Raw genomic sequence first — 72,089 nt, forward strand, 5'->3', positions numbered from 1 at the left:
TGGGATCAATGACTTCTCCTTCTAAATCGAGTAATGTTTCTATGGAAGCGACAGGATTTTCTTTTGGGATACGAGTATATCCTTTCCGATGCACTATTCCTTCTTTACTGCATCCCTCGCTCGATCACATTGACGAATTAACACAGAAATTGCGTCACTTTGAACTACTATGTTTTCTATGACTTCTCCTTCGAAATCGAGTAAAGTTTCTAAGGAAACGACAGGATATTCTTTTGGGATACGACTATCTCCTTTCCGATGCACTATTCCTTCTTTACTGCATCCCTCGCTTCCTCAGATTGACGAATTAACACAGAAATTGCGTAGCTATGAAATTCTATGGGATCTGTGACTTCTACATCTTAATCGAGTAACGTTTCTATGGAAACGACAGGATTTTCTTTTGGGATACGAGTATCTCCTTTCCGATGCACTATTCCTTCTTTACTGCATCCCTCGCGCCCTCACATTGACGAATTAACACAGAAATTGCCACGCAATGAAATTCTATGGGTTCTTTGACCTCTCCTTCTAAATCGAGTAACGTTTCTATGGAAACGACAGGAATTTCTTTTGGGATACGAGTATCTACTTTCCGATGCACTATTCCTTCTTTACTGCATCCCTCGCTCCCTCACATTGACGAATTAACACAGAAATTGCCACGCTATGAAACACTATGGGATCTATGACTTCTCCTTCTAAATCGAGTAACGTTTCTATGGAAGCGACAGGATTTTCTTTTGGGATACGAGTATATCCTTTCCGATGCACTATTCCTTCTTTACTGCATCCCTCGCTCGATCACATTGACGAATTAACACAGAAATTGCGTCACTTTGAACTACTATGTTTTCTATGACTTCTCCTTCGAAATCGAGTAAAGTTTCTAAGGAAACGACAGGATATTCTTTTGGGATACGACTATCTCCTTTCCGATGCACTATTCCTTCTTTACTGCTTCCCTCGCTTCCTCAGATTGACGAATTAACACAGAAATTGCATCGCTATGAAATACTATGTGTTTTATGACATCTCCTTCTAATTCGAGTAACGTTTCTATGGAAACGACAGGATTTTCTTTTGGGATACGACTATCCCCTTTCCGATGCACTATTCCTTCTTTACTGCATCCCTCGCACTCTCACATTGACGAATTAACACAGAAATTTCGTCGCTAAGAAATACTATGGGTTCTATGACGTCTCCTTCTAAATCGAGTAACGTTTCTATGGAAACGACAGGATTTTCTCTTGGGATAAGACTATCTCCTTTCCGATGCACTATTCCTCCCTTACTGCATCCTTCGCTCCATCACATTGACGAATTAACACAGAAATTGCATCGCTTTGAAATACTATGTGTTCTATGACATCTCCTTCTAAATCCACTAACGTTTCTATGGGAACGACTGGATTTTCTTTTGGGAAACGAGTATCTCCTTTCCGATGCACTATTCCTTCTTTACTGCATCTCTCGCGCCCTCACATTGACGAATTAACACAGAAATTGCCACGCAATGAAATTCTATGGGTTCTTTGACTTCTCCTTCTAAATCGAGTAACGTTTCTATGGAAACGACAGGAATTTCTTTTGGGATACGAGTATCTACTTTCCGATGCACTATTCCTTCTTTACTGCATCCCTCGCTCCCTCACATTGACGAATTAACACAGAAATTGCCACGCTATGAAACACTATGGGATCTATGACTTCTCCTTCTAAATCGAGTAACGTTTCTATGGAAGCGACAGGATTTTCTTTTGGGATACGAGTATATCCTTTCCGATGCACTATTCCTTCTTTACTGCATCCCTCGCTCGATCACATTGACGAATTAACACAGAAATTGCGTCACTTTGAACTACTATGTTTTCTATGACTTCTCCTTCGAAATCGAGTACCGTTTCTATGGAACGATAGTATTTTCTTTTGGGATTCGAGTATCTCCTTTCCGATGCACTATTCCTTCGTTACTGCATCCCTCGCTCACTCACATTGACGAATTAACAAAGAAATTGCGTCGCTATGAAATACTATGGGTTCTATGACATCTCCGTCTAATTCGAGTAAAGTTTTTATGGAAACGACGGGATTTTCTTTTGGGATACGACTATCTCCTTTCCGATGAACTATTCCTTCTTTACTGCATCCCTCGCTCCCTCACATTGACGAATTGACACAGAAATTGCGTCGCTATGAAATACTATGTGTTGTATGACATCTCCTTCTAAATCGAGTAACGTTTCCATGGAAACGACAGGATTTACTTTTGGGATACGAGTATCTCCTTTCGATGCACTATTCCTTCTTTACTGCATCCCTCGCGCCCTCACATTGACGAATTAACACAGAATTTGCCACGCAATGAAATTCTATGGGTTCTTTGACTTCTCCTTCTAAATCGAGTAACGTTTCTATGGAAACGACAGGAATTTCTTTTGGGATACGAATATCTCCTTTCCGATGCCCTATTCCTTCTTCACTGCATCACTCGCTCCCTCACATTGACAAATTAACACAGAAATTGCGTCGCTTTGAAATACTATGGGTTCTATGACTTCTCCTTCTAAATCGAGTAACGTTTCTATGGAACGGCAGTATTTTCTTTTGGGATTCTATTATCTCCTTTCCGATGCACTATTCCTTCTTTACTGCATCCCTCGCTACCTCACATTGACGAATTGAAACAGAAAATGCGTCGTTATGAAATACTATGTGTTCTATGACATCTGCTTCTAAATCGAGTAACGTTTGTACGGAAGCGACAGGATTTTCTTTTGGGATACGAGTATCTCCTTTCCGATGCACTATTATTTCTTTACTGCATCACTCGCTCCCTCACATTGACGAATTAACAGAGAAACTGCGTCGCTATGAAATACTATGGGTTCTATGACTTCTCCTACTAAATCGAATAACGTTTCTATGGAAAAGACAGGAATTTATTTTATGATGCGACTATCTCGTTTCCGATGCACTATTCCTTCTTTACTGCATCCCTCGCTCCCTCACATTGACGAATTAACACAGAAATTTCGTCGCTAAGAAATACTATGGGTTCTATTACGTCTCCTTCTAAATCGAGTAACGTTCCTATGGAAACGACAGGATTTTCTTTTATGATACAACTATCTGCTTTCCGATGCACTATTCCATCTTTACTGCATCCCTTGCTCCCTCACATTGACGAATTATAACAGAAATTGCGTCGCTGTGAAATAATATGGGTTCTGTGACATCTCTTTCTAAATCGAGTAACGTTTATATGAAAACGACAGGATTTTCTTTTGGATACGAGTATCTCCTTTCCGCTGCCCCATTCCTTCTTTACTGCACCCCTCGCTCCCTTACATTGACGAATTAACACAGAAATTGGGTCGCTATGAAATACTATGGGTTCTATGACATCTCCTTCTAAATCCAGTAACGTTTCTATGGAAACGACAGGATTTTCTTTTGGGATACGAGTATCTCCTTTCCAATGCACTATTCCTTCTTTTCTGCATCCCCCGCGCCCTCACATTGACGAATTAACACAGAAATTGCGTAGCTATGAAATTCTATGGGATCTGTGACTTCTCCATCTTAATCGAGTAACGTTTCTATGGAAACGAGACGATTTTCTTTTGGGATACGAGTATCTCCTTCCGATGCACTATTCCTTCTTTACTGCATCCCTCGCGCCCTCACATTGACGAATTAACACAGAAATTGCCACGCAATGAAATTCTATGGGTTCTTCGACTTCTCCTTCTAAATCGAGTAACGTTTCTATGGAAACGACAGGAATTTCTTTTGGGATACGAGTATCTACTTTCCGATGCACTATTCCTTCTTTACTGCATCCCTCGCTCCCTCACATTGACGAATTAACACAGAAATTGCCACGCTATGAAATACTATGGGATCTATGACTTCTCCTTCTAAATCGAGTAACGTTTCTATGGAAGCGACAGGATTTTCTTTTGGGATACGAGTATCTCCTTTCCGATGCCCTATTCCTTCTTCACTGCATCACTCGCTCCCTCACAATGACAAATTAACACAGAAATTGCGTCGCTTTGAAATACTATGGGTTCCATGAGTTCTCCTTCTAAATCGAGTAAAGTTTCTATGGAACGACAGTATTTTCTTTTGGGATTCTATTATCTCCTTTCCGATGCACTATTCCTTCGTTACTGCATCCCTCGCTCCCTCACATTGACGAATTAACACAGAAATTGCGTCGCTATGAAATACTATGCGTTCTATGACTTCTCCTTCTAAATCGAGCTACTTTTCTATGGAAAGGACAGGATTTTCTTTTGGGATACGACTATCTCGTTTCCGATGCACTATTCCTTCTTTACTGCATCCCTCGCTCCCTCACATTGACGAATTAACACAGAAATTGCGTCGCTATGAAAAACTATGGGATCTATGACTTCTCCTTCAAAATCGAGTAACGTTTCTAAGGAAACGACAGGATATTCTTTTGGGATACGACTATCTCCTTTCCGATGCACTATTCCTTCTTTACTGCATCCCTCGCTTCCTCAGATTGACGAATTAACACAGAAATTGCGTCGCTATGAAATACTATGTGTTTTATGACATCTCCTTCTAATTCGAGTAACGTTTCTATGGAAACGACAGGATTTTCTTTTGGGATACGACTATCTCCTTTCCGATGCACTATTCCTTCTTTACTGCATCCCTCGCACCCTCACATTGACGAATTAACACAGAAATTTCGTCGCTAAGAAATACTATGGGTTCTATGACGTCTCCTTCTAAATCGAGTAACGTTTCTATGGAAACGACAGGATTTTCTCTTGGGATAAGACTATCTCCTTTCCGATGCACTATTCCTCCCTTACTGCATCCTTCGCTCCATCACATTGACGAATTAACACAGAAATTGCATCGCTTTGAAATACTATGTGTTCTATGACATCTCCTTCTAAATCCACTAACGTTTCTATGGGAACGACTGGATTTTCTTTTGGGAAACGAGTATCTCCTTTCCGATGCACTATTCCTTCTTTACTGCATCCCTCGCTCCCTCACATTGACGAATTAACACAGAAATTGCCACGCTATGAAACACTATGGGATTTATGACTTCACCTCAATCGAGTAACGTTTCTATGGAAACGACAGGATTTTCTTTTGGAATACGAGTATCTCCTTTCGGATGCACTATTCCTTCTTTACTGCATCCCTCGCTCCCTCACATTGACGAATTAACACAGAAATTGCGTCGCTATGGCCGTTGCAATATTCTTCCTTTTCCGCATCCGAGGCTCCCTCACATTGACGAATTAACACAGAAACTGCGACGCAATGAAATACTATGTGTTGTATGACTTCTCCTACTAAATCGAGTAACGTTTCTATGGAAATGACAGGATTTTCTTTTGGGATACGAGTATATCCTTTCCGATGCACTATTCCTTCTTTACTGCATCCCTCGCTCGATCACATTGACGAATTAACACAGAAATTGCGTCACTTTGAACTACTATGTTTTCTATGACTTCTCCTTCGAAATCGAGTACCGTTTCTATGGAACGATAGTATTTTCTTTTGGGATTCGAGTATCTCCTTTCCGATGCACTATTCCTTCGTTACTGCATCCCTCGCTCACTTACATTGACGAATTAACAAAGAAATTGCGTCGCTATGAAATACTATGGGTTCTATGACATCTCCGTCTAATTCGAGTAAAGTTTTTATGGAAACGACGGGATTTTCTTTTGGGATACGACTATCTCCTTTCCGATGAACTATTCCTTCTTTACTGCATCCCTCGCTCCCTCACATTGACGAATTGACACAGAAATTGCGTCGCTATGAAATACTATGTGTTGTATGACATCTCCTTCTAAATCGAGTAACGTTTCCATGGAAACGACAGGATTTACTTTTGGGATACGAGTATCTCCTTTCCGATGCACTATTCCTTCTTTACTGCATCCCTCGCGCCCTCACATTGACGAATTAACACAGAATTTGCCACGCAATGAAATTCTATGGGTTCTTTGACTTCTCCTTCTAAATCGAGTAACGTTTCTATGGGAACGACTGGATTTTCTTTTGGGAAACGAGTATCTCCTTTCCGATGCACTATTCCTTCATTACTGCATCCCTCGCTCCCTCACATTGACGAATTAACACAGAAATTGCCACGCTATGAAACACTATGGGATTTATGACTTCACCTCAATCGAGTAACGTTTCTATGGAAACGACAGGATTTTCTTTTGGGATACGAGTATCTCCTTTCGGATGCACTATTCCTTCTTTACTGCATCCCTCGCTCCCTCACATTGACGAATTAACACAGAAATTGCGTCGCTATGGCCGTTGCAATATTCTTCCTTTTCCGCATCCGAGGCTCCCTCACATTGACGAATTAACACAGAAATTGCGACGCAATGAAATACTATGTGTTGTATGACTTCTCCTTCTAAATCGAGTAACGTTTCTATGGAAACGACAGGATTTTCTTTTGGGATACGAGTATATCCTTTCCGATGCACTATTCCTTCTTTACTGCATCCCTCGCTCGATCACATTGACGAATTAACACAGAAATTGCGTCACTTTGAACTACTATGTTTTCTATGACTTCTCCTTCGAAATCGAGTACCGTTTCTATGGAACGATAGTATTTTCTTTTGGGATTCGAGTATCTCCTTTCCGATGCACTATTCCTTCGTTACTGCATCCCTCGCTCACTCACATTGACGAATTAACAAAGAAATTGCGTCGCTATGAAATACTATGGGTTCTATGACATCTCCGTCTAATTCGAGTAAAGTTTTTATGGAAACGACGGGATTTTCTTTTGGGATACGACTATCTCCTTTCCGATGAACTATTCCTTCTTTACTGCATCCCTCGCTCCCTCACATTGACGAATTGACACAGAAATTGCGTCGCTATGAAATACTATGTGTTGTATGACATCTCCTTCTAAATCGAGTAACGTTTCCATGGAAACGACAGGATTTACTTTTGGGATACGAGTATCTCCTTTCCGATGCCCTATTCCTTCTTTACTGCATCCCTCGCGCCCTCACATTGACGAATTAACACAGAATTTGCCACGCAATGAAATTCTATGGGTTCTTTGACTTCTCCTTCTAAATCGAGTAACGTTTCTATGGAAACGACAGGAATTTCTTTTGGGATACGAGTATCTACTTTCCGATGCACTATTCCTTCTTTACTGCATCCCTCGCTCCCTCACATTGACGAATTAACACAGAAATTGCCACGCTATGAAACACTATGGGATCTATGACTTCTCCTTCTAAATCGAGTAACGTTTCTATGGAAGCGACAGGATTTTCTTTTGGGATACGAGTATCTCCTTTCCGATGCCCTATTCCTTCTTCACTGCATCACTCGCTCCCTCACATTGACAAATTAACACAGAAATTGCGTCGCTTTGAAATACTATGGGTTCTATGACTTCTCCTTCTAAATCGAGTAACGTTTCTATGGAACGGCAGTGTTTTCTTTTGGGATTATATTATCTCCTTTCCGATGCACTATTTCTTCGTTACTGCACCCCTCGCTCCCTCACATTGACGAATTAACACAGAAATTGCGTCGCTATGAAATACTATGCGTTCTATGACTTCTCCTTCTAAATCGAGCAACTTTTCTATGGAAAGGACAGGATTTTCTTTTGGGATACGACTATCACCTTTCCGATGCACTATTCCTTCTTTACTGCATCCCTCGCTACCTCACATTGACGAATTGAAACAGAAAATGCGTCGCTATGAAATACTATGGGTTCTATGACATCTGCTTCTAAATCGAGTAACGTTTGTACGGAAGCGACAGGATTTTCTTTTGGGATACGAGTATCTCCTTTCCGATGCACTATTATTTCTTTACTGCATCACTCGCTCCCTCACATTGACGAATTAACAGAGAAACTGCGTCGCTATGAAATACTATGGGTTCTATGACTTCTCCTACTAAATCGAATAACGTTTCTATGGAAAAGACAGGAATTTATTTTGGGATGCGACTATCTCGTTTCCGATGCACTATTCCTTCTTTACTGCATCCCTCGCTCCCTTACATTGACGAATTAACACAGAAATTGCGTCGCTATGAAAAACTATGGGATCTATGACTTCTACTTCAAAATCGAGTAACGTTTCTAAGGAAACGACAAGATATTCTTTTGGGATACGACTATCACCTTTCCGATGCACTATTCCTTCTTTACTGCATCCCTCACTACCTCACATTGACGAATTGAAACAGAAAATGCGTCGCTATGAAATACTATGGGTTCTATGACATCTGCTTCTAAATCGAGTAACGTTTGTACGGAAGCGACAGGATTTTCTTTTGGGATACGAGTATCTCCTTTCCGATGCACTATTATTTCTTTACTGCATCACTCGCACCCTCACATTGACGAATTAACACAGAAATTTCCTCGCTAAGAAATACTATGGGTTCTATGACGTCTCCTTCTAAATCGAGTAACGTTCCTATGGAAACGACAGGACTTTCTTTTATGATACAACTATCTGCTTTCCGATGCACTATTCCATCTTTACTGCATCCCTCGCTCCCTCACATTGACGAATTAAAACAGAAATTGCGTCGCTGTGAAATAATATGGGTTCTGTGACATCTCTTTCTAAATCGAGTAACGTTTATATGAAAACGACAGGATTTTCTTTTGGATACGAGTATCTCCTTTCCGCTGCCCCATTCCTTCTTTACTGCACCCCTCGCTCCCTTACATTCACGAATTAACACAGAAATTGCGTCGCTATGAAATACTATGGGTTCTATGACATCTCCTTCTAAATCCAGTAACGTTTCTATGGAAACGACAGGATTTTCTTTTGGGATATGAGTATCTCCTTTCCAATGCACTATTCCTTCTTTTCTGCATCCCCCGCGCCCTCACATTGACGAATTAACACAGAAATTGCGTAGCTATGAAATTCTATGGGATCTGTGACTTCTCCATCTTAATCGAGTAACGTTTCTATGGAAACGAGACGATTTCCTTTTGGGATACGAGTATCTCCTTTCCGATGCACTATTCCTTCTTTACTGCATCCCTCGCGCCCTCACATTGACGAATTAACACAGAAATTGCCACGCAATGAAATTCTATGGGTTCTTTGACTTCTCCTTCTAAATCGAGTAACGTTTCTATGGAAACGACAGGAATTTCTTTTGGGATACGAGTATCTACTTTCCGATGCACTATTCCTTCTTTACTGCATCCCTCGCTCCCTCACATTGACGAATTAACACAGAAATTGCCACGCTATGAAACACTATGGGATCTATGACTTCTCCTTCTAAATCGAGTAACGTTTCTATGGAAGCGACAGGATTTTCTTTTGGGATACGAGTATCTCCTTTCCGATGCCCTATTCCTTCTTCACTGCATCACTCGCTCCCTCACATTGACAAATTAACACAGAAATTGCGTCGCTTTGAAATACTATGGGTTCCATTACTTCTCCTTCTAAATCGAGTAAAGTTTCTATGGAACGACAGTATTTTCTTTTGGGATTCTATTATCTCCTTTCCGATGCACTATTCCTTCGTTACTGCATCCCTCGCTCCCTCACATTGACGAATTAACACAGAAATTGCGTCGCTATGAAATACTATGCGTTCTATGACTTCTCCTTCTAAATCGAGCTACTTTTCTATGGAAAGGACAGGATTTTCTTTTGGGATACGACTATCTCGTTTCCGATGCACTATTCCTTCTTTACTGCATCCCTCGCTCCCTCACATTGACGAATTAACACAGAAATTGCGTCGCTATGAAAAACTATGGGATCTATGACTTCTCCTTCAAAATCGAGTAACGTTTCTAAGGAAACGACAGGATATTCTTTTGGGATACGACTATCTCCTTTCCGATGCACTATTCCTTCTTTACTGCATCCCTCGCTTCCTCAGATTGACGAATTAACACAGAAATTGCGTCGCTATGAAATACTATGTGTTTTATGACATCTCCTTCTAATTCGAGTAACGTTTCTATGGAAACTACAGGATTTTCTTTTGGGATACGACTATCTCCTTTCCGATGCACTATTCCTTCTTTACTGCATCCCTCGCACCCTCACATTGACGAATTAACACAGAAATTTCGTCGCTAAGAAATACTATGGGTTCTATGACGTCTCCTTCTAAATCGAGTAACGTTTCTATGGAAACGACAGGATTTTCTCTTGGGATAAGACTATCTCCTTTCCGATGCACTATTCCTCCCTTACTGCATCCTTCGCTCCATCACATTGACGAATTAACACAGAAATTGCATCGCTTTGAAATACTATGTGTTCTATGACATCTCCTTCTAAATCCACTAACGTTTCTATGGGAACGACTGGATTTCCTTTTGGGAAACGAGTATCTCCTTTCCGATGCACTATTCCTTCTTTACTGCATCCCTCGCTCCCTCACATTGACGAATTAACACAGAAATTGCCACGCTATGAAACACTATGGGATTTATGACTTCACCTCAATCGAGTAACGTTTCTATGGAAACGACAGGATTTTCTTTTGGGATACGAGTATCTCCTTTCGGATGCACTATTCCTTCTTTACTGCATCCCTCGCTCCCTCACATTGACGAATTAACACAGAAATTGCGTCGCTATGGCCGTTGCAATATTCTTCCTTTTCCGCATCCGAGGCTCCCTCACATTGACGAATTAACACAGAAATTGCGACGCAATGAAATACTATGTGTTGTATGACTTCTCCTTCTAAATCGAGTAACGTTTCTATGGAAACGACAGGATTTTCTTTTGGGATACGAGTATATCCTTTCCGATGCACTATTCCTTCTTTACTGCATCCCTCGCTCGATCACATTGACGAATTAACACAGAAATTGCGTCACTTTGAACTACTATGTTTTCTATGACTTCTCCTTCGAAATCGAGTACCGTTTCTATGGAACGATAGTATTTTCTTTTGGGATTCGAGTATCTCCTTTCCGATGCACTATTCCTTCGCTTCTGCATCCCTCGCTCACTCACATTGACGAATTAACAAAGAAATTGCGTCGCTATGAAATACTATGGGTTCTATGACATCTCCGTCTAATTCGAGTAAAGTTTTTATGGAAACGACGGGATTTTCTTTTGGGATACGACTATCTCCTTTCCGATGAACTATTCCTTCTTTACTGCATCCCTCGCTCCCTCACATTGACGAATTGACACAGAAATTGCGTCGCTATGAAATACTATGTGTTGTATGACATCTCCTTCTAAATCGAGTAACGTTTCCATGGAAACGACAGGATTTACTTTTGGGATACGAGTATCTCCTTTCCGATGCACTATTCCTTCTTTACTGCATCCCTCGCGCCCTCACATTGGCGAATTAACACAGAATTTGCCACGCAATGAAATTCTATGGGTTCTTTGACTTCTCCTTCTAAATCGAGTAACGTTTCTATGGAAACGACAGGAATTTCTTTTGGGATACGAGTACCTACTTTCCGATGCACTATTCCTTCTTTACTGCATCCCTCGCTCCCTCACATTGACGAATTAACACAGAAATTGCCACGCTATGAAACACTATGGGATCTATGACTTCTCCTTCTAAATCGAGTAACGTTTCTATGGAAGCGACAGGATTTTCTTTTGGGATACGAGTATCTCCTTTCCGATGCCCTATTCCTTCTTCACTGCATCACTCGCTCCCTCACATTGACAAATTAACACAGAAATTGCGTCGCTTTGAAATACTATGGGTTCTATGACTTCTCCTTCTAAATCGAGTAACGTTTCTATGGAACGGCAGTATTTTCTTTTGGGATTCTATTATCTCCTTTCCGATGCACTATTTCTTCGTTACTGCACCCCTCGCTCCCTCACATTGACGAATTAACACAGAAATTGCGTCGCTATGAAATACTATGCGTTCTATGACTTCTCCTTCTAAATCGAGCAACTTTTCTATGGAAAGGACAGGATTTTCTTTTGGGATACGACTATCACCTTTCCGATGCACTATTCCTTCTTTACTGCATCCCTCGCTACCTCACATTGACGAATTGAAACAGAAAATGCGTCGCTATGAAATACTATGGGTTCTATGACATCTGCTTCTAAATCGAGTAACGTTTGTACGGAAGCGACAGGATTTTCTTTTGGGATACGAGTATCTCCTTTCCGATGCACTATTATTTCTTTACTGCATCACTCGCTCCCTCACATTGACGAATTAACAGAGAAACTGCGTCGCTATGAAATACTATGGGTTCTATGACTTCTCCTACTAAATCGAATAACGTTTCTATGGAAAAGACAGGAATTTATTTTGGGATGCGACTATCTCGTTTCCGATGCACTATTCCTTCTTTACTGCATCCCTCGCTCCCTCACATTGACGAATTAACACAGAAATTGCGTCGCTATGAAAAACTATGGGATCTATGACTTCTCCTTCAAAATCGAGTAACGTTTCTAAGGAAACGACAAGATATTCTTTTGGGATAGGACTATCACCTTTCCGATGCACTATTCCTTCTTTACTGCATCCCTCGCTACCTCACATTGACGAATTGAAACAGAAAATGCGTCGCTATGAAATACTATGGGTTCTATGACATCTGCTTCTAAATCGAGTAACGTTTGTACGGAAGCGACAGGATTTTCTTTTGGGATACGAGTATCTCCTTTCCGATGCACTATTATTTCTTTACTGCATCACTCGCTCCCTCACATTGACGAATTAACAGAGAAACTGCGTCGCTATGAAATACTATTGGTTCTATGACTTCTCCTACTAAATCGAATAACGTTTCTATGGAAAAGACAGGAATTTATTTTGGGATGCGACTATCTCGTTTCCGATGCACTATTCCTTCTTTACTGCATCCCTCGCTCCCTCACATTGACGAATTAACACAGAAATTGCGTCGCTATGAAAAACTATGGGATCTATGGCTTCTCCTTCAAAATCGAGTAACGTTTCTAAGGAAACGACAAGATATTCTTTTGGGATACGACTATCACCTTTCCGATGCACTATTCCTTCTTTACTGCATCCCTCGCTACCTCACATTGACGAATTGAAACAGAAAATGCGTCGCTATGAAATACTATGGGTTCTATGACATCTGCTTCTAAATCGAGTAACGTTTGTACGGAAGCGACAGGATTTTCTTTTGGGATACGAGTATCTCCTTTCCGATGCACTATTATTTCTTTACTGCATCACTCGCACCCTCACATTGACGAATTAACACAGAAATTTCGTCGCTAAGAAATACTATGGGTTCTATGACGTCTCCTTCTAAATCGAGTAACGTTCCTATGGAAACGACAGGATTTTCTTTTATGATACAACTATCTGCTTTCCGATGCACTATTCCATCTTTACTGCATCCCTCGCTCCCTCACATTGACGAATTAAAACAGAAATTGCGTCGCTGTGAAATAATATGGGTTCTGTGACATCTCTTTCTAAATCGAGTAACGTTTATATGGAAACGACAGGATTTTCTTTTGGATACGAGTATCTCCTTTCCGCTGCCCCATTCCTTCTTTACTGCACCCCTCGCTCCCTTACATTGACGAATTAACACAGAAATTGCGTCGCTATGAAATACTATGGGTTCTATGACATCTCCTTCTAAATCCAGTAACGTTTCTAAGGAAACGACAGGATATTCTTTTGGGATACGACTATCTCCTTTCCGATGCACTATTCCTTCTTTACTGCATCCCTCGCTTCCTCAGATTGACGAATTAACACAGAAATTGCGTCGCTATGAAATACTATGTGTTTTATGACATCTCCTTCTAATTCGAGTAACGTTTCTATGGAAACGACAGGATTTTCTTTTGGGATACGACTATCTCCTTTCCGATGCACTATTCCTTCTTTACTGCATCCCTCGCACCCTCACATTGACGAATTAACACAGAAATTTCGTCGCTAAGAAATACTATGGGTTCTATGACGTCTCCTTCTAAATCGAGTAACGTTTCTATGGAAACGACAGGATTTTCTCTTGGGATAAGACTATCTCCTTTCCGATGCACTATTCCTCCCTTACTGCATACTTCGCTCCATCACATTGACGAATTAACACAGAAATTGCATCGCTTTGAAATACTATGTGTTCTATGACATCTCCTTCTAAATCCACTAACGTTTCTATGGGAACGACTGGATTTTCTTTTGGGAAACGAGTATCTCCTTTCCGATGCACTATTCCTTCTTTACTGCATCCCTCGCTCCCTCACATTGACGAATTAACACAGAAATTGCCACGCTATGAAACACTATGGGATTTATGACTTCACCTCAATCGAGTAACGTTTCTATGGAAACGACAGGATTTTCTTTTGGGATACGAGTATCTCCTTTCGGATGCACTATTCCTTCTTTACTGCATCCCTCGCTCCCTCACATTGACGAATTAACACAGAAATTGCGTCGCTATGGCCGTTGCAATATTCTTCCTTTTCCGCATCCGAGGCTCCCTCACATTGACGAATTAACACAGAAATTGCGACGCAATGAAATACTATGTGTTGTATGACTTCTCCTTCTAAATCGAGTAACGTTTCTATGGAAACGACAGGATTTTCTTTTGGGATACGAGTATATCCTTTCCGATGCACTATTCCTTCTTTACTGCATCCCTCGCTCGATCACATTGACGAATTAACACAGAAATTGCGTCACTTTGAACTACTATGTTTTCTATGACTTCTCCTTCGAAATCGAGTACCGTTTCTATGGAACGATAGTATTTTCTTTTGGGATTCGAGTATCTCCTTTCCGATGCACTATTCCTTCGTTACTGCATCCCTCGCTCACTCACATTGACGAATTAACAAAGAAATTGCGTCGCTATGAAATACTATGGGTTCTATGACATCTCCGTCTAATTCGAGTAAAGTTTTTATGGAAACGACGGGATTTTCTTTTGGGATACGACTATCTCCTTTCCGATGAACTATTCCTTCTTTACTGCATCCCTCGCTCCCTCACATTGACGAATTGACACAGAAATTGCGTCGGTATGAAATACTATGTGTTGTATGACATCTCCTTCTAAATCGAGTAACGTTTCCATGGAAACGACAGGATTTACTTTTGGGATACGAGTATCTCCTTTCCGATGCACTATTCCTTCTTTACTGCATCCCTCGCGCCCTCACATTGACGAATTAACACAGAATTTGCCACGCAATGAAATTCTATGGGTTCTTTGACTTCTCCTTCTAAATCGAGTAACGTTTCTATGGAAACGACAGGAATTTCTTTTGGGATACGAGTATCTACTTTCCGATGCACTATTCCTTCTTTACTGCATCCCTCGCTCCCTCACATTGACGAATTAACACAGAAATTGCCACGCTATGAAACACTATGGGATCTATGACTTCTCCTTCTAAATCGAGTAACGTTTCTATGGAAGCGACAGGATTTTCTATTGGGATACGAGTATCTCCTTTCCGATGCCCTATTCCTTCTTCCTGCATCACTCGCTCCCTCACATTGACAAATTAACACAGAAATTGCGTCGCTGTGAAATAATATGGGTTCTGTGACATCTCTTTCTAAATCGAGTAACGTTTATATGGAAACGACAGGATTTTCTTTTGGATACGAGTATCTCCTTTCCGCTGCCCCATTCCTTCTTTACTGCACCCCTCGCTCCCTTACATTGACGAATTAACACAGAAATTGCGTCGCTATGAAATACTATGGGTTCTATGACATCTCCTTCTAAATCCAGTAACGTTTCTAAGGAAACGACAGGATATTCTTTTGGGATACGACTATCTCCTTTCCGATGCACTATTCCTTCTTTACTGCATCCCTCGCTTCCTCAGATTGACGAATTAACACAGAAATTGCGTCGCTATGAAATACTATGTGTTTTATGACATCTCCTTCTAATTCGAGTAACGTTTCTATGGAAACGACAGGATTTTCTTTTGGGATACGACTATCTCCTTTCCGATGCACTATTCCTTCTTTACTGCATCCCTCGCACCCTCACATTGACGAATTAACACAGAAATTTCGTCGCTAAGAAATACTATGGGTTCTATGACGTCTCCTTCTAAATCGAGTAACGTTTCTATGGAAACGACAGGATTTTCTCTTGGGATAAGACTATCTCCTTTCCGATGCACTATTCCTCCCTTACTGCATACTTCGCTCCATCACATTGACGAATTAACACAGAAATTGCATCGCTTTGAAATACTATGTGTTCTATGACATCTCCTTCTAAATCCACTAACGTTTCTATGGGAACGACTGGATTTTCTTTTGGGAAACGAGTATCTCCTTTCCGATGCACTATTCCTTCTTTACTGCATCCCTCGCTCCCTCACATTGACGAATTAACACAGAAATTACCACGCTATGAAACACTATGGGATTTATGACTTCACCTCAATCGAGTAACGTTTCTATGGAAACGACAGGATTTTCTTTTGGGATACGAGTATCTCCTTTCGGATGCACTATTCCTTCTTTACTGCATCCCTCGCTCCCTCACATTGACGAATTAACACAGAAATTGCGTCGCTATGGCCGTTGCAATATTCTTCCTTTTCCGCATCCGAGGCTCCCTCACATTGACGAATTAACACAGAAATTGCGACGCAATGAAATACTATGTGTTGTATGACTTCTCCTTCTAAATCGAGTAACGTTTCTATGGAAACGACAGGATTTTCTTTTGGGATACGAGTATATCCTTTCCGATGCACTATTCCTTCTTTACTGCATCCCTCGCTCGATCACATTGACGAATTAACACAGAAATTGCGTCACTTTGAACTACTATGTTTTCTATGACTTCTCCTTCGAAATCGAGTACCGTTTCTATGGAACGATAGTATTTTCTTTTGGGATTCGAGTATCTCCTTTCCGATGCACTATTCCTTCGTTACTGCATCCCTCGCTCACTCACATTGACGAATTAACAAAGAAATTGCGTCGCTATGAAATACTATGGGTTCTATGACATCTCCGTCTAATTCGAGTAAAGTTTTTATGGAAACGACGGGATTTTCTTTTGGGATACGACTATCTCCTTTCCGATGAACTATTCCTTCTTTACTGCATCCCTCGCTCCCTCACATTGACGAATTGACACAGAAATTGCGTCGCTATGAAATACTATGTGTTGTATGACATCTCCTTCTAAATCGAGTAACGTTTCCATGGAAACGACAGGATTTACTTTTGGGATACGAGTATCTCCTTTCCGATGCACTATTCCTTCTTTACTGCATCCCTCGCGCCCTCACATTGACGAATTAACACAGAATTTGCCACGCAATGAAATTCTATGGGTTCTTTGACTTCTCCTTCTAAATCGAGTAACGTTTCTATGGAAACGACAGGAATTTCTTTTGGGATACGAGTATCTACTTTCCGATGCACTATTCCTTCTTTACTGCATCCCTCGCTCCCTCACATTGACGAATTAACACAGAAATTGCCACGCTATGAAACACTATGGGATCTATGACTTCTCCTTCTAAATCGAGTAACGTTTCTATGGAAGCGACAGGATTTTCTATTGGGATACGAGTATCTCCTTTCCGATGCCCTATTCCTTCTTCCTGCATCACTCGCTCCCTCACATTGACAAATTAACACAGAAATTGCGTCGCTATGAAATACTATGCGTTCTATGACTTCTCCTTCTAAATCGAGCAACTTTTCTATGGAAAGGACAGGGTTTTCTTTTGGGATACGACTATCACCTTTCCGATGCACTATTCCTTCTTTACTGCATCCCTCGCTACCTCACATTGACGAATTGAAACAGAAAATGCGTCGCTATGAAATACTATGGGTTCTATGACATCTGCTTCTAAATCGAGTAACGTTTCTATGGAAAAGACAGGATTTTCTTTTGGGATACGAGTATCTCCTTTCCGATGCACTATTATTTCTTTACTGCATCACTCGCACCCTCACATTGACGAATTAACACAGAAATTTCGTCGCTAAGAAATACTATGGGTTCTATGACGTCTCCTAAATCGAGTAACGTTCCTATGGAAACGACAGGATTTTCTTTTATGATACAACTATCTGCTTTCCGATGCACTATTCCATCTTTACTGCATCCCTCGCTCCCTCACATTGACGAATTAAAACAGAAATTGCGTCGCTGTGAAATAATATGGGTTCTGTGACATCTCTTTCTAAATCGAGTAACGTTTCTATGGAAACGACAGGATTTTCTTTTGGGATACGAGTATCTCCTTTCCAATGCACTATTCCTTCTTTTCTGCATCCCCCGCGCCCTCACATTGACGAATTAACACAGAAATTGCGTAGCTATGAAATTCTATGGGTTCTGTGACTTCTCCATCTTAATCGAGTAACGTTTCTATGGAAACGAGACGATTTTCTTTTGGGATACGAGTATCTCCTTTCCGATGCACTATTCCTTCTTTACTGCATCCCTCGCGCCCTCACATTGACGAATTAACACAGAAATTGCCACGCAATGAAATTCTATGGGATCTATGACTTCTCCTTCTAAATCGAGTAACGTTTCTATGGAAGCGACAGGATTTTCTTTTGGGATACGAGTATCTCCTTTCCGATGCCCTATTCCTTCTTCACTGCATCACTCGCTCCCTCACAATGACAAATTAACACAGAAATTGCGTCGCTTTGAAATACTATGTGTTCCATGACTTCTCCTTCTAAATCGAGTAAAGTTTCTATGGAACGACAGTATTTTCTTTTGGGATTCTATTATCTCCTTTCCGATGCACTATTCCTTCGTTACTGCATCCCTCGCTCCCTCACATTGACGAATTAACACGGAAATTTCGTCGCTATGAAATACTATGCGTTCTATGACTTCTCCTTCTAAATCGAGCTACTTTTCTATGGAAAGGACAGGATTTTCTTTTGGGATACGACTATCTCGTTTCCGATGCACTATTCCTTCTTTATGCATCCCTCGCTCCCTCACATTGACGAATTAACACAGAAATTGCGTCGCTATGAAAAACTATGGGATCTATGACTTCTCCTTCAAAATCGAGTAACGTTTCTAAGGAAACGACAGGATATTCTTTTGGGATACGACTATCTCCTTTCCGATGCACTATTCCTTCTTTACTGCATCCCTCGCTTCCTCAGATTGACGAATTAACACAGAAATTGCGTCGCTATGAAATACTATGTGTTTTATGACATCTCCTTCTAATTCGAGTAACGTTTCTATGGAAACGACAGGATTTTCTTTTGGGATACGACTATCTCCTTTCCGATGCACTATTCCTTCTTTACTGCATCCCTCGCACCCTCACATTGACGAAATAACACAGAAATTTCGTCGCTAAGAAATACTATGGGTTCTATGACGTCTCCTTCTAAATCGAGTAACGTTTCTATGGAAACGACAGGATTTTCTCTTGGGATAAGACTATCTCCTTTCCGATGCACTATTCCTCCCTTACTGCATCCTTCGCTCCATCACATTGACGAATTAACACAGAAATTGCATCGCTTTGAAATACTATGTGTTCTATGACATCTCCTTCTAAATCCACTAACGTTTCTATGGGAACGACTGGATTTTCTTTTGGGAAACGAGTATCTCCTTTCCGATGCACTATTCCTTCTTTACTGCATCCCTCGCTCCCTCACATTGACGAATTAACACAGAAATTGCCACGCTATGAAACACTATGGGATTTATGACTTCACCTCAATCGAGTAACGTTTCTATGGAAACGACAGGATTTTCTTTTGGGATACGAGTATCTCCTTTCGGATGCACTATTCCTTCTTTACTGCATCCCTCGCTCCCTCACATTGACGAATTAACACAGAAATTGCGTCGCTATGGCCGTTGCAATATTCTTCCTTTTCCGCATCCGAGGCTCCCTCACATTGACGAATTAACACAGAAATTGCGACGCAATGAAATACTATGTGTTGTATGACTTCTCCTTCTACATCGAGTAACGTTTCTATGGAAACGACAGGATTTTCTTTTGGGATACGAGTATATCCTTTCCGATGCACTATTCCTTCTTTACTGCATCCCTCGCTCGATCACATTGACGAATTAACACAGAAATTGCGTCACTTTGAACTACTATGTTTTCTATGACTTCTCCTTCGAAATCGAGTACCGTTTCTATGGAACGATAGTATTTTCTTTTGGGATTCGAGTATCTCCTTTCCGATGCACTATTCCTTCGTTACTGCATCCCTCGCTTACTCACATTGACGAATTAACAAAGAAATTGCGTCGCTATGAAATACTATGGGTTCTATGACATCTCCGTCTAATTCGAGTAAAGTTTTTATGGAAACGACGGGATTTTCTTTTGGGATACGACTATCTCCTTTCCGATGAACTATTCCTTCTTTACTGCATCCCTCGCTCCCTCACATTGACGAATTGACACAGAAATTGCGTCGCTATGAAATACTATGTGTTGTATGACATCTCCTTCTAAATCGAGTAACGTTTCCATGGAAACGACAGGATTTACTTTTGGGATACGAGTATCTCCTTTCCGATGCACTATTCCTTCTTTACTGCATCCCTCGCGCCCTCACATTGACGAATTAACACAGAATTTGCCACGCAATGAAATTCTATGGGTTCTTTGACTTCTCCTTCTAAATCGAGTAACGTTTCTATGGAAACGACAGGAATTTCTTTTGGGATACGAGTATCTACTTTCCGATGCACTATTCCTTCTTTACTGCATCCCTCGCTCCCTCACATTGACGAATTAACACAGAAATTGCCACGCTATGAAACACTATGGGATCTATGACTTCTCCTTCTAAATCGAGTAACGTTTCTATGGAAGCGACAGGATTTTCTTTTGGGATACGAGTATCTCCTTTCCGATGCCCTATTCCTTCTTCACTGCATCACTCGCTCCCTCACATTGACAAATTAACACAGAAATTGCGTCGCTTTGAAATACTATGGGTTCTATGACTTCTCCTTCTAAATCGAGTAACGTTTCTATGGAACGGCAGTATTTTCTTTTGGGATTCTATTATCTCCTTTCCGATGCACTATTTCTTCGTTACTGCACCCCTCGCTCCCTCACATTGACGAATTAACACAGAAATTGCGTCGCTATGAAATACTATGCGTTCTATGACTTCTCCTTCTAAATCGAGCAACTTTTCTATGGAAAGGACAGGATTTTCTTTTGGGATACGACTATCACCTTTCCGATGCACTATTCCTTCTTTACTGCATCCCTCGCTACCTCACATTGACGAATTGAAACAGAAAATGCGTCGCTATGAAATACTATGGGTTCTATGACATCTGCTTCTAAATCGAGTAACGTTTGTACGGAAGCGACAGGATTTTCTTTTGGGATACGAGTATCTCCTTTCCGATGCACTATTATTTCTTTACTGCATCACTCGCTCCCTCACATTGACGAATTAACAGAGAAACTGCGTCGCTATGAAATACTATGGGTTCTATGACTTCTCCTACTAAATCGAATAACGTTTCTATGGAAAAGACAGGAATTTATTTTGGGATGCGACTATCTCGTTTCCGATGCACTATTCCTTCTTTACTGCATCCCTCGCTCCCTCACATTGACGAATTAACACAGAAATTGCGTCGCTATGAAAAACTATGGGATCTATGACTTCTCCTTCAAAATCGAGTAACGTTTCTAAGGAAACGACAAGATATTCTTTTGGGATAGGACTATCACCTTTCCGATGCACTATTCCTTCTTTACTGCATCCCTCGCTACCTCACATTGACGAATTGAAACAGAAAATGCGTCGCTATGAAATACTATGGGTTCTATGACATTTGCTTCTAAATCGAGTAACGTTTGTACGGAAGCGACAGGATTTTCTTTTGGGATACGAGTATCTCCTTTCCGATGCACTATTCCTTCGTTACTGCATCCCTCGCTTACTCACATTGACGAATTAACAAAGAAATTGCGTCGCTATGAAATACTATGGGTTCTATGACATCTCCGTCTAATTCGAGTAAAGTTTTTATGGAAACGACGGGATTTTCTTTTGGGATACGACTATCTCCTTTCCGATGAACTATTCCTTCTTTACTGCATCCCTCGCTCCCTCACATTGACGAATTGACACAGAAATTGCGTCGCTATGAAATACTATGTGTTGTATGACATCTCCTTCTAAATCGAGTAACGTTTCCATGGAAACGACAGGATTTACTTTTGGGATACGAGTATCTCCTTTCCGATGCACTATTCCTTCTTTACTGCATCCCTCGCGCCCTCACATTGACGAATTAACACAGAATTTGCCACGCAATGAAATTCTATGGGTTCTTTGACTTCTCCTTCTAAATCGAGTAACGTTTCTATGGAAACGACAGGAATTTCTTTTGGGATACGAGTATCTACTTTCCGATGCACTATTCCTTCTTTACTGCATCCCTCGCTCCCTCACATTGACGAATTAACACAGAAATTGCCACGCTATGAAACACTATGGGATCTATGACTTCTCCTTCTAAATCGAGTAACGTTTCTATGGAAGCGACAGGATTTTCTTTTGGGATACGAGTATCTCCTTTCCGATGCCCTATTCCTTCTTCACTGCATCACTCGCTCCCTCACATTGACAAATTAACACAGAAATTGCGTCGCTTTGAAATACTATGGGTTCTATGACTTCTCCTTCTAAATCGAGTAACGTTTCTATGGAACGGCAGTATTTTCTTTTGGGATTCTATTATCTCCTTTCCGATGCACTATTTCTTCGTTACTGCACCCCTCGCTCCCTCACATTGACGAATTAACACAGAAATTGCGTCGCTATGAAATACTATGCGTTCTATGACTTCTCCTTCTAAATCGAGCAACTTTTCTATGGAAAGGACAGGATTTTCTTTTGGGATACGACTATCACCTTTCCGATGCACTATTCCTTCTTTACTGCATCCCTCGCTACCTCACATTGACGAATTGAAACAGAAAATGCGTCGCTATGAAATACTATGGGTTCTATGACATCTGCTTCTAAATCGAGTAACGTTTGTACGGAAGCGACAGGATTTTCTTTTGGGATACGAGTATCTCCTTTCCGATGCACTATTATTTCTTTACTGCATCACTCCCTCCCTCACATTGACGAATTAACAGAGAAACTGCGTCGCTATGAAATACTATGGGTTCTATGACTTCTCCTACTAAATCGAATAACGTTTCTATGGAAAAGACAGGAATTTATTTTGGGATGCGACTATCTCGTTTCCGATGCACTATTCCTTCTTTACTGCATCCCTCGCTCCCTCACATTGACGAATTAACACAGAAATTGCGTCGCTATGAAAAACTATGGGATCTATGACTTCTCCTTCAAAATCGAGTAACGTTTCTAAGGAAACGACAAGATATTCTTTTGGGATAGGACTATCACCTTTCCGATGCACTATTCCTTCTTTACTGCATCCCTCGCTACCTCACATTGACGAATTGAAACAGAAAATGCGTCGCTATGAAATACTATGGGTTCTATGACATTTGCTTCTAAATCGAGTAACGTTTGTACGGAAGCGACAGGATTTTCTTTTGGGATACGAGTATCTCCTTTCCGATGCACTATTATTTCTTTACTGCATCATTCGCTCCCTCACATTGACGAATTAACAGAGAAACTGCGTCGCTTTGAAATACTATGGGTTCTATGACTTCTCCTACTAAATCGAATAACGTTTCTATGGAAAAGACAGGAATTTATTTTGGGATGCGACTATCTCGTTTCCGATGCACTATTCCTTCTTTACTGCATCCCTCGCTCCCTCACATTGACGAATTAACACAGAAATTGCGTCGCTATGAAAAACTATGGGATCTATGACTTCTCCTTCAAAATCGAGTAACGTTTCTAAGGAAACGACAGGATATTCTTTTGGGATACGACTATCTCCTTTCCGATGCACTATTCCTTCTTTACTGCATCCCTCGCAGCCTCACATTGACGAATTAACACAGAAATTGCGTCGCTATGAAATACTATGGGTTCTATGACTTCTCCTACTAAATCCAGTAACGTTTCTATGGAAACGACAGGATTTTCTTTTGGGATACATCTCTTTTCCGATGCACTATTCCTTCTTTACTGCATCCCTCGCTCGATCACATTGACGAATTAACACAGATATTGCGTCACTTTGAAATACTATGGGTTCTATGACTTCTCCTTCGAAATCGAGTACCGTTTCTATGGAACGATAGTATTTTCTTTTGAGATTCGAGTACCTCCTTTCGGATGCACTATTCCTTCTTTACTGCATCCCTCGCTCCCTCACATTGACGAAATAACTCAGAAATTGCGTCGCTATGGCCGTTGCACTATTCTTCCTTTACCGCATCCGTCGCTCCCTCACATTGACGAATTAAAACAGAAATTGCGACGCAATGAAATACTATGGGTTCTATGACTTCTCCTTCTATATCGGGAACGTTTCCATGGAAACGACAGGATTTTCTTTTGGGATACGAGTTTCACCTTTCCGAAGCACTATTCCTTCTTTACTGCATCCCTCGCTCGATCACATTGACGAATTAACACAGATATTGCGTCACTTTGAAATACTATGGGTTCTATGACTTCTCCTTCGAAATCGAGTACCGTTTCTATGGAACGATAGTATTTTCTTTTGGGATTCGCGTATCTCCTTTCCGATGCACTATTCCTTCGTTACTGCATCCCTCGCTCCCTCACATTGACGAATTAACACAGAAATTGCGTCGATATGAAATACTATGCGTTCTATAACTTCTCCTTCTAAATCGAGTAACGTTTCTAAAGAAACGACAGGATTTTCTTTTGTGATACGACTATCTCCTTTCCGATGCACTATTCCTTCTTTACTGCATCCCTCGCTCCCTCACATTGACGAATTAACACAGAAATTGCGTCGCTATGAAATACTATGGGATCTATGACTTCTCCATCTTAATCGAGTAACGTTTCTATGGAAACGACAGGATTTACTTTTGGCATACGAGTATCTCCTTTCCGATGCACTATTCCTTCTTTACTGCATCCCTCGCGCCCTCACATTGACGAATTAACACAGACATTGCGTCGCTATGAAATACTATGCGTTGTATGACTTCTCCTTGTAAATCGAGCAACTTTTCTATGGTAAGGACAGGATTTTCTTTTGGGATACGAGTATCTCCTCCCGATGCACTATTATTTCTTTACTGCATCACTCGCTCCCTCACATTGACGAATTAACAGAGAAACTGTGTCGCTATGAAATACTATGGGTTCTATGACTTCTCCTATTAAATCGAATAACGTTTCTATGGAAAAGACAGGAATTTATTTTGGGATGCGACTATCTCCTTTCCGATGCACTATTCCTTCTTTACTGCATCCCTCGCTTCCTCACATTGACGAATTAACACAGAAATTGCGTCGCTATGAAATACTATGTGTTTTATGACATCTCCTTCTAATTCGAGTAACGTTTCTATGGAAACGACAGGATTTTCTTTTGGGATACGACTATCTCCTTTCCGATGCACTATTCCTTCTTTACTGCATCCCTCGCACCCTCACATTGACGAATTAACACAGAAATTTCGTCGCTAAGAAATACTATGGGTTCTATGATGTCTCCTTCTAAATCGAGTAAAGTTTCTATGGAAACGACAGGATTTTCTCTTGGGATAAGACTATCTCCTTTCCGATGCACTATTCCTCCCTTACTGCATCCTTCGCTTCCTCACATTGACGAATTAACACAGAAATTGCATCGCTTTGAAATACTATGTGTTCTATGACATCTCCTTCTAAATCCACTAACGTTTCTATGGAAACGACAGGATTTTCTTTTGGGAAACGAGTATCTCCTTTCCGATGCACTATTCCTTCTTCACTGCATCCCTCGCTCCCTCACATTGACGAATTAACACAGAAATTGCCACGCTATGAAACACTATGGGATTTATGACTTCACCTCAATCGAGTAACGTTTCTATGGAAACGACAGGATTTTCTTTTGGGATACGAATATCTCCTTTCGGATGCACTATTCCTTCTTTACTGCATCCCTCGCTCCCTCACATTGACGAATTAACACAGAAATTGCGTCGCTATGAAATACTATGGGTTCTATGACATCTCCGTCTAATTCGAGTAAAGTTTCTATGGAAACGACGGGATTTTCTTTTGGGATACGACTATCTCTTTTCCGATGAACTATTCCTTCTTTACTGCATCCCTCGCTCCCTCACATTGACGAATTGACACAGAAACTGCGTCGCTATGAAATACTATGTGTTGTATGACATCTCCTTCTAAATCGAGTAACGTTTCCATGGAAACGACAGGATTTACTTTTGGGATACGAGTATCTCCTTTCCGATGCACTATTCCATCTTTACTGCATCCCCGCTCCCTCACACTGAAGAATTAACACAGAAATTGCGTCGCTATGAAATACTATTGGCTCTATGATTTCTCCATCTAAATCGAGTAACGTTCCTATGGAAACGACAGGATTTTATTTATGATACAACTATCTGCTTTCCGATGCACTATTCCATCTTTACTGCATCCCTCGCAGCCTCACATTGACGAATTAACACAGAAATTGCGTCGCTATGAAATACTATGAGTTCTATGACTTCTCCTACTAAATCCAGTTACGTTTCTATGGAAACGACAGGATTTTCTTTTGGGATACGAGTATCTCCTTTCCGATGCACTATTCCTTCTTTACTGCATCCCTCGCTCGATCACATTGACGAATTAACACAGATATTGCGTCACTTTGAAATACTATGGGGTCTATGACTTCTCCTTCGAAATCGAGTACCGTTTCTATGGAACGATAGTATTTTCTTTTGGGATTCGAGTATCTCCTTTCGGCTGCACTATTCCATTTTTACTGCATCCCTCGCTCCCTCACATTGACGAGTTAACACAGAAATTGCGTCGCTATGGCCGTTGCACTATTCTTCCTTTACCGCATCCGTCGCTCCCTCACATTGACGAATTAAAACAGAAATTGCGACGCAATGAAATACTATGGGTTCTATGACATCTCCTTCTAAATCGGGAACGTTTCTATGGAAACGACAGGATTTTCTTTTGGGATACGAGTAGCACCTTTCCGAAGCACTATTCCTTCTTTACTGCATCCCTCGCTCGATCACATTGACGAATTAACACAGAAATTGCGTCGCTATGAAATACTATAAGTTCTATGACTTCTCCTTCTAAATCGAGTAACGTTTCCGTGGAAACGACAGGATTTTCTTTTGGGATACGAGTATTTCCCTTTCCGATGCACTATTCCATCTTTACTGCATCCCCGCTCCCTCACACTGAAGAATTAACACAGAAATTGCGTCGCTATGAAGTACTATGGGTTCTATGACTTCTCCTTCTAAATCGAGTAACGTTTCTATGGAATCGAAAGGATTTTCTTTTATGATACATCTATCTGCTATCCGATGCACTATTCCATCTTTACTGCATCCCTCGCTGCCTAACATTGATGAATTAACACACATATTGCGTCGCTATGAAATACTATGGGATCTATGACTTCTCCTTCTAAATCGAGTAACGTTTCTATGGAAACGACAGGATTTTCTTTTGGGATACGAGTATCTCGCTCCCTCACATTGACGAATTAACACAGAAATTGCGTCGCCATGAAATACTATGGGTTCTATGACATTTCCTACGAAATCGAGTAACGTTTCTATGGAAACGACAGGATTTTCTTTTGGGATACGAGTATCTCCTTTCCGATGCACTATTCCTTCTTTACTTTATCCCTCGCTCCTTCACACTGACGAATTAACACCGAAATTGCGTCGCTTAGAAATACAACGGATTCTATGAATTCTCCTTCTAAATCGAGTAACGTTTCTAGGGAAACGACAGGATTTTCTTTTGGGATACGACTATCTCCTTTCCGTTGCACTATTCCGTCTTAACTGCATCCTTCGCTCCCTCACATTGACGAATTAACACAGAAATTGCGTCGCTATGAAATACTATGGGTTCTATAACTTCTCCTTCTAAAACGAGTAACGTTTCTATGGAAACGACTGAATTTTCTTTTATGATACAACTATCTGCTTTCTGATGCACTATTCCATCTTTACTGGACCCCTCGCTCCCTCACATTGACGAATTAAAACAGAAATTGCGTCGCTGTGAAATACTACGGATTCTGTGACATTTCTTTCTAAATCGAGTAACGTTTATATGGAAACGACAGGATTTTCTTTTGGATACGAGTATCTCCTTTGCGATGCACTATTCCTTCTTTACCGCATCCCTCGCTGGCTCACATTGACGAATTAACACAGAAATTGCGGCGCTATGGAATACTATGGGTTCTATGACTTCTCCTTTTAAATCGAGTAACGTTTCTATGGAAAAGTAAAGATTTTCTTTTCGAACACCAGTATCTCCTTTCCGCTGCAATATTCCTTCTTTACTGCACCCCTCGCTCCCTCACATTGACGAATTAACACAGAAATTGCCACGCAATGAAATATTATGGGTTCTATGACTTCTCCTTCTAAATCGAGTAACGTTTCCATGGGAACGACAGGATTTACTGTTGGGATACGAGTATCTCCTTTCCGATGCACTATTCCATCTTTACTGCATCCCCGCTCCCTCACACTCAAGGATTAACACAGAAATTGCGTCGCTATGAAATACTGTGGGTTCTATGACTTCTCCTTCTAAATCGAGTAACCTTCCTATGGAAACGACTGGATTTTCTTTTATGATACAACTATCTGCTTTCGGATGCACTATTCCATCTTTACTGCATCCCTCGCAGCCTCACATTGACGAATTAATACAGAAATTGCGTCGCTAGGAAATACTATGTGTTCTATGACTTCTACTACTAAATCCAGTAACGTTTCTATGGAAACGACAGGATTTTCTTTTGGGATACGAGTATCTCCTTTCGGATGCACTATTCCTTCTTTACTGCATCCCTCGCTCCCTCCCATTGACGAATTAACACAAAAATTGCCACGCAATGTAATTCTATGGGTTGTATGACTTCTCCTTCTAAATCGAGTAACGTTTCTATGGAAACAACAGGAGTTTCTTTTGGGATACGACTATCTCCCTTCCGACCGCAATTCCTTCTTTACTGCATCCCTCGCTCGATCACATTGACGAATTAACACAGAAATTGCGTCGCTTTGAAATACTATGGTTTCTATGACTTCTCGTTCTAAATCGAGTTACCTTTCTATAGAAACGACAGGATTTTCTTTTGGAATACGAGTATCTACTTTCCGATGCACTATTCCTTCTTTACTGCATCCCTCGCTCCCTCACATTGACGAATTAACACAGTAATTGCCACGCAATGAAATATTATGGGTTCTATGACTTCTCCTTCTAAATCGAGTAACGTTTCTATGGAAACCACAGGATTTTCTTTTGGGATACGAGTATCACCTTTCCGATGCACTATTCCTTATTTACTGCGTCCCACGCTTCCTCACATTGACGAATTAAAACTGAAATTGCGTCGCTGTGAAATACTATGGGTACTGTGACATCTCCTTCTAAATCGAGTAACGTTTATATGGAAACGACAAGATTTTCTTTTGGATACGAGTATCTCCATTCCGATGCACTATTCCTTCTTTACTGCATCCCTCGCTCCCTCACATTGACGAATTAACACAGAAATTGCGTCGCTTTGAAATACTATGTGTTCTATGACATCTCCTTCTAAATCCAGTAACGTTTCTATGGAACGATAGTATTTTCTTTTGGGATTCGAGTATCTCCTTTCCGATGCACTATTCCTTCGTTACTGCTTCCCTCGCTCCCTCACATTTATGAATTAACACAGAAATTGCGTCGCTATGAAATACTATGGGTTCTATGACTTCTCCTTCTAAATCGAGTAACGTTTCCGGGAAACGACAGGATTTTCTTTAGGGATACGAGTATCTCCTTTCGGATGCACTATTCCTTCTTTACTGCATCCCTCGCTCCCTCACATTGACGAATTATCACAGAAATTGCGTCGCTATGGCCGTTGCACTAATCTTCCTTTACCGCATCCGTCGCTCCCTCACATTGACGAATTAACACAGAAATTGCGACGCAAACAAATACTATGGGTTCTATGACTTCTCCTTCTAAATCGAGTAACGTTTCTATGGAAACGACAGGATTGTCTTTTGGGATACGAGTATCTCCTTTCGGACGCCCTATTCCTTCTTTACTGCATCCCTCGCTCCCTCACATTGACGAATTAACAAAGAAATTGCGTCGCTATGAAATACTATGGGTTCTATGACATCTCCGTCTAATTCGAGTAAAGTTTCTATGGAAACGACGGGATTTTCTTTTGGGATACGACTATCTCCTTTCCGATGAACTATTCCTTCCTTACTGCATCCCACGCTCCCTCACATTGACGAATTGACACAGAAATTGCGTCGCTATGAAATACTATGTGATGTATGACATCTCCTTCTAAATCGAGTAACGTTTCCTTGGGAACGACAGGATTTACTGTTGGGATACGAGTATCTCCTTTCCGATGCACTATTCCATCTTTACTGCATCCCCGGTCCCTCACACTCAAGGATTAACACAGAAATTGCGTCGCTATGAAATACTGTGGGTTCTATGACTTCTCCTCCTAAATCGAGTAACGTTCCTATGGAAACGACTGGATTTCCTTTTATGATACAACTATCTGCTTTCCGATGCACTATTCCTTCTTTACTGCATCCCTCGCAGCCTCACATTGACGAATTAATACAGAAATTGCGTCGCTAGGAAATACTATGTGTTCTATGACCTCCTACTAAATCCAGTAACGTTTCTATGGAAACGACAGGATTTTCTTTTGGGATACGAGTATCTCCTTTCCGATGCACTATTCCTTCTTTACTGCATACCTCGCTCCCTCACATTGACGAATTAACACAGAAATTGCCACGCTATGAAACACTATCTGATCTATGACTTCTCCTAAACCGAGTAACGTTTCTATGGAAACGACAGGATTTTCTTTTGGGATACGAGTATCTCCTTTCGGATACACTATTCCTTCTTTACTGCATCCCTCGCTCCCTCACATTGACGAATTAACACAGAAATTGCGTCGTTATGGCCGTTGCACTATTCTTCCTTTACCGCATCCGTCGCTCCCTCACATTGACGAATTAACACAGAAATTGCGACGCAATGAAATACTATGGGTTCTATGACTTCTTCTAAATCGAGTAACGTTCCTATGTAAACGACAGGATTTTCTTTTATGATACAACTATCTGCTTTCCGATGCACTATTCCATCTTTACTGCATCCCTCGCAGCCTCACATTGACGAATTAATACAGAAATTGCGTCGCTATGAAATACTATGGGTTCAATGACTTCTCCTTCTAAATCCAGTAACGTTTCTATGGAAACAACAGGATTTTCTTTTGGGATACGAGTATCTCCTTTCCGATGCACTATTCCTTCTTTACTGCATCCCTCGCTACCTCACATTGACGAATTAACACAGTAATTGCAACGCTATGAAACACTATGGGATCTATGATTTCTCCTAAATCGAGTAACGTTTCTATGGAAACGACAGGATTTTATTTTGGGATACGAGTATCTCTTTTCCGATGCACTACTCCTTATTTACTGCAACCCCGCGCCCTCACATTGACGAATTAACACAGAAATTGCAGAGCTATGAAATTCTATGGGATCTATGACTTCTCCATCTTAATCGAGTAACGTTTCTATGGAAACGACAGGATTTTCTTTTGGGATACGACTATCTCCCTTCCGAGCGCAATTCCTTCTTTACTGCATCACTCGCTCCCTCCCATTGACGAATTAAAACAGAAATTGCGTCGCTGTGAAATACTATGGGTTCAATGACTTCTCCTTATAAATCGAGTTGCGTTTCTATGGAAACGACAGGATTTTCTTTTGGGATACGAGTATCTACTTTCCGATGCACTATTCCGTCTTTACTGCATCCCTCGCTCCCTCACATTGACGAATTAACACAGAAATTGCCACGCAATGAAATAATATGGGTTCTATGACATTTCCTTCTAAATCGAGTAACGTTTCTATGGAAACGACAGGATTTTCTTTTGGGATACGAGTATCTTTTTTCCGATGCCCTATTCCTTCTTTACTGCAGCCCTCGCTCCGTCACATTGACGAATTAACACAGAAATTGCGTCGCTATGAAACACAATGTGTTCTATGACTTCTCCTTCTAACTCGAGTAACTTTTCTATGGAAACGACAGGATTTTATTTTGGGATACGAGTATCTCCATTTCCGCTGCACTATTCCTTCTTTAATGCAGCCCTCGCTCCGTCACATTGACGAATTAACACAGAAATTGCGTCGCTATGAAACACAATGGGTTCTTTGACTTCTGCTTCTAACTCGAGAAACGTTTCTATCGAAACGACAGGATTTTCTTTTGGGATACGAGTATCTCCTTTCCGATGCACCATTCCTTCTTTACTGCATCCCTCGCTCGATCACATTGAGGAATTGACACAGAAATTTCGTCGCTTTGAAATACTATGTGTTCTGTGACTTCTCCTTCTAAATCGAGTAACGTTTCTATTGAACGACAGTACTTTCTTTTGGGATTCGAGTATCTCCTTTCCGATGCACTATTCCTTCGCTACTGCATCCCTCGCTCCCTCACATTGACGAATTGACACAGAAATTGCGTCGCTATGAAATACTATGTGTTCTATGACTTATCCTTCTAAATCCACTAACGTTTCCGTGGAAACGACAGGACTTTCTTTTGGGATACGAGTATATCCTTTCCGATTCCCTATTCCTTCTTTACTGCATCCCTCGCTCCCTCACATTGACGAATTAACACATAAATTGCGTCGCTATGAAATACTATGGGTTCTATGACTTCTCCTTCTAAATCGAGTAAAGTTTCTATGGAAACGAAGGGATTTTCTTTTGGGATACCACTATCTCCTTTCCGAAGCACTATTCCTTCTTTACTGCATCCCTCGCTCCCTCACATTGACGAATTAACACAGAAATTGCGTCGCTATGAAATACTATGAGTTCTATGACTTCTCCTTCTAAATCGAGTAAAGTTTCTATGGAAACGAAGGGATTTTTATTTTGGGATACCACTATCTTCTTTCCGATGCACTATTTCTTCTTTACTGCATCCCTCGCTCCCTCTCATTGACGAATTAACACAGAAATTGTGTCGTTATGGCCGTTGCACTATTCTTCCTTTACCGCATCCGTCGCTCCCTCACATTGACGAATTAACACAGAAATTGCGACGCAATCAAATACTATGGGTTCTATGACTTCTCCTTCTAAATCGAGTAACGTTCCTATGGAAACGACAGGATTTTCTTTTGGGATACGAGTATCACCTTTCCGAAGCACTATTCCTTCTTTACTGCATCCCTCGCTCGATCACATTGACGAATTAACACAGATACTGCGTCACTTTGAAATACTATGAGCTCTATGACATCTCCGTCTAATTCGAGTAAAGTTTCTATGGAAACGACGGGATTTTCTTTTGGGATACGAGTATCTCCTTTCCGATGCACTATTCCATCTTTACTGCATCCCCGCTCCCTCACACTAAAGAATTAACACAGAAATTGCGTCGCTATGAAATACTATGGGTTCTATGACTTCTCCTTCTAAATCGAGTAACGTTTCTATGGAATCGACAGGATTTCCTTTTATGATACATCTATCTGCTATCCGATGCACTATTCCATCTTTACTGCATCCCTCGCTGCCTAACATTGATGAATTAACACAGATATTGCGTCGCTATGAAATACTAAGGGATCTATGACTTATCCTTCTAAATCGAGTAACGTTTCTATGGAAACGACAGGATTTTCTTTTGGGATACGAGTATCTCGCTCCCTCACATTGACGAATTAACACAGAAATTGCGTCGCCATGAAATACTATGGGTTCTATGACATTTCCTTCTAAATCGAGTAACGTTTATATGGAAATGACAGGATTTTCTTTTGGATACGAGTATCTCCTTTGCGATGCACTATTCCTTCTTTACCGCATCCCTCGCTGGCTCACATTGACGAATTAACACAGAAATTGCGTCGCTATGAGATACTATGGGTTCTATGACTTCTCCTTTTAAATCGAGTAACGTTTCTATGGAAAAGAAAAGATTTTCTTTTGGAACACCAGTATCTCCTTTCCGCTGCCCTATTCCTTCTTTACTGCACCCCTCGCTCCCTTACATTGACGAATTAACACAGAAATTGCGTCGCTATGAGATACTATGGGTTCTATGACATCTCCATCTAAATCCAGTAACCTTTCTATAGAAACGACAGGATTTTCTTTTGGAATACGAGTATCTACTTTCCGATGCACTATTCCTTCTTTACTGCATCCCTCGCTCCCTCACATTGACGAATTAACACAGAAATTGCCACGCAATGAAATATTATGGGTTCTATGACTTCTCCTTCTAAATCGAGTAACGTTTCTATGGAAACCACAGGATTTTCTTTTGGGATACGAGTATCACCTTTCCGATGCACTATTCCTTATTTACTGCATCCCACGCTTCCTCACATTGACGAATTAAAACTGAAATTGCGTCGCTGTGAAATACTATGGGTACTGTGACATCTCCTTCTAAATCGAGTAACGTTTATATGGAAACGACAAGATTTTCTTTTGGATACGAGTATCTCCATTCCGATGCACTATTCCTTCTTTACTGCATCCCTCGCTCCCTCACATTGACGAATTAACACAGAAATTGCGTCGCTTTGAAATACTATGTGTTCTATGACATCTCCTTCTAAATCCAGTAACGTTTCTATGGAACGATAGTATTTTCTTTTGGGATTCGAGTATCTCCTTTCCGATGCACTATTCCTTCGTTACTGCTTCCCTCGCTCCCTCACATTTATGAATTAACACAGAAATTGCGTCGCTATGAAATACTATGGGTTCTATGACTTCTCCTTCTAAATCGAGTAACGTTTCCGGGAAACGACAGGATTTTCTTTTGGGATACGAGTATCTCCTTTCGGATGCACTATTCCTTCTTTACTGCATCCCTCGCTCCCTCACATTGACGAATTATCACAGAAATTGCGTCGCTATGGCCGTTGCACTATTCTTCCTTTACCGCATCCGTCGCTCCCTCACATTGACGAATTAACACAGAAATTGCGACGCAAACAAATACTATGGGTTCTATGACTTCTCCTTCTAAATCGAGTAACGTTTCTATGGAAACGACAGGATTTTCTTTTGGGATACGAGTATCTCCTTTCGGATGCCCTATTCCTTCTTTACTGCATCCCTCGCTCCCTCACATTGACGAATTAACAAAGAAATTGCGTCGCTATGAAATACTATGGGTTCTATGACATCTCCGTCTAATTAGAGTAAAGTTTCTATAGAAACGACGGGATTTTCTTTTGGGATACGACTATCTCCTTTCCGATGATCTATTCCTTCCTTACTGCATCCCACGCTCCCTCACATTGACGAATTGACACAGAAATTGCGTCGCTATGAAATACTATGTGATGTATGACATCTCCTTCTAAATCGAGTAACGTTTCCTTGCGGACGACAGGATTTACTGTTGGGATACGAGTATCTCCTTTCCGATGCACTATTCCATCTTTACTGCATCCCCGGTCCCTCACACTCAAGGATTAACACAGAAATTGCGTCGCTATGAAATACTGTGGGTTCTATGACTTCTCCTCCTAAATCGAGTAACGTTCCTATGGAAACGACTGGATTTTCTTTTATGATACAACTATCTGCTTTCCTATGCACTATTCCTTCTTTACTGCATCCCTCGCAGCCTCACATTGACGAATTAATACAGAAATTGCGTCGCTAGGAAATACTATGTGTTCTATGACTTCTCCTACTAAATCCAGTAACGTTTCTATGGAAACGACAGGATTTTCTTTTGGGATACGAGTATCTCCTTTCCGATGCACTATTCCTTCTTTACTGCATACCTCGCTCCCTCACATTGACGAATTAACACAGAAATTGCCACGCTATGAAACACTATCTGATCTATGACTTCTCCTAAACCGAGTAACGTTTCTATGGAAACGACAGGATTTTCTTTTGGGATACGAGTATCTCCTTTCGGATGCACTATTCCTTCTTTACTGCATCCCTCGCTCCCTCACATTGACGAATTAACACAGAAATTGCGTCGTTATGGCCGTTGCACTATTCTTCCTTTACCGCATCCGTCGCTCCCTCACATTCACGAATTAACACAGAAATTGCGACGCAATGAAATACTATGGGTTCTATGACTTCTCCTTCTAAATCGAGTAACGTTCCTATGTAAACGACAGGATTTTTTGTTTATGATACAACTATCTGCTTTCAGATTCACTATTCCATCTTTACTGCATCCCTCGCAGCCTCACATTGACGAATTAATACAGAAATTGCGTCGCTATGAAATACTATGGGTTCAATGACTTCTCCTACTAAATCCAGTAACGTTTCTATGGAAACGACAGGATTTTCTTTTGGGATACGAGTATCTCCTTTCCGATGCACTATTCCTTCTTTACTGCATCCCTCGCTACCTCACATTGACGAATTAACACAGTAATTGCAACGCTATGAAACACTATGGGATCTATGATTTCTCCTAAATCGAGTAACGTTTCTATGGAAACGACAGGATTTTTTTTTTGGGATACATCTCCTTTCGGATGCACTATTCCTTCTTTACTGCATCCCTCGCTCCCTCACATTGACGAATTAACACAGAAATTGCGTCGCTATGGCCGTTGCACTATTCTGCCTTTACCGCATCCGTCGCTCACTCACATTGACGAATTAAAACAGAAATTGCGACGCAATGAAATACTATGGGTTCTATGACTTCTCCTTCTAAATCGAGTAACGTTTCTATGGAAACGACAGGATTTTCTTTTGGGATACGAGTATCTCCTTTCCGATGCACTATTCCATCTTTACTGCATCCCCTCTCCCTCACACTGAAGAATTATCACAGAAATTGCGTCGCTATGAAATACTACTGGTTCTATGACTTCTCCTTCTAAATCGAGTAACGTTTTTATGGAAACGAAAGGATTTTCTTTTAAGATACGAGTATTTCCTTTCCGTTGCACTATTCCGTCTTAACTGCATCCCTCGCTCCCTCACATTGTCAAATTAACACAGAAATTGCGTCGCTGTGAAATACTATGAGTTCTATGACATCTCCTTCTAAATCGAGTAACGTTTCTATGGAAACGACAGGATTTTCTTTTGGGCACGAGTATTTCCTTTCCGATGCACTATTCATTCTTCACTGCATCCCTCGCTCCCTAACATTGACGAATTAAGACAGAAATTGCGTCGCCATGAAATACTATGGGTTGTATGACTTCTCCTTCTAAAACGAGTAACGTTTCTATGGAAACGACAGGATTTTCTTTTATGATACAACTATCTGCTTTCTGATGCACTATTCCATCTTTACTGGATCCCTCGCTCCCTCACATTGCCGAATTAAAACAGAAATTGCGTCGCTGTTAAATACTATGGGTTCTATGACTTCTCCTTCTAAATCGAGTAACGTTTCTATGGAAAAGAAAAGATTTTCTTTTGGAATACGAGTATCTCCTTTCCGCTGCCCTATTCCTTCTTTACTGCACCCCTCGTTCCCTTACATTGACGAATTAACACAGAAATTGCGTCGCTATGAGATATTATGGGTTCTATGACATCTCTTTCTAAATCCAGTAACGTTTCTATGGAAACGACAGGATTTTATTTTGGGATACGGGTATCTCTTTTCCGATGCACTATTCCTTATTTACTGCAACCCCCGCGCCCTCACATTGACGAATTAACACAGAAATTGCAGAGCTATGAAATTCTATGGGATCTATGACTTCTCCATCTTAATCGAGTAACGTTTCTATGGAAACGACAGGATTTTCTTTTGGGATACGAGTATCTGCTTTCCGATGCACTATTCCTTCTTTACTGCATCCCTCGCTCCCTCACATTGACGAATTAACACAAAAATAGCCACGCAATGAAATTCTATGGGTTGTATGACTTCTCCTTCTAAATCGAGTAACGTTTCTATGGAAACAACAGGAGTTTCTTTTGGGATACGACTATCTCCCTTCCGAGCGCAATTCCTTCTTTACTGCATCACTCGCTCCCTCCCATTGACGAATTAAAACAGAAATTGCGTCGCTGTGAAATACTATGGGTTCAATGACTTCTCCTTATAAATCGATTTGCGTTTCTATGGAAACGACAGGATTTTCTTTTGGGATACGAGTATCTACTTTCCGATGCACTATTCCGTCTTTACTGCATCCCTCGCTCCCTCACATTGACGAATTAACACAGAAATTGCCACGCAATGAAATAATATGGGTTCTATGACATTTCCTTCTAAATCGAGTAACGTTTCTATGGAAACGACAGGATTTTCTTTTGGGATACGAATATCTCCTTTCCGATGCCCTATTCCTTCTTTACTGCAGCCCTCGCTCCGTCACATTGACGAATTAACACAGAAATTGCGTCGCTATGAAACACAATGTGTTCTATGACTTCTCCTTCTAACTCGAGTAACTTTTCTATGGAAACGACAGGATTTTATTTTGGGATACGAGTATCTCCATTTCCGCTGCACTATTCCTTCTTTAATGCAGCCCTCGCTCCGTCACATTGACGAATTAACACAGAAATTGCGTCGCTATGAAACACAATGGGTTCTTTGACTTCTCCTTCTAACTCGAGTAACGTTTCTATCGAAACGACAGGATTTTCTTTTGGGATACGAGTATCTCCTTTCCGATGAACCATTCCTTCTTTACTGCATCCCTCGCTCGATCACATTGACGAATTGACACAGAAATTTCGTCGCTTTGAAATACTATGTGTTCTATGACTTCTCCTTCTAAATCGAGTAACGTTTCTATTGAACGACAGTACTTTCTTTTGGGATTCGAGTATCTCCTTTCCGATGCACTATTCCTTCGCTACTGCATCCCTCGCTCCCTCACATTGACGAATTGACACAGAAATTGCGTCGCTATGAAATACTATGTGTTCTATGACTTATCCTTCTAAATCCACTAACGTTTCCGTGGAAACGACAGGACTTTCTTTTGGGATACGAGTATATCCTTTCCGATTCCCTATTCCTTCTTTACTGCATCCCTCGCTCCCTCACATTGACGAATTAACACATAAATTGCGTCGCTATGAAATACTATGGGTTCTGTGACATCTCCTTCTAAATCGAGTAACGTTTATATGGAAACGACAGGATTTTCTTTTGGGATACGAGTATCTGCTTTCCGATGCACTATTCCTTCTTTACTGCATCCCTCGCTCCCTCACATTGACGAATTAACACAAAAATAGCCACGCAATGAAATTCTATGGGTTGTATGACTTCTCCTTCTAAATCGAGTAACGTTTCTATGGAAACAACAGGAGTTTCTTTTGGGATACGACTATCTCCCTTCCGAGCGCAATTCCTTCTTTACTGCATCACTCGCTCCCTCCCATTGACGAATTAAAACAGAAATTGCGTCGCTGTGAAATACTATGGGTTCAATGACTTCTCCTTATAAATCGAGTTGCGTTTCTATGGAAACGAAGGGATTTTCTTTTGGGATACCACTATCTCCTTTCCGAAGCACTATTCCTTCTTTACTGCATCCCTCGCTCCCTCACATTGACGAATTAACACAGAAATTGCGTCGCTATGAAATACTATGAGTTCTATGACTTCTCCTTCTAAATCGAGTAAAGTTTCTATGGAAACGAAGGGATTTTTTTTTGGGATACCACTATCTTCTTTCCGATGCACTATTTCTTCTTTACTGCATCCCTCGCTCCCTCACATTGACGAATTAACACAGAAATTGCGTCGCTATGAAATACTATGTGTTCCATGACTTCCAAATCTAAATCGAGTAACGTTTCTACGGAAACGACATGATTTTCTTTTGGGATACGAGTACCTGCTTTCCGATGCACTATTCCTTTTTTACTGCATCCCTCGCTCCCTCACATTGAAGAATTAACACAGAAATTGCAACGCAATGAAATATTATGGGTTCTACGACTTCTCCTTCTAAATCGAGTAACGTTTCTATGGAAACAAAAGGATTTTCTTTTGGGATACGAGTATCTCCTTTCCGATGCACTGTTCATTCTATACTGCATCCCTCGCTACCTCACAATGACGAATAAAAACAGAAATTGCGTCGCTGTGAAATACTGTGTGTTCTGTGACATCTCCTTCTAAATCGAGTAACGTTTATATGGAAACGACATGATTTTCTTTTGGATACGAGAATCTCCTTTCCGATGCACTATTCCTTCTTAACTGCATCCCTCGCGCACTCATATTGACGAATTAACACAGAAATTGCGTCGCTATGAAATCCTATGGGATCTATGGCTTCTCCATCTAAAACGAGTAACGTTTCTATGGAAACGACAGGAATTTCATTTGGGATACGAGTATCTCCTTTCCGATGCACTATTCCTTCTTTACTGCATCCCTCGCGCCCGCACATATAGGAATTAACACAGAAATTGCCACGCAATGAAATACTATGTGTTCTATGACTTCTCCTTCTAAATCGAGTAACGTCTCTATGGAAACTACAGGATTTTCTTTTGGGGTACTACTGTCTCCTTTCGGATGCACTATTCCTTCTTTACTGCATCCCTCGCTCCCTCACATTGACGAATTAACACAGAAATAGCATCGCTATGAAGCACTATGGGTTCTATGACTTCTCCTTCTAACTCGGGTAACGTTTCTATGGAAACGACAGGATTTTATTTTGGGATACGAGTATCTCCATTTCCGATGCACTATTCCTTCTTTAATGCAGCCCTCGCTCCCTCACATTGACGAATTAACACAGAAATTGCGTCGCTATGAAATATTATGGGTTCTATGACTTCTCCTTCTAAATCGAGTAACGTTTCTATGGAAACGACAGGATTTTCTTTTGGGATACGAGTATCTCCTTTCCGATGCAAAATTCCTTGAATACTGCATCACTCGCACCCTCACATTGACGAATTAACATAGAAATTGCGTCCCTAAGAAATACTATGTGTTGTATGACTTCTCCTCCTAAATCGAGTAACGTTTCTATGGAAAGGAAAGGATTTCTTTTTGGGATACGAGTATCTCCTTTCCGATGCACAATTATTTCTTTACTGCATCCCTCGATTCCTCACATTGACGAATTGACAGAGAAATTGCGTCGCTATTAATTGCTAAGGGTTCTATGACATCTCCTAAATCGAGTAATGTTTGTACGGAAACGAGAGGATTTTCTTTTGGGATACGACTATCTCCTTTCTGATGCAATATTCCTCCCTTACTGCATCCCTCGCTCCCTCACATTCACGGATTAACACAGAAATTGCGTTGCTTTGAAATACTATGTAATCTATGACATCCCATTCAAAATCGAGTAACATCTCAATGGAAAGGACAGGATTTTCTTTTGGGATACGACTATTTCCTTTCCGACGCACTATTCCTTATTTGCTGCATACCTTGATCCCTCACATTGACGAATTGACACAGACATTGCGTCGCTATGAAATACTATGGATTCTATGACATCTACTTTTAAATCGAGTATCGTCCCTATGGAAAGGACAGGTTATTCTTTTGGGATACGACTATCTCCTATCCGATGCACTATTCCTTCTTTACTGCATCCCTTGCTCCCTCACATTGACGAATTAACACAGAATTTGCGTCGCTATGAAATACTATGTGATCTATGACTTCTCCTTCTAAATCGAGTAACGTTTCCATTGAAACGACAGGATTTACTTTTGGGATACGAGTATCTCCTTTCCGATGCACTATTCCATCTTTACTGCATCCCCCGCTCCCTCACACTAAAAATTAACACAGAAATTGCGTCGCTATGAAATACTATGAGTTCTATGACTTCTCCTTCTAAATCGAGTAACGTTTCTATGGAAACGACAGGATTTTCTTTTGGGATACGACTATCTGCTTTCCGATGCACTATTCAATCTTTACTGTATCCCTCGCTCCCTCACATTGACGAATTAACACAGAAATTGCGTCGCTATGAAACACAATGGGTTCCATGACTTCTCCTTCTAACACGAGTAACGTTTCTATGGAAACGACAGGATTTTATTTTGGGATACGAGTATCTCCATTTCCGCTGCACTCTTCCTTCTTTAATGCAGCCCTCGCTCCGTCACATTGACGAATTAACACAGATATTGCGTCGCTATGAAACACAATGGGTTCTTTGACTTCTCCTTCTAACTCGAGTAACGTTTCTATGGAAACGACAGGATTTTCTTTTGGGATACGAGTATCTACTTTCCGATGCACCATTCCTTCTTTACTGCATCCCTCGCTCGATCACATTGACGAATTGACACAGAAATTTCGTCGCTTTGAAATACTATGGTTTCTATGACTTCTCCTTCTAAATCGAGTAACGTTTCTATTGAACGACAGTACTTTCTTTTGGGATTCGAGTATCTCCTTTCCGATGCACTATTCCTTCGCTACTGCATCCCTCGCTCCCTCACATTGAAGAATTGACACAGAAATTGCGTCGCTATGAAGTACTATGTGTTCTATGTCTTCTCCTTCTAAAACGAGTAACGTTTTCGTGGAAACGACAGGATTTGCTTTTGGGATACGAGTATATCCTTTCCGATTCCCTATTCCTTCTTTACTGCATCCCTCGCTCCCTCACATTGACGAATTAACACATAAATTGCGTCGCTATGAAATACTATGTGATCTATGACTTCTCCTTCTAAATCGAGTAACGTTTCCATGGAAACGACAGGATTTACTTTTGGGATACGAGTATCTCCTTTGCGATGCACTATTCCATCTTTACTGCATCCCCCGCTCCCTCACACTAAAGAATTAACACAGAAATTGCGTCGCTATGAAATACTATGAGTTCTATGGCTTCTCCTTCTAAATCGAGTAAAGTTTCTATGGAAACGAAGGGATTTTCTTTTAGGATACCACTATCTCCTTTCCGATGCACTATTCCTTCTTTACTGCATCCCTCGCTCCCTCACATTGACGAATTAACACAGAAATTGCGTCGCTATGAAATACTATGTGTTCCATGACTTCCAAATCTAAATCGAGTAACGTTTCTACGGAAACAACATGATTTTCTTTTGGGATACGAGTACCTCCTTTCCGATGCACTATTCCTTCTTTACTGCATCCCTCGCTCCCTCACATTTACGAATTAACACAGAAATTGCCACGCAATGAAATATTATGGGTTCTATGACTTCTCCTTCTAAATCGAGTAACGTTTCTATGGAAACAAAAGGATTTTCTTTTGGGATACGAGTATCTCCTTTCCGATGCACTATTCATTCTTTACTGCATCCCTCGCTCCCTCACAATGACGAATAAAAACAGAAATTGCGTCGCTGTAAAATACTATGGGTTCTGTGACATCTCCTACTAAATCGAGTAACGTTTCTATGGAAACGACAGGATTTTCATTTGGGTACGAGTATCTCCTTTCCGATGCACTATTCCTTCTTTACTGCATCCCTCGCGCCTGCACATTGAGGAATTATCACAGAAATTGCCACGCAATGAAATACAATGTGTTCTATGACTTCTCCTTCTAAATCGAGTAACGTTTCTATGGAAACTACAGGATTTTCTTTTGGGGTACTACTGTCTCCTTTCGGATGCACTATTCCTTCTTTACTGCATCCCTCGCTCCCTCACATTCAAGAATTAACACAGAAATTGCGTTGCTTTGAAATACTATGTAATCTATGACATCTCATTCAAAATCGAGTAACATCTCTATGGAAAGGACAGGATTTTCTTTTGGGATACGACTATTTCCTTTCCGACGCACTATTCCTTCAATGCTGCATACCTCGCCCCCTCACATTGACGAATTGACACAGACATTGCGTCGCTATGAAATACTATGGGTTCTATGACATCTACTTTTAAATCGAGTATCGTCCCTATGGAAAGGAAAGGTTTTTCTTTTGGGATACGACTATCTCCTATCCGATGCACTATTCCTTCTTTACTGCATCCCTCGCTCCCTCACATTGACGAATTAACACAGAAATTGCGTCGCTATGAAATACTATGGGTTCAACGACATCTGTATCTTTTGGGATACGAGTATCTCCTTTCCGATGCACTGTTCCTTCTTTACTGCATCCCTCGCTCCCTCACATTGACGAATTAACACAGATATTACGTCGCTATGAAATACTATGTGTTCTATGACACCTCCTTCTAAACCGAGTAACGTTTCTATAAAGCGACAGGATTTTCTTTTGGGATACGACTGTCTCCTATCCGATGCACTGTTCCTTCTTTACTACATCCCTCGCTCCCTCACATTGACGAATGAACACAGAAATTGCGTCGCTATGAAATACTATGGGTTCTGTGACATTTCCTTCTAAATCGAGTAATGTTTCTATGGAAACGACAGGATTTTCTTTTCGGATACGACTATCCCCTTTCCGATGAAAAATTCCTCTCTACTGCATCCTCGCTCCCTCACATTGACGAATTAACACAGAAATTAATTCGCTATGAAATACTATGGGTTCTATGACATCTACTTTTAAATCGAGTATCGTCCCTATGGAAAGGAAAGGTTTCTCTTTAGGGATACGACTATCTCCTTTCCGTTGTACTATTCCTTCTTTACTCTATCCCTCGCTCCCTCACATTGACGAATTAACACAGAAACTGCTTCGCTATGAAATACTGTGGGTTCTATGACTTATCCTTCTAAATCGAGTAACGTATGTATGGAAACGACAGAATTTGCTTTTGGGATACGAGTATCTCCTTTCCGATGCGCTATTCCTTCTTTACTCTATTCCTCGCTCCCCCACATTGACGAATTAACACAGATATTGCTTCGCTATGAAATACTATGGGTTCTATGACTTCTCCTTCTAAATCGAGTAACGTATCTATGGAAACGACAGGATTTTCTTTTGGGATACGACTATCCCCTTTCCGATGCACCTTTCCTCCCTTACTGCATGCCTCGCTCCCTCAAATTCACGAATTAACACAGAAATTGCGTTGCTTTGAAATACTATGTAATCTACGACATCTCCTTCCAAATCGAGTAACATCTCTATGGAAAGGACAGGATTTTCTTTGGGGATACGACTATTTCCTTTCCGATGCACTGTTCCTTCTTTTCTGCATACCTCGCTCCCTCACATTGACGAATTGACACATACATTGCGTCGCTATGAAATACTATGGGTTCTATGACATCTACTTTTAAATCGAGTAACGTCCCTATGGAAAGGACAGGTTTTTCTTTTGGGATACGACTATCTCCTATCCGATGCAATATTCCTTCTTTACTGCATCCCTCGCTCCTCACATTGACGAATTAACACAGATATTGCGTCGCTATGAAATACTATGGGTTCATCGACATCTGTTTCTCTTGGGATACGAGTATCTCCTTTCCGATGCACTGTTGCTTCTTTACTGCATTCCTCGCTCCCTCACATTGACGAATTAACACAGAAATTGCTTCACTATGAAATACTATGGGTTCTATGACTTCTCCTTCTAAATCGCGTAACGTATCTATGGAAACTACAAGATTTTCTTTTGGGATACGACTATCTCCTTTCCGATGAAAAATTCCTTCTTTACTGCATCCTCGCTCCCTCACATTGACGAATTAACACAGAAACTGCTTCGCTATGCAATACTATGGGTTCTATGACCTCTCCTTCTAATTCGAGTAACGTATGTATGGAAACGACAGAATTTGCTATTGGGATAAGAGTATCTCCTTTCCGATGCGCTATTCCTTCTTTACTCTATCCCTCTCTCCCCCACATTGACGAATTAACACAGAAATTGCTTCTCTATGAAATACTATGGGTTCTATGACTTCTCCTTCTAAATCGAGTAACGTATCTATGGAAACGACAGGATTATCTTTTGGGATACGACTATCTCCTTTCCGATGAAAAATTCTTCCCTTACTGCATCCTCGCTCCCTCACATTGACGAATTAACACAGAAATTGCGACGCTGTGAAATACTATGGGTTCTATGGCTTCTCTTTCTAAATCGCGTAACGTTTCTATGGAAACAGCAGGATTTTCTTTTGGGATACGACTATCTCCTTTCCGATGAAAAATTCCTTCTTTTCTGCATCCTCGCTCCCTCACATTGGCGATTAACACAGAAATTGCTTCTCTATGAAATACTATGGATTCTATGACTTCTCCTTCTAAATCGAGTAACGTTTCTACGGAAACGACAGGATTTTCTTTTGTGATACGATTATCTCCTTTCCAATGCACTATTCCTTCTTTACATTAATCCTCGCGCCCTCACACTGACGAATTAACACACAAATTGCGCCGCTTTGAAATACAATGGGTTCTATGACTTCTTCTAAATCGAGTAACGTATCTATGGAAACGACAGGATTTTGTTTTGGGATACGACTATTTCCTTTCCGATGAAAAATTCCTTCTTTACTGCATCCTCGCTCCCTCACATTGAGGAATTAACACAGAAATTGCTTCGCTATGAAATACTATGGGTTCTATGACTTCTCCTTCTAAATCGAGTAACGTATGTATGGAAACGACAGGATTTGCTTTTGGGATACGAGTATCTCCTATCCGATGCACTATTCCTTCTTTACTCTAATCCTCGCTCCCTCACATTGACGAATTAACACAGAAATTGCTTCGCTATGAAATACTATGGGTTCTATGACTTCTCCTTCTAAATCGAGTAACGCATCTATGGAAACGACAGGATTTTCTTTTGGGATACGACTATCTCCTTTCCGATGAAAAATTCTTTCTTTACTGCATCCTCGCTCCCTCACATTGACGAATTAACACAGAAATTCCGTCGCTATGAAATACTATGGGTTCTATGACATTTCCTTTTAAATCGAGTAACGTTTCTATGGAAACGACAGGATTTTCTTTTGTGGTACGAGTATCTCCTTTCCAATGCACTATTCCTTCTTTACATTATCCCTCGCTCCCTCACACTGACGAATTAACACACAAATTGCGCCGCTTTGAAATACAATGGGTTCTATGACTTCTTCTAAATCGAGTAACGTATCTATGGAAACGACAGGATTTTGTTTTGGGATACGACTATTTCCTTTCCGATGAAAAATTCCTTCTTTACTGCATCCTCGCTCCCTCACATTGAGGAATTAACACAGAAATTGCTTCGCTATGAAATACTATGGGTTCTATGACTTCTCCTTCTAAATCGAGTAACGTATGTATGGAAACGACAGGATTTGCTTTTGGGATACGAGTATCTCCTATCCGATGCACTATTCCTTCTTTACTCTAATCCTCGCTCCCTCACATTGACGAATTAACACAGAAATTGCTTCGCTATGAAATACTATGGGTTCTATGACTTCTCCTTCTAAATCGAGTAACGCATCTATGGAAACGACAGGATTTTCTTTTGGGATACGACTATCTCCTTTCCGATGAAAAATTCTTTCTTTACTGCATCCTCGCTCCCTCACATTGACGAATTAACACAGAAATTCCGTCGCTATGAAATACTATGGGTTCTATGACATTTCCTTTTAAATCGAGTAACGTTTCTATGGAAACGACAGGATTTTCTTTTGTGGTACGAGTATCTCCTTTCCAATGCACTATTCCTTCTTTACATTATCCCTCGCTCCCTCACACTGACGAATTAACACAGAAATTGCATCGCTTCGAAATACAATGGGTTCTACGACTTCTCCTTCTAAATAGAGTATCGTTTATATGGAAACGACAGGATTTTCTTTCGGGATACGACTATCTGCTTCCCGATGCACTATTCCTTCTTTACTGCATCCCTCGCTCCCTCACATTGACGAATTAACACAGAAATTGCGTCCCTATGAAATACAATGGGTTCTATGACATCTACTTGTAAATCGAGTAACGTTTCTATGGAAACGACAGGATTTTCTTTTGGGATACGACTATCTCCTTTCCGATGCACAATTCCTTCTTTACTGCATCCCTCGCTCCCTCACATTGACGAATTAACACAGAAATTGCGACGCTGTGAAATACTAAGCGTTCAATGGCTTCTCCTTCAAAATCGCGTAACGTCTCTATGGAAAAGACAGGATTTTCTTTTCGGATACGACTATCTCCTTTCCGATGAAAAATTCCTTCTTTACTGCATCCTCGCTCCCTCACATTGACGAATTAACACAGAAATTGCGTCGCTATGAAATACTATGGGTTCTATGACATTTCCTTCTAAATCGAGTAACGTTTCTATGGAAACGACAGGATTTTCTTTTGTGGTACGAGTATCTCCTTTCCGATGCGCTATTCCTTCTTCACTCTATCCCTTGCTCCCCCACATTGACGAATTAACACAGATATTACTTCGCTATGAAATACTATGGGTTCTATGACATTTCCTTCTAAATCGAGTAACGTTTATATGCAAACGACAGGATTTTCTTTTGTGATACGATTATCTCCTTTCCAATGCACTATTCCTTCTTTACATTATCCCTCGCTCCCTCACACTGACGAATTAACACAGAAATTGCGTCGCTTCGAAATACAATGGGTTCTATGACTTCTTCTAAATCGAGTAACGTTTATATGGAAACGACAGGATTTGCTTTTGGGATACGAGTATCTCCTTTCTGATGCACTATTCCTCCTTTACTGCATCCCTCGCTCCCTCACATTGACGAATTAACACAGAAATTGCGACGCTGTGAAATACTAAGCGTTCAATGGCTTCTCCTTCAAAATCGCGTAACGTCTCTATGGAAAAGACAGGATTTTCTTTTCGGATACGACTATCTCCTTTCCGATGCACTATTCCTTCTTTACTGCATCCGTCGCTCCCTCACATTGACGAATTAACACAGAAATTGCGACGCTGTGAAATACTATGGGTTCTATGGCTTCTCCTTCTAAATCGCGTAACGTTTCTATGGAAACGACAGGATTTTCTTTTCGGATAAGACTATCTCCTTTCCGATGAAAAATTCCTTCTTTACTGCATCCTCGCTCCCTCACATTGACGAATTAACACAGAAACTGCTTCGCTATGAAATACTATGGGTTCTATGACCTCTCCTTCTAATTCGAGTAACGTATGTATGGAAACGACAGAATTTGCTTTTGGGATACGAGTATCTCCTTTCCGATGCGCTATTCCTTCTTTACTCCATCCCTCTCTCCCCCACATTGACGAATTAACACAGAAATTGCTTCTCTATGAAAAACTATGGGTTCTATGACTTCTCCTTCTAAATCGAGTAACGTATCTATGGAAACGACAGGATTTTCTTTTGTGATACCATTATCTCCTTTCCGATGCACTATTCCTTCTTTACATTATCCCTCGCTCCCTCACATTGACGAATTAACACAGAAATTGCGACGCTGTGAAATACTAAGCGTTCAATGGCTTCTCCTTCAAAATCGCGTAACGTCTCTATGGAAAAGACAGGATTTTCTTTTCGGATACGACTATCTCCTTTCCGATGAAAAATTCCTTCTTTACTGCATCCTCGCTCCCTCACATTGACGAATTAACACAGAAATTGCGTCGCTATGAAATACTATGGGTTCTATGACATTTCCTTCTAAATCGAGTAACGTTTCTATGGAAACGACAGGATTTTCTTTTGTGGTACGAGTATCTCCTTTCCGATGCGCTATTCCTTCTTCACTCTATCCCTTGCTCCCCCACATTGACGAATTAACACAGATATTACTTCGCTATGAAATACTATGGGTTCTATGACATTTCCTTCTAAATCGAGTAACGTTTATATGCAAACGACAGGATTTTCTTTTGTGATACGATTATCTCCTTTCCAATGCACTATTCCTTCTTTACATTATCCCTCGCTCCCTCACACTGACGAATTAACACAGAAATTGCGTCGCTTCGAAATACAATGGGTTCTATGACTTCTTCTAAATCGAGTAACGTTTATATGGAAACGACAGGATTTGCTTTTGGGATACGAGTATCTCCTTTCTGATGCACTATTCCTCCTTTACTGCATCCCTCGCTCCCTCACATTGACGAATTAACACAGAAATTGCGACGCTGTGAAATACTAAGCGTTCAATGGCTTCTCCTTCAAAATCGCGTAACGTCTCTATGGAAAAGACAGGATTTTCTTTTGGGATACGACTATCTCCTTTCCGATGAATAATTGTTTCTTTACTGCATCCTCGCTCCCTCACATTGACGAATTAACACAGAAATTCCGTCGCTATGAAATACTATGGGTTCTATGACATTTCCTTCTAAATCGAGTAACGTTTATATGAAAACGACAGGATTTTCTTTGGGGATACGACTATCTCCTTTCCAATGCACTATTCCTTCTTTACAATATCCCTCGCTCCCTCACACTGACGAATTAACACAGAAATTGCGTCGCTTCGAAATACAATGGGTTCTATGACTTCTCCTTCAAAATCGAGTAACGTATGTATGGAAACGACAGGATTTTCTTTTGGGATACGACTATCTCCTTTCCGATGAAAAATTCTTTCTTTACTGCAACCCCTTTCCCTCACATTGACGAATTAACACAGAAATTCCGTCGCTATGAAATACTATGGGTTCTATGACATTTCCTTCTAAATCGAGTAACGTTTATATGGAAACGACAGGATTTGCTTTTGGGATACGAGTATCTCCTTTCCGATGCACTATTCCTCCTTTACTGCATCCCTCGCTCCCTCACATTGACGAATTAACACAGAAATTGCTTCGCTATGAAATACTATGGGTTCTATGACTTCTCCTTCTAAATCGCGTAACGTTTCTATGGAAACGACAGGATTTTCTTTTCGGATAAGACTATCTCCTTTCCGATGAAAAATTCCTTCTTTACTGCATCCTCGCTCCCTCACATTGACGAATTAACACAGAAACTGCTTCGCTATGAAATACTATGGGTTCTATGACCTCTCCTTCTAATTCGAGTAACGTATGTATGGAAACGACAGAATTTGCTTTTGGGATACGAGTATCTCCTTTCCGATGCGCTATTCCTTCTTTACTCTATCCCTCTCTCCCCCACATTGACGAATTAACACAGAAATTGCTTCTCTATGAAATACTATGGGTTCTATGACTTCTCCTTCTAAAACGAGTAACGTATCTATGGAAACAACAGGATTATCTTTTGGGATACGACTATCTCCTTTCCGATGAAAAATTCTTTCTTTACTGCATCCTCGCTCCCTCACATTGACGAATTAACACAGAAATTGCGTCGCTATGAAATACTATGGGTTCTATGACGGTTACTTCTAAATCGAGGTACGTTTCTATGGAAACGACAGGATTTTCTTTTGTGGTACGAATATCTCCTTTCCAATGCACTATTCCTTCTTTACTTTATCCCTCGCTCCCTCACACTGACGAATTAACACAGAAATTGTGTCGCCTCGAAATACGGAGACTTACAAGCAGTCGTTCTTCCCACGCACAATTCGTGAATGGAACAGGGAAGTTGGGATCAGATAGTGGTACAATAAGTACACTCCGCCACACACCGTAAGGTGGCTCGCGGAGTATAGATGTAGATGTAGATGTACAATGGTTTCTATGACTTCTCCTTCTAAATCGAGTATCGTTTATATGGAAAAGACAGGATTTTCTTTTGTGATACGACTATCTCCTTTCCGATGCACTATTCCTTCTTTACTGCATCCCTCGCTCCCTCACATTGACGAATTAACACAGAAATTGCGACGCTGTGAAATACTATGGGTTCTATGGCTTCTCCTTCTAAATCGCGTAACGTTTCTATGGAAACGGCAGGATTTTCTTTTGGGATACGACTATCTCCTTTCCGATGAAAAATTCCATCTTTACTGCATCCTCGCTCCCTCACATTGACGAATTAACACAGAAATTGCTTCGCTATGAAATACTAGGGTTCTATGACATTTCCTTCTAAATCGAGTAACGTTTCTATGGAAACGGCAGGATTTTCTTTTGGGATACGACTATCTCCTTTACGATGAAAAATTCCTTCTTTACTGCATACTCGCTCCCTCACATTGAGGAATTAACACAGAAATTGCTTTGCTATGAAATACTATGGGTTCTATGACTTCTCCTTCAAAATCGAGTAACGTATGTATGGAAACGAAAGGATTTGCTTTTGGGATACGACTATCTCCTTTCCGATGCACTATTTCTTCTTTACTCTATCCCTCGCTCCCTCACATTGACGAATTAACACAGACATTACTTCGCTATGACATACTATGGGTTCTATGACATCTCTTTCTAAATCGAGTAACGTATCTATGGAAACGACAGGTTTTTCTTTTGGGATACGACTATCTCCTTTCCGATGAAAAATTACTTCTTTACTGCATCCTCGCTCCCTCACATTGACGAATTAACACAGAAATTGCGTCGCTTCGAAATACAATGTGTACTATGACTTCTCCTTCTAAATCGAGTATCGTTTATATGGAAACGACAGGTTTTTCTTTTGGGATACGACTATCTCCTTTCCGATGAAAAATTCCTTCTTTACTTCATCCTCGCTCCCTCACATTGACGAATTAACACAGAAATTTCTTCGCTATGAAATACTATGGGTTCTATGACTTCTCCTTCTAAATCGAGTAACGTTTCTATGGAAACGACAAAATTTTCTTTAGTGATACGATTTTCTCCATTCCAATGCACTATTCCTTCTTTACATTATCCCTCGCTCCCTCACACTGACGAATTAACACAGAAATTGCGTCGCTTCGAAATACAATGGGTTCTATGACTTCTTCTAAATCGAGTAACGTTTATATGGAAACGACAGGATTTGCTTTTGGGATACGAGTATCTCCTTTCCGATGCACTATTCCTTCTTTACTGCATCCGTCGCTCCCACACATTGACGAATTAACACAGAAATTGCGACGCTGTGAAATACTATGGGTTCTATGACCTCTCCTTCTAATTCGAGTAACGTATGTATGGAAACGACAGACTTTGCTTTTGGGATACGAGTATCTCCTTTCCGATGCGCTATTCCTTCTTTACTCTATCCCTCTCTCCCCCACATTGACGAATTAACACAGAAATTGCTTCTCTATGAAATACTATGGGTTCTATGACTTCTCCTTCTAAATCGAGTAACGTATCGATGGAAACGACAGGATTATCTTTTGGGATACGACTATCTCCTTTCCGATGAAAAATTCTTTCTTTACTGCATCCTCGCTCCCTCACATTGACGAATTAACACAGAAATTGCGTCGCTATGAAATACTATGGGTTCTATGACGTTTACTTCTAAATCGAGGTACGTTTCTATGGAAACGACAGGATTTTCTTTTGTGGTACGAGTATCTCCTTTCCAATGCACTATTCCTTCTTTACTTTATCCCTCGCTCCCTCACACTGACGAATTAACACAGAAATTGCGTCGCCTCAAAATACGGAGACTTACAAGCAGTCGTTCTTCCCACGCACAATTCGTGAATGGAACAGGGAAGTTGGGATCAGATAGTGGTACAATAAGTACACTCCGCCACACACCGTAAGGTGGCTCGCGGAGTATAGATGTAGATGTAGATGTACAATGGTTTCTATGACTTCTCCTTCTAAATCGAGTATCGTTTATATGGAAAAGACAGGATTTTCTTTTGTGATACGACTATCTCCTTTCCGATGCACTATTCCTTCTTTACTGCATCCCTCGCTCCCTCACATTGACGAATTAACACAGAAATTGCGACGCTGTGAAATACTATGGGTTCTATGGCTTCTCCTTCTAAATCGAGTAACGTATGTATGGAAACGACTGGATTTGGTTTTGGGAAACGAGTATCTCCTTACCGATGCACTATTCCTTCTTTACTCTATCCCTCGCTCCCTCACATTGACGAATTAACACAGAAACTGCTTCGCTATGAAATACTATGGATTCTATGACATTTCCTTCTAAATCGAGTAACGTTTCTATGGAAACGGCAGGATTTTCTTTTGGGATACGACTATCTCCTTTCCGATGAAAATTTCTTTCTTTACTGCATCCTCGCTCCCTCACATTGACGAATTAACACAGAAATTCCGTCGCTATGAAATACCATGGGTTCTATGACATTTCCTTTTAAATCGAGTAACGTTTCTATGGAAACGACAGGATTTTCTTTTGGGATACGACTATCTCCTTTCCGATGCACAATTCCTTCTTTACTGCATCCCTCGCTCCCTCACATTGACGAATTAACACAGAAATTGCTTCGCTATGAAATACTATGGGTTCTGTGGTGTCACCGCTAGACACCACACTTGCTAGGTGGTAACTTAAATCGGCCGCGGTCCTGTAGTACATGTCGGACCCGCGTGTCGCCACTGTGTATTCGCAAACGTAGCGCCACCACAGGGCAGGTCACAAGACACGGACTTGACCTCGCCCCAGTTGTACGGACGACATAGCTTGCGACAAGACGTATCACGTCTTCCTCTCATTTGCCGAGAGACAGATTAAATAGCCTTCAGCTAGTCCATCGCTACTATCTAGCAAGGCGCCAGTTGTATCTGTGCTAATAGCTTACTACTATGCAAGAGATGTATTTCAACAAGAAGAACATCATTAAAAGTTAAGTATATGACAATCTCTCTTCTTTTCTTTATAGTTTTTCATCCAGTCTCCTGTTTCAGAATTTACGCCCGTCTGCGTTAGTTTCGCGTGCACCTAGCCACTCATTGTGTCGAGACCTTAGGGAATCGACACAACAATATTTTGGCGACGAGGATGGGATGCCGCGCCCACGTTGCAGTTCTTGTGTTCTATTTGCTCTAATTTGCTTGTGTCATGGCTTCGCCGCATTCTCCAGATGTACTGTCCGAATTTTTTCGCTTGCAGAATCAGCAGACGCAGGCGTTATTGGAAGCCCTTGGACAGCTCGTCCAGGGTCAACGTGCGCTGCAAACCGATGCGGCGGCAGCCGCTTCTTCGCTACCGCAGCCACACAACGCTGTCGCACCGCCATTTAGGCCCTTTGAGGCCGAGTGCGAAAGCTGGACTGAGTGGACCAGCCAGTTCCACTTCCACATGGCGGCATATGGAATTCAAGGTAACGAGCGGCAGCCGTTTTTGTTTTCTTGTGTCGGTGTGTCTACCTACCGTGTGATAGTGAAATTGTTTCCCCGTCGCGACGTAGCAACTCTGTCCTACGAAGAAATTTTGTCGGCTTTAGATGCCTATTTCAAAGAAACAGTAAATGTAGTTGCAAAACGGTATACGTTTTTTCGTACAAAACGTACGGCCGGTCAGACTAATCGGGAGTGGGTTGCAACTTTGCAAGGACTTACTACGGACTGCGCGTTTGCCTGTGACTGTGGCCTCCCATATTCAGATACTATGGTGCGTGATGCAATTGCACAGAACGTTTCTGATGTTCGCATAAGGGAACAGATTTTGAAACTAGTTAATCCCTCCCTGCAACAAGTGATAGACATATTGGACAGGCAAGACACACTTGACTTTGCTCAGGCATCATTTGAAACTTCGCCAGCAGTGTGTCACATTAATCGGCCCGCCCGGCCCGCTGCACGGGACGCTAAGCGGCCCTCGCGCCCGACTTCGCTACGGCCGCCTAGCTTGCAACCACGTGCGCCGCGTAAGCAAGCAAATGCAGTGAAATCTTGCCCGCGGTGTGCAACTAGACATTCGCGTGAAAATTGCCCGTCACGCCAAGCTATTTGCTTTTACTGTCAAAAGAAAGGACATGTACAAAGTGTTTGCCAGAAAAAGCTTAGATCAGACAATCACACAAATTCCAGGCCCTTTGCTTCGCGCCGGAATCGAACCCAGGACAATCAGGCTCGTGGACCTTCGCCCATGGACATTCATGTAGTTCATGCCCACCCGTCCAGTGACACTTTAGCTAACAGTGACTGTGTTCGTCCCACCAAAAGTGTGCGTCGACGTCGCCGGAAATCCCGTAAAGTTGCAAGTGCTTCTGGACCTGTATCAGTTCAAATTGCACGAGACAGTCGCTCTTGTCGTCAACAAGACAATAAACTTTTTGTGGACTTAGACTTTGCAGGAAAAGTGATACCATTCCAGCTCGATACCGGAGCTGCAGTTTCATTGCTCAATCACGACACGTACAAACAACTGGGCGCCCCGCCATTGCGTGCCGCAAATGTTACGTTAACTAGTTACTCAGGACAGCATATACCTGTGTTAGGGCAGTGCAGCCTTATTGCCACATACAAGGGACAAACAAAACTTGTATCATTTTACGTTCTTCGTTCTTCTAGTGCAGTGAACTTGTTTGGTTTAGATTTGTTTCAATTGTTTAACTTGTCTATAGTAAATCAGGTCCTATCAGTGAATCAGACTGTGCCTTCCGCCAGCGTTTCTAGTCTTTGTGAAGAATTTGCAGACATTTTTGCACCGGGCCTTGGTTGCGCTAAGAACTATGAAGCGCATTTGGAACTGAAAGACAACGCGCAACCGAAATTTTTCAGAGCGCGCAATGTTCCCCACGCATTGCGTGATGAGGTCGCAAGAACATTGCACGATTTAGAATCTCAAGGTGTAATTGAACGTGTGCAGGCTTCTCTCTGGGCCTCACCCTTAGTAATTTTGCCAAAACCTTCCGGAAAATTGAGACTTTGCGTGGACTTCAAGGCAACTGTGAATCCACAACTTGTGACTGCTACTTTTCCTTTGCCCCGCCCGGAAGATCTTTTTGACAAACTGTGCCCGGGAAAATATTTTTCAAAATTGGACCTAGCAGATGCGTACTTGCAAATACCTGTGGACGAAGAATCCCAGCGCGTCTTGGTGGTAAACACGCATCTTGGCTTGTATCGCTTCAAAAGACTGCCGTTCGGGTGTGCATCCGCCCCAGCTTTGTTTCAGCAATATTTACAAACTATTTGTGCGTCGGTCCCTACTGCTGCGAACTATCTGGACGATATTGTGATCTCAGGAAAGACAGAAGCCGAACATTTGCAGAATCTCCGAACATTATTTCAGGTCTTGCGTCAGAATGGTCTTCGCTTGAGGAAGGACAAATGTGTGTTTTTTGCTCGTGACTTACCGTACCTGGGCCATGTCCTTAACGCCCAAGGTATACATCCGAGTCCAGAGCACCTTCGTGCCATTCAGGACTTGCCGTCACCGCAGAACTTAAAACAGCTACAGAGTGTGCTGGGTAAGGTAAATTATTATCATCGGTTTGTGCGCAATGCTTCTTCCATTTCAGCTCCGCTTCATCGCTTACGCCGTAAAGGTGTTCCGTTCGTCTGGACGACGGAATGCGAACGCGCCTTTCGCCAGTTGAAATCGGCGTTACTTTCACAGTCTTGCCTTACGCCATTCGATCCCCGAAAACCCCTTTTGTTGATGGTAGATGCATCGGATTTCGGGATCGGTGCTGTGCTTGCGCACAAGGATGGCTCGCATGATCGCCCTATTGCCTTTGCGTCCAAATTGCTCTCATCTGCGCAAAGAAATTATTCACCAATAGAGAAGGAAGCTTTGGCTCTTGTGTTTGGTGTAACAAAGTTTCACGATTTCTTGTATGGTCGTCATTTTACCATCATCACGGACCACAAGCCTTTGACATCGCTTTTTCATCCGAACAAGCCTGTACCTCCACGTACGGCGCAGAAATTCATTCGCTGGTCTCTTTTTCTCTCGCAGTACCGCTACGATATCTTGTATCGGTCCACTGCTAAGCACGGCAACGCTGATGCGTTGTCCCGTTTGCCTGTTGCTGAGGATAAAGCATTCGATTCTTCCGAACTTGCTTGCATGTTCATTGATTCGGAAACCGATGACGTGGTCGAATCGTTTCCGATTGATTTTCGTCGTGTAGCTACAGCCACAGCTGCTGACCCTGTCCTTGCTACTGTTTTGCGTTTTGTTGCTACGCAATGGCCCTTGTCAAAGTCACGGATCGAGGATCCTTTGGTTCGCCGTTTTTTTTGCTCACAAGGAGAGACTTTTTGTCCGACGTGGTGTTTTGTTGTTGCGTTCCGATAATGATCAATCCCGAGTCGTAGTCCCACGTTCGTTACAGTCCTCTGTCTTAAAGCTTCTTCACCAAGGTCATTGGGGTATAGTGCGTACGAAACAACTTGCTCGTCAGCACTGTACTTGGTTCGGAATCGATGCTGCGATTACGACTATGTGCTCCTCTTGCGTGGCGTGTGCCGAACATCAATCCGCCCCGCCGCGGACATTCTTTGCATGGCCGAAAGCCACTTCCCCTTGGCAACGCTTGCACATCGATTTTGCTGGTCCATTCTGGAATGCTCGATGGTTGGTTGTGGTCGATGCTTTCAGTAATTTTCCTTTTGTTGTCCGGATGTCTTCCACGACGTCTTCTGCCACAATCCGAGCCTTGTCTGCTATCTTTTGCATTGAAGGTCTTCCGCAGACTATTGTTTCCGACAATGGCCCACAATTCATGTCCGCCGAATTTCAGTCGTTCTGCAAGGCCAATGGTATTCAACATCTGACGTCCGCGCCGTTTTCGCCTCAGTCAAACGGTGCCGCTGAACGATTGGTCCGGACTTTCAAGTCACAGATGTTGAAATTAAAAGAGTCGCATTCTCGGGAGGACGCTTTGTTGCTCTTTTTGTCTTCATATCGCTCTCAGCCTCGCGATGGTCGCTCGCCGGCTGAATTGCTCCATGGTCGTCCTCATCGAACTCTGATGTCTTTGCTGCATCCGCCACATCAGGTTCCTGTGCAGCGGCAGTCTCCTGCTTTTGCTCCTGGCGACGTTGTCTATTATCGCAACTATCGCGGTTCACAGCGTTGGCTCGCAGGGCGCATTCTTCGCTGCCTCGGCCGCGCGATGTATTTGGTTTTGGGGGCCTCTGGTGAGGTGCGTCGGCATCTCAATCAGCTGCGCCTCTGTCGTCGCCTGGGTTCTGCCGCTCCCCGTCTGCTTTCAGCGACGGAGCCGTCAGGTCAGCGCCTTGGGGACCCATCTACTGGCTCGCCTCATCCCCAGGTGTTACCGACGATGCCTTCCATTTTGCCTCATGGCGTCGCGCCGCCGCAGCCGCCGCCGGCGCCGCCAGCAGCGGACGCTTCGCTGCAGCCGCCTCGCGCCTCCCTGGGTCACGCGCCGCCGCTTGCTTCCCGTGACCTGCCGTCCTCCGCCATGGACCTCTTGCCCGCTCCGGACCAGATGTCGTCTTCGCCCGTCGGGTGCTCCGACCACATGGAGGTCGACCCCGCGGCTCCTCTTATATCATTACGTGCGCAAACACCTCATGTTGACGTGCACCCTGGACTAGGTTTGCAGGCGTTTCCTAGCTCCCCTCGGACCGAATGGCCGGGTGCGGGTGGCACAGCCTCGCCTGTTGTTAGGCTCCCCACCTCATCGCATACGTCAACATGGGGTCCTCCCCACGGCGGGCGGAAGCCTTATCTCACGACCGTTCGCCGATTTGCGGGGGAGGAATGTGGTGTCACCGCTAGACACCACACTTGCTAGGTGGTAACTTAAATCGGCCGCGGTCCTGTAGTACATGTCGGACCCGCGTGTCGCCACTGTGTATTCGCAAACGTAGCGCCACCACAGGGCAGGTCACAAGACACGGACTTGACCTCGCCCCAGTTGTACGGACGACATAGCTTGCGACAAGACGTATCACGTCTTCCTCTCATTTGCCGAGAGACAGATTAAATAGCCTTCAGCTAGTCCATCGCTACTATCTAGCAAGGCGCCAGTTGTATCTGTGCTAATAGCTTACTACTATGCAAGAGATGTATTTCAACAAGAAGAACATCATTAAAAGTTAAGTATATGACAATCTCTCTTCTTTTCTTTATAGTTTTTCATCCAGTCTCCTGTTTCAGAATTTACGCCCGTCTGCGTTAGTTTCGCGTGCACCTAGCCACTCATTGTGTCGAGACCTTAGGGAATCGACACAACAGGTTCTATGACATTTCCTTCTAAATCGAGTAACGTTTCTATGGAAACGAAAGGATTTTCTTTTGTGGTACGAGTATCTCCTTTCCGATGCGCTATTCCTTCTTCACTCTATTCCTTGCTCCCCCACATTGACGAATTAACACAGATATTGCTTCGCTATGAAATACTATGGGTTCTACGACTTCTCCTTCTAAATCGAGTAACGTTTCAATTGAAACTGTTGTGTCGATTCCCTAAAGTCTCGACACAATGAGTGGCTAGGTGCACGCGAAACTAACGCAGACGGGCGTGAAGTACTGGAACATGAGACTTATTAATGAATAAGAAGAACAGTACGTAGCTGGAATAATATACTTAACTTTATTCTCTTGTTGGAATACATCTCTTGAATAGTAGTAAGCTATAAGCACTTATACAAATGGCGCCTTGCTAGATAGTAGCTATGGAATAAGCTGAAGGCTATTCTATCAGTCTCTCGGCAATGGAGAGGAAGACTTGGTAGGTCTGGTCGCAAGCTATGTCGTCCGTACAACTGGGGCGAGGTCAAGTCCGTGTCTTGTGACCTGCCATGTGGTGGCGCTAGGTTTGCGATTACACAGTGGCGACACGCGGGTCCGACATGTACTACAGGACCGCGGCCGATTTAAGTTACCACCTAGCAAGTGTGGTGTCTAGCGGTGACACCACATTCCTCCCCCGCAAATCGGCGAACGGTCGTGAGATAAGGCTTCCGCCCGCCGTGGGGAGGACCCCATGTTGACGTATGCGATGAGGTGGGGAGCCTAACAACAGGCGAGGCTGTGCCACCCGCACCCGGCCATTCGGTCCGAGGGGAGCTAGGAAACGCCTGCAAACCTAGTCCAGGGTGCACGTCAACATGAGGTGTTTGCGCACGTAAAGAGTCACGAGGGGCCGCCGGGTCGACCTCCATGTAGTCGGAGCACCCGACGGGCGAAGACGACAGCTGGTCCGGAGCGGGCAAGAGGTCCATGGCGGAGGACGGCTGGTCACGGGAAGCAAGCGGCGGCGCGTGACCCAGGGAGGCGCCATGCGGTTGCAGCGACGCGTCCACCGCGGGCGGCGCCGGCGGCGGCTGCGGCGGCGCGACGCCATGAGGCAAAATGGAAGGCATCGTCGGTAACACCTGGGGATGAGGCGAGCCAGTAGATGGGACCCCAAGGCGCTGACCGGACGGCTCCGTCGCTGAAAGCAGACGGGGAGCGGCAGAACCCAGGCGACGACAGAGGCGCAGCTGATTGAGATGCCGACGCACCTCACCAGAGGCCCCCAAAACCAAATACATCGCGCGGCCGAGGCAGCGAAGAATGCGCCCTGCGAGCCAACGCTGTGAACCGCGATAGTTGCGATAATAGACAACGTCGCCAGGAGCAAAAGCAGGAGTCTGCCGCTGCACAGGAACCTGATGTGGCGGATGCAGCAAAGACATCAAAGTTCGATGAGGACGACCATGGAGCAATTCAGCCGGCGAGCGACCATCGCGAGGCTGAGAGCGATAGGAAGACAAAAAGAGCAACAAAGCGTCCTCCCGAGAATGCGACTCTTTCAACTTCAACATCTGTGACTTGAAAGTCCGGACCAATCGTTCCGCGGCACCGTTTGACTGAGGCGAAAACGGCGCGGATGTCAGATGTTGAATACCATTGGCCTGGCAGAATGACTGAAATTCTGCGGACATGAATTGTGGGCCATTGTCGGAAACAATAGTCTGCGGAAGACCCTCAATGCAAAAGATAGCAGACAAGGCTTGGATTGTGGCAGAAGACGTCGTGGAAGACATCCGGACAACAAAAGGAAAATTACTGAAAGCATCGACCACAACCAACCATCGAGCATTCCAGAATGGACCAGCAAAATCGATGTGCAAGCGTTGCCAAGGGGAAATGGCTTTCGGCCATGCAAAGAATTTCCGCGGCGGTGCGGACTGTTGTTCGGCACACGCCACGCAAGAGGAGCACATTTTCGTAATCGCAGCATCGATTCCGAACCAAGTACAGTGCTGACGAGCAAGCTGTTTCGTACGCACGATACCCCAATGTCCTTGGTGAAGAAGCTTTAAGACAGAGGACTGTAACGAACGTGGGACCACGACTCGGGATTGATCATTATCGGAACGCAACAACAAAACACCACGTCGGACAAAAAGTCTCTCCTTGTGAGCAAAAAAACGGCGAACCAAAGGATCCTCGATCTGTGACTTTGACAAGGGCCATTGCGTAGCAACAAAACGCAAAACGGGCGCAAGGACAGGGTCAGCAGCTGTGGCAGTAGCTACACGACGAAAATCAATCGGAAACGATGCGACCACGTCATCGGATTCCGAATCAATGAACATGCAAGCAAGTTCGGAAGAATCGAAGGCTTTATCCTCAGCAACAGGCAAACGGGACAACGCATCAGCGTTGCCGTGCTTAGCAGTGGACCGATACAAGATATCGTAGCGGTACTGCGAGAGAAAAAGTGACCAGCGAATGAATTTCTGCGCTGTACGTGGAGGTACAGGCTTGTTCGGATGAAAAAGCGATGTCAAAGGTTTGTGGTCCGTGATTATGGTAAAGTGACGACCATACAAGAAATCATGGAACTTTGAAACACCAAACACGAGAGCTAAAGCTTCCTTCTCTATTTGTGAATAATTTCTTTGCGCAGATGAGAGCAATTTGGACGCAAAGGCAATAGGGCGATCATGCGAACCATCCTTGTGCGCAAGCACAGCACCGATCCCGAAATCCGATGCATCGACCATCAACAAAAGGGGTTTTCGGGGATCGAATGGCGTAAGGCAAGTATTGGAAAGTAACGCCGATTTCAACTGGCGAAAGGCGCGTTCGCATTCCGTCGTCCAGACGAACGGAACACCTTTACGGCGTAAGCGATGAAGCGGAGCTGAAATGGAAGAAGCATTGCGCAAAAATTTATGATAATAATTTATTTTACCCAACACACTCTGTAGCTGTTTCAAATTCTGCGGAGCAGGTAAGTCCTGTATGGCACGGAGGTGCTCTGGACTCGGATGTATACCTTGGGCATTTATGACATGCCCCAGGTAGGGTAAGTCCCGAGCAAAAAAAACACATTTGTCCTTCCTCAAGCGAAGACCATTCTGACGCAAGACCTGAAATAATGTTCGGAGATTTTGCAAATGTTCTGCTTCTGTCTGTCCTGAGATCACAATATCGTCCAGATAGTTCGCAGCAGTAGGGACCGACGCACAAATAGTTTGTAAATATTGCTGAAACAAAGCAGGGGCGGATGCACATCCGAATGGCAGTCTTTTGAAGCGATACAAGCCAAGATGCGTGTTTACCACTAAGACGCGCTGGGATTCTTCGTCCACAGGTATTTGCAAGTACGCATCTGCTAGGTCCAATTTTGAAAAATATTTTCCCGGGCACAGTTTGTCAAAAAGATCTTCCGGGCGGGGCAAAGGAAAAGTAGCAGTCACAAGTTGTGGATTCACAGTTGCCTTGAAGTCCACGCAAAGTCTCAATTTTCCGGAAGGTTTTGGCAAAATTACTAAGGGTGAGGCCCAGAGAGAAGCCTGCACTCGTTCAATGACACCTTGAGATTCTAATTCGTGTAATGTTCTGGCGACCGCATCACGCAATGCGTGGGGAACATTGCGCGCTCTGAAAAATTTCGGTTGCGCGTTGTCTTTCAATTCCAAATGCGCTTCATAGTTCTTAGCGCAACCAAGGCCCGGTGCAAAAATGTCTGCAAATTCTTCACAAAGACTAGAAACACTGGCGGAAGGCACAGTCTGATTCACTGATAGGACCTGATTTACTATAGACAAATTAAACAATTGAAATAAATCGAAACCAAACAAGTTCACTGCACTAGAGGAACGAAGAACATAAAATGACACAAGTTTTGTCTGTCCCTTGTATGTTGCAATAAGGCTGCACTGTCCTAACACAGGTATATGCTGTCCTGAGTAACTAGTTAACGTAACATTTGCGGCACGCAATGGCGGGGCGCCCAGTTGTTTGTACGTGTCGTGATTGAGCAAGGAAACTGCAGCTCCGGTATCGAGCTGGAATGGTATCACTTTTCCTGCAAAGTCTAAGTCCACAAAAAGTTTATTGTCTTGTTGACGACAAGAGCGACTGTCTCGTGCAATTTGAACTGATACAGGTCCAGAAGCACTTGCAACTTTACGGGATTTCCGGCGACGTCGACGCACACTTTGGGTGGGACGAACACAGTCACTGTTAGCTAAAGTGTCACTGGACGGGTGGGCATGAACTACATGAATGTCCATGGGCGAAGGTCCACGAGCCTGATTGTCCTGGGTTCGATTCCGGCGCGAAGCAAAGGGCCTGGAATTTGTGTGATTGTCTGATCTTAACTTTTTCTGGCAAACACTTTGTACATGTCCTTTCTTTTGACAGTAAAAGCAAATAGCTTGGCGTGACGGGCAATTTGCACGCGAATGTCTAGTAGCACACCGCGGGCATGATTTCACTGCATTGGCTTGCTTACGCGGCGCACGTGGTTGCAAGCTAGGCTGCCGCTGCGAAGTCGGGCGCGAGGGCCGCTTAGCGTCCCGTGCAGCGGGCCGGGCGGGCTGATTAATGTGACACACTGCTGGCGAAGTTTCAAATGATGCCTGAGCAAAGTCAAGTGTGTCTTGCCTGTCCAATATGTCTATCACTTGTTGCAGGGAGGGATTAACTAGTTTCAAAACCTGTTCCCTTATGCGAACATCAGAAACGTTCTGTGCAATTGCATCACGCACCATAGTATCTGAATATGGGAGGCCACATTCACAGGCAAACGCGCAGTCTCTAGTAAGGCCTTGCAAAGTTGCTACCCACTCCCTATTAGTCTGACCGGCCGTACGTTTTGTACGAAAAAACGTATACCGTTTGGCAACTACATTTACCGTTTCTTTGAAATAGGCATCTAAAGCAGACAAAACTTCTTCGTAGGACAGAGTTGCTACGTCGCGTCGGGGAAACAATTTCACTATCACACGGTAGGTAGACACACCGACACAAGAAAGCAAAAACGGCTGCCGCTCGTTACCTTGAATTCCATAGGCTGCTAGGTGGAACCGGAACTGATCGGCCCACTCAGTCCAGCTTTCGCACTCGGCCTCAAAGGGCCTAAATGGCGGTGCGACAGCGTTGTGTGGCTGCGGTAGCGATGAAGCGGCGGGTGCCGCATCGGTTTGCAGCGCACGTTGACCCTGGACGAGCTGTCCAAGGGCTTCCAATAACGCCTGCGTCTGCTGATTCTGCAAGCGAAAAAATTCGGACAGTACATCTGGAGAATGCGGCGAAGCCATGACACAAGCAAATTAGAGCAAATAGAACACAAGAACTGCAACGTGGGCGCGGCATCCCATCCTCGTCGCCAAAATATGTAGTGTCGATTCCCTAAAGTCTCGACACAATGAGTGGCTAGGTGCACGCGAAACTAACGCAGACGGGCGTGAAGTACTGGAACATGAGACTTATTAATGAATAAGAAGAACAGTACGTAGCTGGAATAATATACTTAACTTTATTCTCTTGTTGGAATACATCTCTTGAATAGTAGTAAGCTATAAGCACTTATACAAATGGCGCCTTGCTAGATAGTAGCTATGGAATAAGCTGAAGGCTATTCTATCAGTCTCTCGGCAATGGAGAGGAAGACTTGGTAGGTCTGGTCGCAAGCTATGTCGTCCGTACAACTGGGGCGAGGTCAAGTCCGTGTCATGTGACCTGCCATGTGGTGGCGCTAGGTTTGCGATTACACAGTGGCGACACGCGGGTCCGACATGTACTACAGGACCGCGGCCGATTTAAGTTACCACCTAGCAAGTGTGGTGTCTAGCGGTGACACCACAGAAACGACAGGATTTTCTTTTGTGATACGATTATCTCCTTTCCAATGCACGATTCCTTCTTTACATTATCCCTCGCTCCCTCACACTGACGAATTAACACAGAAATTGTGTCGCTTCGAAATACAATGGGTTCTATGACTTCTTCTAAATCGAGTAACGTTTATATGGAAACGACAGGATTTGCTTTTGGGATACGAGTATCTCCTTTCCGATGCACTATTCCTTCTTTACTGCATCCCTCGCTCCCTCACATTGACGAATTAACACAGAAATTGCTTCGCTATGAAATACTATGGGTTCTATGACTTCTCCTTCTAAATCGCGTAACGTACCTATGGAAACGACAGGATTTTCTTTTGGGATACGACTATCTCCTTTACGATGAAAAATTCCTTCTTTACTGCATACTCGCTCCCTCACATTGAGGAATTAACACAGAAATTGCTTCGCTATGAAATACTATGGGTTCTATGACTTCTCCTTCAAAATAGAGTAACGTATGTATGGAAACGACAGGATTTGCTTTTGGGATACGAGTATCTCCTTTCCGATGCACTATTCCTTCTTTACTCTATCCCTCGCTCCCTCACATTGACGAATTAACACAGAAATTGCGTCGCTATGAAATACTATGGATTCTATGACATTTCCTTCTAAATCGAGTAACGTTTCTATGGAAACGACAGGATTTTCTTTTGTGGTACGAGTATCTCCATTCCAATGCACTATTCCTTCTTTACAATATCCCTCGCTCCCTCACACTGACGAATTAACACAGAAATTGCGTCGCTTCGAAATACAATGGGTTCTATGTCTTCGCCTTCTAAATCGAGTATCGTTTATATGAAAACGACAGGATTTTCTTTTGGGATACGACTATCTCCTTTCCGATGAAAAATTCATTCTTTACTGCATCCTCGCTCCCTCACATTGACGAATTAACACAGAAACTGCTTCGCTATGAAATACTATGGGTTCTATGACTTCTCCTTCTAAATCGCGTAACGTATGTATGGAAACGACGAATTTGCTTTTGGGATACGAGTATCTCCTTTCCGATGCGCTATTCCTTCTTTACTCTATCCCTCTCTCCCCCACATTGACGAATTAACACAGAAATTGCTTCTCTATGAAATACTATGGGTTCTATGACTTCTCCTTCTAAATCGAGTAACGTATCTATGGAAACGACAGGATTTTCTTTTGGGATACGACTATCTCCTTTCCGATGAAAAATTCCTTCTTTACTGCATCCTCGCTCCCTCACATTGAGGAATTAACACAGAAATTGCTTCGCTATGAAATACTACGAGTTCTATGACTTCTCCTTCTAAATCGAGTAACGTATGTATGGAAACGACAGGATTTGCTTTTGGGATACGAGTATCTCCTATCCGATGCACTATTCCTTCTTTACTCTAATCCTCGCTCCCTCACATTGACGAATTAACACAGAAATTGCTTCGCTATGAAATACTATGGGTTCTATGACTTCTCCTTCTAAATCGAGTAAAGTATCTATGGAAACGACAGGATTTTCTTTTGGGATATGACTATCTCCTTTCCGATGAAAAATTCTTTCTTTACTGCATCCTCGCCCGCTCACATTGACGAATTAACACAGAAATTCCGTCGCTATGAAATACTATGGGTTCTATGACATTTCCTTCTAAATCGAGTAACGTTTCAATGGAAACGACAGGATTTTCTTTTGTGGTACGAGTATCTCCTTTCCAATGCACTATTCCTTCCTTACATTTTCCCTCGCTCCCTCACACTGACGCTTTAACACAGAAATTGCGTCGCCTCGAAATACGGATACTTACAAGCAGTCGTTCTTCCCACGCACAATTCGTGAATGGAATAGGGAAGGTGTGATCAGATAGTGGTACAATAAGTACACTCCGCCACACACCGTACGGTGGCTCGCGGGGTATAGATGTAGATGTAGATGTACAATGGTTTCTATGACTTCTCCTTCTAAATCGAGTATCGTTTATATGGAAAAGACAGGATTTTCTTTTGTGATACGACTATCTCCTTTCCGATGCACTATTCCTTCTTTACTGCATCCCTCGCTCCCTCACATTGACGAATTAACACAGAAATTGCGCCGCTTCGAAATACAATGGGTTCTATGACTTCTTCTAAATCGAGTAACGTATCTATGGAAACGACAGGATTTTCTTTTGGGATACGACTATCTCCTTTCCGATGAAAAATTCCTTCTTTACTGCATCCTCGCTCCCTCACATTGAGGAATTAACACAGAAATTGCTTCGCTATGAAATACTATGGGTTCTATGACTTCTCCTTCTAAATCGAGTAACGTATGTATGGAAACGACAGGATTTGCTTTTGGGATACGAGTATCTCCTATCCGATGCACTATTCCTTCTTTACTCTAATCCTCGCTCCCTCACATTGACGAATTAACACAGAAATTGCTTCGCTATGAAATACTATGGGTTCTATGACTTCTCCTTCTAAATCGAGTAAAGTATCTATGGAAACGACAGGATTTTCTTTTGGGATATGACTATCTCCTTTCCGATGAACAATTCTTTCTTTACTGCATCCTCGCTCCCTCACATTGACGAATTAACACAGAAATTCCGTCGCTATGAAATACTATGGGTTCTATGACATTTCCTTCTAAATCGAGTAACGTTTCAATGGAAACGACAGGATTTTCTTTTGTGGTACGAGTATCTCCTTTCCAATGCACTATTCCTTCCTTACATTATCCCTCGCTCCCTCACACTGACGAATTAACACAGAAATTGCATCGCTTCGAAATACAATGGGTTCTATGACTTCTCCTTCTAAATCGAGTATCGTTTATATGGAAACGAAAGGATTTTCTTTTGGGATACGACTATCTCCTTTCCGATGCACTATTCCTTCTATACTGCATCCGTCGCTCCCTCACATTGACGAATTAACACAGAAATTGCGTCCCTATGAAATACTATGGGTTCTATGACATTTCCTTCTAAATCGAGTAACGTTTCTATGGAAACGACAGGATTTTCTTTTGTGGTACGAGTATCTTCTTTCCGATGCGCTATTCCTTCTTCACTCTATTCCTTGCTCCCCCACATTGACGAATTAACACAGATATAGCTTCGCTATGAAATACTATGGGTTCTATGACTTCACCTTCTAAATCGAGTAACGTTTCTATGGAAACGACAGGATTTTCTTTTGTGATACGATTATCTCCTTTCCAATGCACTATTCCTTCTTTACATTATCCCTCGCTCCCTCACACTGACGAATTAACACAGAAATTGCGTCGCTTCGAAATACAATGGGTTCTATGACTTCAACTAAATCGAGTAACGTTTATATGGAAACGACAGGATTTGCTTTTGGGATACGAGTATCTCCTTTCCGATGCACTATTCCTTCTTTACTGCATCCCTCGCTCCCTCACATTGACGAATTAACACAGAAATTGCTTCGCTACGAAGTACTATGGGTTCTATGACTCATCCTTCTAAATCGCGTAACGTCCCTATGGAAACGACAGGATTTTCTTTTGGGATACGACTATCTCCTTTACGATGAAAAATTCCTTCTTTACTGCATACTCGCTCCCTCACATTGAGGAATTAACACAGAAATTGCTTCGCTATGAAGTACAATGGGTTCTATGACTTCTCCTTCAAAATCGAGTAACGTATGTATGGAAACGACAGGATTTGCTTTTGGGATACGAGTATCTCCTTTCCGATGCACTATTCCTTCTTTACTCTATCCCTCGCTCCCTCATATTGACGAATTAACACAGACATTACTTCGCTATGACATACTATGGGTTCTATGACTTCTCCTTCTAAATCGAGTAACGTATGTATGGAAACGACAGGATTTACTTTCGGGATACGAGTATCTCCTTTCCGATGCACTATTCCTTCTTTACTCTAATTCTCGCTCCCTCACATTGACGAATTAACATAGAAATTGCTTCGCTATGAAATACTATGGGTTCAATGACTTCTCCTTCTAAATCGAGTAACGTATGTATGGAAACGACAGGATTTACTTTCGGGATACGAGTATCTCCTTTCCGATGCACTATTCCTTGTTTACTCTATCCCTCGCTCCCTCACATTGACGAATTACAACAGAAATTGCTTCGCTATGAAAAACTATGGGTTCTATGACTTCTCCTTCTAAATCGAGTAACGTATCTATGGAAACGACAGGATTATCTTTTGGGATACGAGTATCTACTTTCCGATGTAAATTCTTTCTTTACTGCATCCTCGCTCCCTCACATTGACGAATTAACACAGAAATTGCGGCGCTATGAAATATTATGGGTTCTATGACATTTCCTTCTAAATCGAGTAACGTTTCTATGGAAACGACAGGATTTTCTTTTGTGGTACGAGTATCTCCTTTCCGATGCGCTATTCCTTCTTTACTCTATCCCTTGCTCCCCCACATTGACGAATTAACACAGATATTGCTTCGCTATGAAATACTATGGGTTCTATGACTTCTCCTTCTAAATCGAGTAACGTTTCTATGGAAACGACAGGATTTTCTTTTGTGATACGATTATCTCCTTTCCAATGCACTATTCCTTCTTTACTGCATCCTCGCTCCCTCACACTGACGAATTAACACAGAAATTGCACGCTTCGAAATACAATGGGTTCTATGACTTCTCCTTCTAAATCGAGTATCGTTTATATTTAAACGACAGGATTTTCTTTTGGGATACGACTATCTCCTTTCCGATGCACTATTCCTTCTTTACTGCATCCCTCGCTCCCTCACATTGACGATTTAACACAGAAATTGCGACGCTGTGAAATACTATGTGTTATATGGCTTCTCCTTCTAAATCGCGTAACGTTTCTATGGAAACGACAGGATTTTCTTTTGGGATACGACTATCTCCTTTCCGATGAAAAATTCCTTCTTTACTGCATCCTCGCTCCCTCACATTGACGAATTAACACAGAAATTGCTTCGCTATGAAACATAATGGGTTCCATGACTTCTCCTTCTAAATCGAGTAACGTTTCTATGGAAACGACAGGATTTTCTTTTGTGATACGATTATCTCCTTTCCAATGCACTATTCCTTCTTTACATTATCCCTCGCTCCCTCACACTGACGAATTAACACAGAAATTGCGTCGCTTCGAAATACAATGAGTTCTATGACTTCTTCTAAATCGAGTAACGTTTATATGGAAACGACAGGATTTGCTTTTGGGATACGAGTATCTCCTTTCCGATGCACTATTCCTTCTTTACTGCATCCCTCGCTCCCTCACATTGACGAATTAACACAGAAATTGCGACGCTGTGAAATACTATGGGTTCTATGGCTTCTCCTTCTAAATCGAGTATCGTTTATATGGAAACGACAGGATTTTCTTTTGGGATACGACTATCTCCTTTCCGATGCACTTTTCCTTCTTTACTGCATCCTCGCTCCCTCACATTGACGAATTAACATAGAAATTGCGACGCTGTGAAATACAATGGGTTCTATGGCTTCTCCTTCTAAATCGCGTAACGTTTCTATGGAAACGGCAGGATTTTCTTTTGGGATACGAGTATCTCCTTTCCGATGAAAAATTCCTTCTTTACTGCATCCTCGCTCCCTCACATTGACGAATTAACACAGAAATTGCTTCGCTATGAAATACTATGGGTTCTATGACTTCTCCTTCTAAATCGAGTATCGTTAATATGGAAACGACAGGATTTGCTTTTGGGATACAAGTATCTCCTTTCCGATGCACTATTCCTTTTTTACTCTATCCCTCGCTCCCTCACATTGACGAATTAACACAGACATTGCTTCGCTATGAAATACTATGGGTTCTATGGCAATCTCCCTCTACATCGAGTAACGTATCTATGGAAAAGACGGGATTTTCTTTTGGGATACGGCTATCTCCTTTCTGATGCACTATTCCTTCTTTACTGCATCTCCCGCTACCTCACATTCACTAATTAACACAAAAATTGCGTCGCCATTAAATACTATGAGTTCTATGGCTTCTCCTTCTAAATCGCGTAACGTTTCTATGGAAACAACACGATTTTCTTTGGGGATACGAGTATCTCCTTTCCGATGAAGA

This window comes from Schistocerca nitens, chromosome 6 (genome assembly GCF_023898315.1).
Source record: "Schistocerca nitens isolate TAMUIC-IGC-003100 chromosome 6, iqSchNite1.1, whole genome shotgun sequence".
NCBI classification, from domain to species: domain Eukaryota; kingdom Metazoa; phylum Arthropoda; class Insecta; order Orthoptera; family Acrididae; genus Schistocerca; species Schistocerca nitens.